We start from the raw sequence: 71467 nt of genomic DNA, 5'->3' as shown, positions 1-71467 counted from the left end.
CCTTTGCAGCAGCCTGCAAAAACCAACAGCCATCCCAAGGTTTGGGGTTGTGGCTCAGTGGTAGCGTGCTCGCCTAGTACGCATGAGGCACTGGGTTCGATCCTCAACACCATATAAATATAAAATAAAGATATTTTGTCAACCTAAAAATACTAAAAAATAAATTTTAAAAAAAACAGCCCCAAAGTGGGACACAAGAAAGAGATAAGGACAAAAGTTGAGTAACCCCAGCAACAGAAAGTTGCCTGAGCTTCAGTTCCACAATCCAAGAGTAGGTAACCTTAGTGACCTAGAAGAAAAGTCAAAATAATCTAAAAAGGCAATATTAGCAACAAATCCCCACCTACACACTCATGTTTCACTAGTGTCAACCATACAAATGCATTTAAATCTTCTTCTGTCCTACAAATCATCAAGGCCACCAAAGTAGAATCCAGTTTCTGGGTGCCCCCCTGCAGCATTTATCCACAACATCACTCAATAACTATGTATAAACAAGAAATAATATGTATGACTAAGTCACTAGCTTTCATGTGGTACTCCTCTGATGCTTATTTATGAGGTTATTAAAAATCTGTGGGGGCTGGGGATGTGGCTCAAGCGGTAGCGCGCTCGCCTGGCATGCGTGCAGCCCAGGTTCGATCCTCAGCACCACATACAAACAAAGATGCTATGTCCGCCGATAACTAAAAAAAAAATTAAAATTAAAATTCTTAAAAAAAAAAAAAAAATTCTAAAAAAATCTGTGGCAGGCTAGGGTGTTGCTCAGTTGTAGAATAGTTGCATAGCCCACATGAGGCCCTGGTTTTATCCCCAGCACCAACAAAAATAAAATCCAGTAATCACTGTCACTTTTAAAACCTTTCCTTATAGTAAAGCAACAGCCACAACCTAGGAAGCCTAAGGAGAATGTTTTGGGCCTACGATGGCCAAAACAGTAGCCATCAGGCACATGGGGTTATTTGACATTTGGCCAGCAGCAATGAGATGGGCTGCAAGTACTAAGTACACTTTTAGAGAGAATTTTTTTAATATATATTTTTTTTTTTTAGTTATCGCCGGACACAACATCTTTGTTGGTATGTGGTGCTGAGGATCGAACCCGGGCCGCACGCATGCCAGACGAGCGCGCAACTGCTTGAGCCACATCCCCAGCCCCTAAGTACACTTTTTTTTTTTTTTAAATATTTATTTTTTAGTTTACAGCGGACACAACATCTTCGTTTGTACGTGGTGCTGAGGATTGAACCCAGCCCGCACGCATGCCAGGCGAATGCGCCACCGCTTGAGCCACATCTCCAGCCCCTTAAGTACACTTTTAAAAGATCAAGTACAGATGAGACAATGTAAAAGATCTCAAAGTAACTTCTCCACAATGAGTTAAGAATGTGAAATCCCTAGCCAAGCAAATGGTGCATGCCTTTCCAGCGGCTTCAGAGGTTGAGGCAGGAGGATCACGAGTTCAAAGCCAACCTCAGCAACTAAGGCACTAAGCAACAGTGAGACTCTGTCTCTAAATAAAATACAAAGTAGGGCTGGGGATGTGGATGTGGTCTAGTGCCCCTGAGTTCAATCCTCAGTACCAAAAAAAGGGGGATGAGGAAGGCTACAAATTCAAATACTTTCAGGAAGGCCAGACAGATCATGTAAATGAGCCAAAAGTCAGTAACAGAGTGGGAGAAGGACTTTGGCAAACTGGAAGAGCCTAAAATTCTTCCTATAAATTAAAATCAGTCAATCAAACAAAAAAAAACTCATAAGATGTGCAGGCCAAACAAAATACTTCTGTGGTAGAGATCAACCAACTAGCTGGGTATGAGCATTTGAACCCAGTCTTCCAGGATCAACTTTCAGCCACTGCATCCTAAGTCTCCCAAACCTTCTACAGCACTAAAGAAAGCACAGTCACACAGTTTCAAACCTTCCCCTAATACACCACAACCCCTCCCAACCTCAACTGCTGAAGTTCTCCTGCACTGGCCATCCCACCGATTTTCACTACCCCTCAGGGAAGCAAGCCTCCCAGTCTCCAACTACTCCCTCCTCTGCAAGACTTATGGCTCCTGCCTTCCAAAATCTTCAGATGAGATTTTGGTGTTTTGTTTTATTTTTTGGTATCAGGGATTGAACTCAGGGGTAGTACTTGACCAATGAGCTACATCCCTAGCCCTGTTCTGTATTTTATTCAAGACAGGGTCTCACTGAGTTGCTTAGTGCCTTACTAAATTGCTGAGGCTGGCTTTGAACTCGTGATCCTCCTGTCTCAGCCTCCCAAGCTGCTGGGATTACAAAAGTGCACCACCACATCGGCCTTCAGCTGAGATTTTACTGCAGGATGGCACCACATATATCTTCTCCAACTATATCAAAAACTGCTTCTAGGGCTGGGGTTGTGGCTCAGTGGTAGAGTGCTCGCCTAGCATTCTTGAGGCACTGGGTTCAATCCTCAGCTCCAAATAAATGTAAAACCAAGATATTCTGTCCACCTAAAACTAAAATATAATATATATATATATATATATATATATATATATATATATATATTTTTTTTTTTTTTTTTTTTTTTTTAAAAAGCTTTCTGTAAAAAGAAAAAACCACTTCTAGGCTGGGAATGTAACTCAGTGGTAGAACGCTGGCCTAGCATGTGCAAGGTCTTGGGTTCAATTCCCAGCACCAAGGGGGGAAAAAAAAACTTTTAGTCAGTTGAGAGTGGTACATGCCTATAATCCAACTACTCAGGAGGCTAAACAAAAGGACCCAAGTTCAAGGCCAACTGGGCAACTTAGTGAGACCCTGTCTCAAATTTAAATTTTAAAAAGAGCATTTGCCTAGCATTCACAAGGCCCTACATTCATCCCCAAGTTTTGTCAAAAAAAAAAAAAAAAAAAAAAGTCCACTTCTAGGCCTAGGCCAGATATTCCATACCTTGTTATATTCTCTCTAATACTTAGCAGCAATGAGTTCAGAGTAACTACAGTGAATAGTTACAATTTCCAATGGTAGGCACAAGAAAAAAACCTTCTGTATACCGCAGGTAAGTCACACAACCTCCTCCTTCATTTCCCATTTAGCAGTGACTGACTGACCCAGGCTCTAAAGCCAGACATACCTGGGTTCAAATCTTCACTCAAATTATTTAACTTCTTGAAGCCACTGTCAGCTGTAAAACCCCACAGATTTGTTGCAAAAATGAAATGAAAGTACTTAATACATGGTATAACCACTCCAAAAACATTTTAGTTATTTTTGTTCTGAACATTCATAAGTTATTATTTCATACACAAGCCAAAAAGCCCTGGTTCCTGTGAACTTTTAAAGAACACTGTAGCCAGGCATGGTGGTACACACCTATAGTCCCAGTGACTGAGGAGGCTGAGGCAGGAGGACTGCCAAGTTCAAAGCCAGCTTCAGTAATTTAGTGAGACCATGTTTCAAAATTAAAAAAAAAAAAAAATAGGGCTGAGGATGTGACTCAGTGGTTAGCATCTCTGGGTTCAATCCCAAGTACAAAAAACAAAACAAAAATAACACTGTCGAACTTACTCCATTCTATCTAAAATAAATACAGTTCAGACAAGAACCATAATAATCACTATTGCCTTTTATTCACTGTCATCACCCCAATGGAGTTGATACCAAACACAATTCCAGATACTTGACTTAACATCAGCTCATGTAATCTATTCAGCTGCAGTAAACATACAAACGCATTTAAATCTTAACTCATCTTTTTCTCTCCAACTGCTTTCTGCACATCCATACTGCTAAAGAGAAAAGTCTCCTTTCTCTCTAGGACTTCTGTACTTTACAGCAACAGTGCCCAGATGGTGACTAAGTCAAAACAATCATGCAAAAGCAAAACAAAACATCTAGAAGGAATCATAAGAAAATGTTTAAAAGGCTAAAATTTGATCTGATCCACAGACACCTCTGACAAGTACCTTAAGGACATTTAACCTGAAGATATTTCCAAATCACTGTACCGTTACAAACAGAATCTGAAGAGCAGTAGCCCTGTCATACCAATTTTACGCTTAATTCCAATCTCCAGAAAGTAACTCCCCTTTATCTTTCACTCTCTGAATCCCAGAGAATCCTAAGAGACCCCAGAAATATCCAACAGGGTTCTTCTTTAAGAGTTCGTTTCCAACACAGGTTTCTATCACTCTAAGAGAGCACAAAAATGCCTGACTCTTTCTCCACGCTCACCCAATCTTGCTCCCCACATTGCAGTCAAAGTGCTCCCTCACCTCAGGAAAACCGCCCTTGCAAGCAGGACAAGCTTCCCCTCACTGCAGCAAGGAAGCCCCAGAGTGACTCATACTGTGGACACAGGAAGCACCTACCTGCTGCATCAATTCGGCTGCTTCATCATCGCCATTGCCTACACCAGGATTCTTTCGCACCACCCCTGGGCCAGCCTTAGGAGCCGCAGTAGTTCTCTGTGTTGAAATGGGTCTCTGTGGGGCTGAGAGAGGATTAGACATTTTTAATAGGAAAAAATTTTTTTAATATTTTTTTAGTTGTAGAGGGACACATATAATTTATTTTTTTATGTGCAATTGTGGCTTGAACCAGTGCCTCACACTTGCTAGGCAAGCACTCTGCCACTGAGCTACAGCCTCAGCCCCTAAGAGGAAAATTTTAAAAAACAAGTTCACAGGACAACAAAAGACATTCAGTGAAGGGGACCAACATTAAGGAGTCCCACATGCAGGACCACACTCTACATTTGCCTAAAGTTGTTTTTATTCTGACAGCATAGTTAAGTATCAATTTTAGCCACACTCTGTCATGCTTAGCACAAATCCAGTGAGGTCTTTTCTCTGCTGTGTGAATAAGAGAGTCATCTGAAAGAGGCACAGTAATTCTGGTACATACAGACAATCTACCTTACCCCAGCTCCAACCATATCCACAAATAGGACAGTTTCATGGACCAAAGGCAAACTTCACAACAATACAACACAACCCCACCTACAGCTGTATATCCTCTGCTCCCCATCTGCAAAACTAGATCCTCAAACTTCTTGGATTAAGAGAGAGAAGTCTGTAAGAATGGCAGAGCCTATTCTTACCACTATGACTTCAAACCTCTATCTCTGCCCACCTCCTAGAAGACATTCAGAAGGGTCAGAAGAGAAATGTTTCTCACTGATGAGAATTTACAGACTTCTCTGGGTATTTATAGCCAAACACAGACAATGTAATAATACATTAACCTGTCTACAAGCTAAAATAATCAAGAATGAGTCACCTCAATATCTTATTCGTGATTTTATTTATTCATTTAGCAATTATTCTATAACATTACACCAGGCCTAGAAATATCTAATCTTCCTGACACCCCACAGGCTTTTGCCCACAGTAACGGGCATTTCCTCTGGATGACTCTCTCTACAATGTTTATCCTGAAAACTAAATGTTTACTGCAAGTCTCCTCTCAATTGTCAGCAACACTTGAAATATGAAATACACAAGGAACCTAAGCAGGTCCCATTCTGTACAGCTGAAGAATAAAAGCATGCAGTATCTGGGGAAATTGGAAACCTCATATACTGCTGATGGTACTGTACATAGTTCAGCCATTTTAGAAAGCAGGCAGCTCTACAAAAGGTTAAGCATAGTTACCATATGGCCCAGGAATTCTGCTCCAAGATATATACTCTTGGATATAAACCCAAGAGAAATGAGAACATGTCCACACAAAGAACTATACATGAATCTTGACAGCAGCATTACTCACAATAGCCAAAAAGTAGAAACAACTCAAATGACCATCAGCTGACAAATAAATGAGGTACAATCATATAACAGAATATTATTCTACAATAAAAAAGAATGAAGTACTGATAAATGCTATAGCATGGATGAACCCTGAAAACATGCTAAGTGAAAAAGCCAGACACAGGCTGGGGGTATAGCTCAGTTGGTTGAGTGCTTGCCACACATGCACAAGGCCCTGGGTTCAATCCCCAGCACCACTGGGGGGAAAAAAAAAAGGCCAGACACAAAGACCACATATTCTATAGTTTCATTTACACACAATGTCCAGAACAAGCAAAACAATAAACAGAAAGTAGATCAGGGGCTGTGTAGGGCTTGGGGGAAGGCAGAAGAGCTGGGAAATGAAAAGTGACTACTATTAGGAACACAGAATGTTTCTGTTTGGGGGGATAAACATCATCTACAATTGTCTGCTATAATGGTTACATGACTTTTTTTTTTTTTTTTTTTTTTTTTTTTTGGTAATACTGGAGATTGAACCCAGGGGAACTCTATGACTGTGATATAACCCCAGCCCTTTTTATTTTATTGTCAGACAGGGTTTCACTAAATAACCCAGGCTGATGTTGGAATTTACAATCCTCCTGGCTCAGCCTCCCAAGTAGCTGGATTACTGGCATTGTGTCACTGCACCCAGTCACAACTCTTCAAATGTACTTAAAAAAAAAAAATTTAAACATTTTAAACAAGTGAAATATATAGCATGTGAACTATATATCAACTAAAGCTATTTTAAAAGTACTTAATCTATCCTCTCTACTGGATGATCAGACTCTCTCAAGATACTGTGGAATCTTAACTAATATTCTTGTCATCTTCTGGAAAAGGAGGAATGAAGCACCTGTAAAACGTATATCATGCCCCAACAAATACAAATAATCTGTGTATATACTACTGCAAAACATCTTGGGAAACCTATCAGCTAATACCATCTTCAGAAATCTCTTAAAAAGCCCCTCCCCCTGCCTCCCAGACCATGTATCAGAGCAAGCTACAGCCACTCAGAGTTCAAGCCCTCAGGAGGCAGGGAAGTCAGGAGTAAGCACAAACTATAGACTAGCCAGCAGGATGATGAAAACAGCCTACAACAACCCACAACCTAGAAGGCTCCTTTGGGTGCTAGAAATTCAGGAATTCAGATTGTAACATGCCTGGGAGGCTCTATGAAATGCCTCTGTCTTCCCCACATAGATAAAACTCTCTTATGTGAGCTGAGGGTTTCTATTCCTCACAACTGAAGAGCTTTCATAATAACATAAAGTAATTTGTTCAGGTCTCAAAAACAGCCTCTGGCCAAGGACTAAACTTCTCATTTTATAGAGGAAGAAACTACGGGGAAGAGGTGAAGGGGCTCACACAGGGTTGTACAGAACAAACACAATTTGCCTCAAGGCAGAATCAATCCTTTAGAAGATTCCCAAGCCTATGTTTACTTAAAAATTCTAAGTGAGATCTAGGTGTGCACAACTATAATCCCCAGATAATCTTGGGAGACCAAGGTAAAGGGACTACAAATTTAAGACACGTCTTGGTGACTTAGCAAGACCCTGTCTCAAAGTTAAAAAAAAAAAGGGGGGGGGGGGGGTCTGGGGATACAGCTCAGTGATAGAGCATCTCTGGGTTCAATGCCCAGTACTGCCAAAAAATAAAAACAAATAAATACAAAAAATTTTTAAAAACCTGGTTCGATATCAAATAAATGAATATCTGGAATACTATTATTATTTGGAAATGATGTCTGGAGGTTGTTTGCTTACCTGCACTGCTCGAGCTGAGAGGTTTCTTCGGTTTATTCAGAGCTGGAGCAACAAGAGAGGGAGCAACCGCGGTTTCTTGACCTTGTCTGGCAGCTACAGGGTCATAGTCTTTTCCATCATAGTTTGCATCAAAAAACTTCTTGAACCACTGCACGAACTCAAAATTATCCTGAAATTTTCCTTTTACTAATTTATCCACAGGAATTATCTGCAAAGAAAAACCAAGACTGTTTAGCCCAAAGTGAAGCTTTTGGCACTCAAACTGTCCATGCCTCAAATCAGTACAAAATTCTGCCAAAGGGAAGAAAAATAATATTTTAGAGCTGGGCCTGGTGTACACACCTGTAATCCCAGCAACTCGGAGAGCTAAGGCAGGAGGATTCCAAGTTCAAGGCTACCCTCTGCACTTAGCGAAGCCTTAAAGCAACTTAGCAAGACCCTATCTCAAAATAAGATACAAAATACGCTGAGGATGTGACTCACTGGTTAAGCACCTTTGGGTTCAATCCTCAGTACCAAAACAAAATTTTTTAGAGAACTTGATGCTAAGCCCCTGTCAGTTTACCAGCCAAGTTTTGTTCAGTTTGTTTTCAAAAGGGCTAGGGATGTGGGAACGTAGGATCAATCCCCAGCACCGCCAAAAAAAACCCAACACAAACTCACACACACACACACACACACACTCTCTCTCACATACCCACACGTATATGAGTACATATATAATTCCATAAAAAAAGAAAAATTATTGTGTATAAGCTACAACTATTTAAATCATGCCTAGGAACTACATGATGCTCTTATAAATGCTTATTTTATATAATATACACAAATGAAAGAAATAATTATTAAGACTGATTTCAAAATAAATAAAAACCCAATATAGGGCTGGGGATATGGCTCAAGCGGTAGCGTGCTCGCCTGGCATGCGTACGGCCAAGGTTCGATCCTCAGCACCACATACAAACAAAGATGTCGTGTCCACTGAAACTAAAAAATAAATACTAAAAAATTCTCTCTCTTAAAAAAAAAAAAAAAAAAAAAAAAAAAAAAAAAAAAAAAAAGATATACTAGCAAGATACTTAGGGGGTATTATAAGTTTTACCGAACAAAAGTTATACTCTTAAAAATGGCTTTAAAAGATAAATCTGCTAACTCCTTAATTTTGCAATCTATTATATGCTTGAGCTAATGAAATCTGGTGGACCGTTTCTGGTACCATCAAATAACCTTGAGACAGCAGGGACTTCCCAGCACCCCCCAGGGATCCTCCTCAGCCTCTGCATAAAAAGGAAATATTTCTAGAATCTTCTCTACTGAAACTACTTATTTATATACTATGCTTTACAGAAGTAAATCCAGAGATTACATTAAACTACTAGAGAATTTAAAAAAAGTTTTTTTTAAAAATCATTATTAACAAATATATATGTTGGCCAGGCCCAGTGGTGCATGCCTGGAATCCCAGATGCTGAAGAGGCTGAGGCAGGAGGATTGCACTAAGTAATTCAGTGAGACTCTGTTTCTAAATAAAATACAAAATAGGGCTGGGGATGTGGCTCAGTGGTCAAATGCCCCTGAGTTCAATCCCTGGTACCCACCCCACCCCCCAAAAATATATATATATGTAGATGCTTCCAAATAGTTTCTACATTCACAGATAATGAAGACAGAAGACGGTAATGTAGAGGTAGCTCAGTACAGGGAAACTTCGCTCTCTATAAATTATGTTAAGTAAAGATAGCTATATAAATTGGGAAAAGAAAAAGGAAACACCAAAAGTCATGGGCTACCGTAAGTATCTTTAGTAACAATCATTAGTTAAAAAAATAATCTAAACAAAGGAATAAAATTTACTTACTTTGTCAACTCCCATCCTCTTAAAACCTGCTTGTAGTATTTTGAAGTTCTGGATATATTCATGTTCTAGCTTAGCTTGGAATTTCACTTTCTTCAAGGCAACAGAGCCTGGGAATAGCATGTCCATAAACTGACAATAGGCAGCTCCTGAATAAACAACAACAAAAAGGCCATAAACACCAGACGCCAAACACTACTATTAAAGAAATGTGAACTTTTTCCCAAATACAACTTAACAAAAAGTTGTAAAGGGAACCTATAAATCCCAAAACTTCGCCAGAGTGGCAAACACCTATATAATGAAACAACTTGGGAGGCTGAGGCAAGTGGCTGAAGTAGGAGAACTGTGTTCAAGGCCAGCCTCAGCAATTTAATGAGGCCCTAAACAACTTAGCAAGATCCTGTCTCAAAATAAAAAAATCAAAAAGGGCTGGGGTTGCTCAGTGGTTAAATGTCTCTGGATTCAATCCCAGGTACTCCCCCCCCCGCCAAAAAAAAACTAAAAACTTCATTACTTCTTGAGTTCAAAGTCAATTTTTAAAAATCTATTAACAACACTGGTTTTACCTGATAAATTCCACAACACAGTTGCAATTTTGAAGCCTATTAACAAGAAGAAAAAGAATATCTATGAAATTTTAAGGGCCGGGGATATGGCTCAAGCGGTAGCGCACTTGCCTGGCATGCGTGCGGCCCGAGTTTGATCCTCAGCACCACATACAAACAAAGATGTTGTGTCCACTGAAAACTAAACAATAAATATTAAAAAAAAATTCTCTCTCTCTCTCTCCCTCCCTCCCTTCCTCCCTCTCTCTCTCTTTAAAAAAAAAAAGAAATTTTAAAACTCCTATTTCTTATTAGAAATCATGATGACAGCCAGGCACAGTGTAACTTACAGCCAGGCACCTGTAACTTCAGCAATTAAAGAGGCTGAGGCAGGAGAAGCCCAAGTTTGAAGTCAGTCTCAGCAACTTATGGAGACTCTGTCTCAAAATTAAAAATGAAAAGGGCTGGGCTGGGGATGTGGCTCAAGTGGTAGCGCGCTCGCCTGGAATGCGTGCGGCCCGGGTTCGATCCTCAGCACCACATACAAAACAAAGATGTTGTATCCGCCGATAACTAAAAAATAAATATTAAAAAGTTCTCTCTCTCTCCCCCCCTCCCCACCCTCTCTCACTCTCTCTTTAAAAAAAAAAAAAATGAAAAGGGCTGGGGATGTACCTCAGTGGTTAAGCACCCCTGGGTTAATCCTCAGCACCGAAGAAACAGAAAGGTTGGAAAAAAAAATTTAAACTGATATCCGAAAACTGAGACTCAAACTACAGAAGCCAGAGACCAACCCACATCCAAGTAACCTAAATTCTCATCCAACTGTTCTTTTCCATATCACCAGAGGCCTTCACAGGATACAGTAGAGCTGAGTAAAGAAACAATTCCTAGCAGGGAACAGTGGTGCACCGTAATCCTAGCTCCAACAGAGGCTGAAGTAGGAGGATTGCAAGTTCAAAGCCAGCCTCAGCAACTTAGCTGGCCCTCAGTAAGGCCTTGTCTCAAAACATAAAAATGGGCTGGTACAACGCCTGTAATTCAGAAGGCTAATGCAGGAGGGCTGCAAGTTCAAGGCCAGCCTCAGTAATCTAAGAGACCCTGTCTCAAAATAAAAAGAGCTGGGGATGGACCAGGGTTGTGGCTCAATGGTAGGGCACTTACCTAGCATGCCTGAGGCATTGGGTTTGATCCTGGCACCACATAAAAAAATAAACAAATAAAGATTAAAAACAAAAACAAAAAAAAGAGCTGGGAATGTATCTCTGGGGCAAAGCACCTCTGGGTTCAATTCCCAGTACCAAAAACAAGCAAAGAAAATAAAAAGGGTTGGGGATGGGGCTCAATGATTAAGCACCCCTGGGCTCAATTCCCAGTACCAAAAAAGAAAAAAAAAAAAAAAATTAAAGGACAAAGATTTATGTAAAAACTGATTATAACTGTATTCACCAGAGTAAAAAATGTTAAGTACCGTACTTCTCACAGTAAGATCAACTACATAACTTTTAGCATAAAATCCTAACAAAAATTTGTTCCCCATTATTAAGTACTGAACCCAGCTCTACCATGAAGTTACATTCCCAGCCCTTTTAATTTTGAGACCGTATCTCACTGATTTGCCCAGGTTGGTCTGGAACTTCCAATTCTCTTACCTCAGCATCCCCAGTAGCTGGGCCACAATTAACAAAAAGTTGTAAAGGGAACCTATAAATCCCAAAACTTTTCTCTTACCTCAGCATCCCCAGGCATGAGCCACAATATGTGGTACTCACAGAATTTCATGCAAACATTCAAACTACGTTTGTTCACTTTGTTGGGGGGGGGGGGGGACTCAAGATATAACATTTAATGAATACGCAAGACAGAAAAACATAACCATAAGGTATCTTTAAATGTGTAAAAATATCTTAATACTTATGCACACAAAAACCAAGAAAACAAAGTATTAAATGAAGCCATAGGAATTTGTTTTGTAGACTAAAAATGATGAATAATGACCATGAGAATGCATTATAGTTTTTCAATATTTAGCTATATACTACAGTGAATATTATTTTTATAATAAGAATACAAAAAAGGTTAAATTTCTGCCAGGCGCAGTGGTGCACGGCTGTAATCCCAGCTTCTGGGGAGGCTGAGGCAGGAGGATCACGAGTTCAAAGCCAGCCTCTGCAATGGCCAGGCGCTAAGCAATTCAGTGAGACTCTGTCTCTAAATAAAATACAAAAGAGGGCTGGGGATGTGGCTTAGTGGTTGAGTGCTCCTGAGTTCAATCCCCGGTACCAAAAAAAAAGTTAAATTTGTTAAAGAAAAAGCTCATCAATGCTTTTTACAGGAAGAGTTGAAAACTCCTGGTCTATATGTCTCAACTGGGAAAAGAACAGGTGTGTAAAAGGGGCCTTCCTTCCAGTCTCTGACATAATGACAATGTGACCAAGACAAGGGCAAATGCTGACAACACAAGCAGGACTAGAAGAAGATTTCACTTTGGTGCCTCTGGCCCATCAATCTGCAAAATAAATACAGGCCCACATAATCGATGGCTCAAGGACTCAGAGTGTAGGATATATCATGGCACTAACTGCCACAGCGCCATTTTAACAGGCCCTGTGCTACAAGCAGAAACCACAACACAAGAGCAGGATGTGCACCAGTGTCAAACGCTTGCTTATCTCAAGTGCACTGGCTCAACCTTTTCAGGTCAGGGGAGTTAAATGAAAGCTGCAGCCAATAGTCTGCACAAAAGAGATGCTCACCTATCAGAAGACCAAAGTTTAAGAACTCTCAACGCTTTAATATTAACATACAGGAAACACACATGACTATTAAATTGAAAGTGTTCAGGGCTTCATGGAGTAGGTGAAACTTGAGTCATCTTAAATGATGAATAAAATCTGGAAGAGAGGGCTGTGAGGAGTCATTAATAAAAACATTAAAATTCAAGCTCAGGATATTTCAACATGGGAAAAATACAATTTTGGTTTTAAAATAGGCAATAAAGTTGTACAACACATGTGTGCTTATACGTTAATTACAGCAATGGTTTTCCAAGGGCAACAGACTAGAAATAAACTAATTATCCATCCCATCAATAGAAGACTGACACAAAGAAATCACAATATCACATAGCCATAAAAGAAAATACAGTGGCTTCTTAGATAATAGCACAGTGGTCTTGGTTTTTTTTTTTTTTTTTTTTTTTTTTGCAGGAGAGGTGGGTGGGAGGGTACCAGGGATTGAACCCAAAGGCATTTAACCACTGAACTACATCCCCAGCCCTTTCTATTTTTTTTTTTTTTTTATATTGAGATAGGGTCTCACTAAGTTGCTTAGGGGTTTGCTAAATTGCTGAGGCTAGCTTTGAACTTGCAATCCTCCTGCCTCAGCCTCCTGAGCAGCTAGGATTAGAGGCACGTCCCACTGTGCCCAGCTTAGGACAGTGTAATTAAACACGCTATTCAAAGGAGAGAACCCATACACTTAGCATACAGGTAAACAGCCATTTTTTTGCTTATACAAACACATACAGTACATACATACATACATAAAATTTAAAAATAAAAAGGGCTGGGAATGTAGCTCAGTAGTCAAGCACCCCTGGATTCATCCCTGGTACCCCCCCACCCCCCCACCCCTCAAAAAAGAAAGGCTGCAAACTGATGCAGTGTAAGAGGAGGAGGCGGGTAGGGAAGTTAGAAGGAACCCAGTATCCTTTTGGAAGCCACTGTAGCAGTAGTGAGCTAATGGGAAAGGGGGTAGATCTCAAAGATCCTTCAGAAGATAAAGAGAATTTGTAATTAGCTTCAAAAGATGTTAAACACTAGGAGTAAAGTAGAATCATGTCCTTAAATGAATAGTACTTGGAAAAGGAAGCCACCTTGAGGAGAATACAAAGCTAGCTAGGATTTAGAGAGGTAGGAAAAAATATACCAGACAGCAATACCAGACCAGAAGGCAGCAGGGGAGGCCTGGTTAATGCATGGTCAGAGTAGAAGGCCAAGGCCATTAACGGGCAGCACAAATAAGACTGACAGCTGCCTTATATGAACTCAAATAAGACTGACAGCTGCCTTATATAAACTGGAAGAAAAGGAAGCTTATATACCCCTCCTATTTTTTGCAGAACAAGAACTATGAAGGAGGCCAGGTAGGGAGGGAGAATACAGAGAGGAGAATGGAGAACATTTAGTGAGGTCCTCTGTGTACAAAGCAACATGCAGGATCTTTGAGAAAAATGCATTACAGTCTGACATGGAATGGAACTGGGAGGACAGAGTTACGACTGGCAAAATGCAAACAGCAATCTCTTTCTGACAAAAGCAATTCCCCATCAAAATCATTCTCTGTGGTCAGATTTTTTCCTTGATCACTCTTTCCAAAATACTTGACAACTGGGTCTCCAAAGTAGGGAGTTGATAACAGTAAATCTGTTTTTTCCTTACATTCAAGGGAAAACGTCCTACTTTTTAAACTTGGAGAATTCTGGTCTACTTGATCATGTGTTTGTTAGTTATAAGACCAGGAAGGATGAGGCACCAGTAAGAACAGCTGAGGATCTCCCTTGGGTCTCAGAAAGCACGAAGAGTTGAGGAGTCTCCCCTTCCCTGATTCCAATCCCTGGTAGCAGGCCACCTTCAGGGCAGGTTTACAGCTCATCCTGTTTCTCACATTAGAAGCAAGATCCAGTTTTCAAAACATCAACATGAAACAAAATGCACCATACTCTAAAAGAGATCCTACATGGCTTTCAAGAGGAAGACTATTTATGAATGAGTAACCTTATTTACAAAACACAGAAGTATCCTGCACTTACCATTTTCTAACAGGGAAAAGTACTTTATCTCAGATAAGAAAAGTGGCAGGCATCATGTAAAATTGAAACACCTCATATATTCTACAGTAAAACAATGTCATTGTAATTAATTACATGAAATTTAAATCTGTCTAATTCTCTTCCAAATGCTTCTTTAAGACATAACATGTAGCTGGGTGCTAGGGCTCATGCCTACATCCCAGCAGCTCAGAAGACTGAGGCAGGAGGATCACAAATTCAAGCCAGCCTTGGCAACTCAGCAAGACCCTGTCTCAAAAAAGGCAGAGAATGTGGCTCAGTGGTTAAGCACTCATAGGTTCAATCCCTAATACCAAAAAAAAAAAAAAAAAAAAAAAAAAAAAAAAAGACATAATATGTAAGGCAGTAGAAAGCATGTGAGTTGGATAGTCAGAAACATAGATTGAAAACAAGGATCTGGAATGCACAAGCTATGCCTCATGGGCAATCTTCCCACCTATAAATGAAGATGTGCCCTCTCAGAGACCTGCACTCATCTCCAGGGTGTGACACAGAATCAATACCTAAGAGCTATTATTACAGGGGACTCTCAATAACAACCAAACAGGTGGGCCAGGCCAGGTACTACTGTCCAAGTTTGCAAATAAGGAACTAGAACATAACAGAACTTGTCCAAAGTCACATGGCTCAAGGTAGACTGGAGCCTCTTTACATGCCCAGGCCTGTAAATGACATCTCCCTAGCTAAAGGACCTGTGGCTAGACTGGCACATTTCAATTTATCTACACATGAAAAGAGAATGCATTTTCCAATTAACTAAGTGAGATATACTTTGCAGGGTATTTATAGAAAGAGGTCAATTTTAGAGAGAAACTGCTAGTAAAAAAAAAAAAAGCTGTCTCTAATGAGAACAAGGATGACCTCATCTCCACATCAGTCACAGATCATGAGGCAAACAAGTGTTTTAAAAGTCTCAAACAAATGGGGGCATGAATACTCTGGAAACTTAACAAAAAACAGGAGAAAAGCAACACAAATCTAAGGCTAAAAACTGTTGTCTACAACTAGCAAAGTAAATAATGTTTAACAAACATAATTCTTGGGAACCACTTCACTGGTAACCTCCCTCTGACCGTAAGATAGAGATTAGGGGCTGGGGTTGTGGCTCAATGATAGAGTGCTCACTCAGCACATGCGAGGCCCTGGGTTCGATCCTCAGCACCACATAAAAATAAATGAACAAAGATATGGTGTCCAACTAAAAAATAAATATTAAAAAAAAAAAAAAAGAGAGAGAGAGATTACAGCAGTAATTTTAAACAATCCAAATGGCACCTGTTAATAAAGAGAAAGTTCAAAGAGCAACTAGGGTGTAGAGGCTGAAGAATATAGGTTCTTGATTTAGACAAAGGTTCAGATCCCAATTCTGTTCTTAGCTGTACAAAGCTGGTCTTGTTACTTCTCTAAACCATCTTTTTCATCTGAAAACAGAGAGCAATCATACCTACCTCATCAAAGTACAGTGAGAAATAAATGGAAAGGTTTCAAAAGCATTTAAATGACCCTGGCATACAAGTGTTCAAGTAAATGATTATTGTTCTTATTACTAGGAGAGACAGAGGGTTTCATAAATTTTTTTTGGGGGGGGGAGTGGTGCTAGGTATAAACCCAGGACCTTATTTATGCTAGGCAAGTGCTCTACCACTAAGCTACATGCCCACCCCCAAGGCACGAATTTAAGTACTAGTAGGACACACATCCCATCCTTTTTCTGGCATATTTCTGATATCATCTCCTATTGGTGGAAAATCCAATTTTTTTTTTTTTTTTGAGAGAGAGAGAATTTTAATATTTATTTTTTAGTTTTTGGCAGACACAACATCTTTGTTTGTATGTGGTGCTGAGGATCGAACCCGGGCCGCACGCATTCCTGGCTAGCACACTATCACTTGAGCCACATCCCCAGCCTGGAAAATCCAATTTTAATAAAGACATGTTCTTTACTATGTTAGAACTCAGAAATAGTCAGCAGAACTCTCAGGAAATGAGAGAGAAGACCATAAAGGAGCTGGACATGGTGATGCATGCCTATAATCCCAGTGGCTTGGTCAGCTGAGGCAGGAGGATCACAAGTTCAAGACTAGCCTGGGCAACTTAGCAAGCTCTTGTCTCAAAACAAAAAAGGGCTGGAAATATAGCTCAATGGTAGGAGTACTTGCCTAGCATGCACAAAGCTCTGGGTTCCATCTCCAGTACCAACAAAAAAAAGTATACAGCCATTCAAAGTAGTATTTCTAAATTAATGATACTGGAGAATATGCACAATATAATATTAAATTTGCAAAAACTTGGGATACACACATACACAAATTATACACAGAAATGTGACAGAAAGGATCCAACTAGTGGCTTTCCTGGAAAATGGAATTTTAGGTATTTTTTATTTGTTTACTAATTTTCTAAATGTTATACAGTCAGTACATACAGAAACAGACCACATTTTTATTCTTGCTTTAAAATCATTACTTCCCTACCAAATTGCAGTTCTATTAAAACTGGCTAAAGGAACTGGTGGTGCAGCTCAGTGGTAGAGCAGTTGCCTAACAAATATAAAGAACTGGGTTCAATAAAATCAAGTTTTGTGGGCTGGGGATGTGACTCAAGCAGTAGCGCGCTCGCCTGGCATGCGTGCGGCCCAGGTTCGATCTTCAGCACCACATACAAAGATGTTGTGTCCACCGAAAACTAAGAAATAAATATTTAAAAAATTTTAAAAAATCAAGTTTTGTGTCCATCTACAACTTTAAAAAAAAAAATGGCTCAAATGGCATTTACCTGACTTTGGTCATGTGTTTTCCATAAGTAATAAATGCCAGTAATAAACTAATAAAACTAGAAGACTGGGGGTGTAGTTCAGTGGTAGAGCACTTACTCGGTATGTGTGAGTAAGGCCCAGGATTCAATCTCCAGCACCACAAAAAAAAAAAAAAAACTACAACAGTACTACAATTAATGTCCTCAAACAAAACATTTGAAATCTGGATGTTCAAGAGTATAGACAGAAGTTGAGGCAGAGCTCCAGGTCACAGACTGCAGTCTCTGCAGCAGAAGAGGGTAGACATGCAGACTAGAAGCATAGCCTATTTAAGCATAGCTCCTTTTAGAAGAGGAAGTAGGGTAGGCCTGACAGGAAGGAATGGCAGCTTCTCTGTGTGGCTCTGTAGGCAGATACAGGCATGAGTGCACCCAAAGAACCTAAAGGCTTTCCTAGAAAAATGATCTAGTGAATTTCTCTTACCTGAGCACAATTGTTCAATCTTTGTCAGATTCAACTGCAGAGACTCATTGATCCAGGCCAGCATGTCATGTCGACTTAGGTTATCACTGGTGACTGACGTCGAGTATACGTTCACTGCCATCTTCTACAACACGCATAGAAAAGAAAAGGACTCATATTATGGTAGGCATGCAAGTGAAGGAAAGCCTTTCCTAGTCACCCAGCATCAACCTGACAAAATACCCAATTTATAAGCCTCAACTTCTTCCCCAAGGTGCCAAACCAGAGACACTAGTGTTCCAGTCATAAGCCTGGGCTTCCATGTATATAGATGACTTTAGAAGCCAGGCAAGGTAGCACATAACCTGTAATCTCAACTCAGGAGGCTGAGGCAGGAGGATCACAAGTTCAAGGTCAGCCTCAGCAATTTAATGAGATTCTCAGCAACTAAGCAAGATGATATCTTAAAATAAAAATAAAAAGGACTAAGGGCTGGGCAGAGTGGCACACGCCTGTATTCCCAGTAGCTTGGGAGGCTAAGGCAGGAGGATCAAAGCCAACCACAGCCAAAGTGAGGCATTAAGCAACTTAGTAAGACCCTGTCTCTAAATACAATACAAAATAGGGCTGGGGATGTGGCTCAGTGGTCAAGTGCCCCTGAATTCAATCCTGTTAATGCCCCCTCCCAAAAACAAAAGACAGGGGATGTTGCTCTGAAGCACCTGGGTTTAATCCCTGGTGAACAAACGAAAATGGCCTGAAATAAACTTTTCAACACCAGTCAGCCTAAAATTTAGATCCCATCTTAAGGAGACTGATATAAAATTTTAACTATAAAAGGCACTAAATAAAGGGAAAGGGCTTTATGGAGGGAGGCTGGTGCACAAACAAGAACTCTTACATTGGGCTTGGACTGTGGCTCAGTGATAGAGCACTCGCCTAGCATGTGTGAGGCCCTGGGTTCGATCCTGAGCACCATGTAAAAATAAAATAAAGATATTGTGTCCAACTACAACTAAAAAATAAATGTTTACCAAAAAAAGAGAACTCTATATTTAGAAGACATCAGTCCCAGTGTAGTTCAGAGAGGGCATCCTAATCTTAGCATGCATGAGGTCCTGGGATTAATCCCTAGCACCATGAACACACACACTCATCAGTCCAAGTTTTTTATTAAGACATCAAAATGCTTCCAGTTTTCTTTCATTACTTCTTTTTACCATTTTCAATACTTACCAAATAGTCTTTAAAGACTATATCTACTTTCATAATTTTCAATAACCTAGATACTATAAAGGTATGTCAAATGACAATCTTACAAGTGAAGAGTCCTTGATACTAATTCTCTGCTGACAACCCTCTGCAAGGTCCACTTCATTCTCATTTTATTTATTTATTTATATTGACTTTATTTTTTTAAATACACGACTGCAGAAATGCATTACAATTCTTATTATACATATAGAGCACAATTTTTAATATCTTTGTATGTGAAGTATGTTCACGCCAATTCATGTCTTTATACGCGTACTTTGTTTTGTTTTGTTTTTTCACTTTCCTCATTTTATAAGTGAAGAAAGGGAGGCCCTGGGGATTGCCCAGACCCATCAGCCACACTCTCAGAAAACATTGCCCTCACCTTTCTGCCAGGTTTTCAAATTCAAAACATAAACATAAAGCAACAAATCTCATTGAATTTAATTATAACTATTTTATTTTTTTTATAGAGTCTTGCTACGTTGCCCAGGCTGGCCCTGAATTCCTGGGCTCAAGTGATCCTCCCGCCTCAGCCTCCCAAGTAGCAGGGACTTATAGGCACATACCACCACACTGAGGTAATAAATCTCACTTGAAACACAAATGGCTGGGGATCTAGCTTAATGGTAGAGAACTTGCCTAGCATGTATGAGACCCTGGGTCCAATCCCCAGCACTGCAAAATCAAAAAACAAAACAAATAAAACACTAATAAATGTGGATACCATTGTCGAGGAGTCCCATTTGAATCATCCATCACCCACTCAACAAATTATTTTCTTGAAGCCAGGCATAGTGGTGCACACCTGTAGTCCCAGTGACTGGGAAAGCCGAGGCAGGAGAATCTTAAGATTCCAGACCAACCTCAGCAACTTAGTCAGACCCTAAGCAACTGTCTCAAAATAAAAAATAAAAAAGGGCTGGGGATATGGTTCAATGATTAAACAACCCTATATTCAATCCCCAGTACCAAAAATAAATAAATATTTTGCTGATCTCTACCACAGGCTGGGCACTATTCTAGGAACCTGAAAACAGACATGCAAGAGAGACAATGTGCCTGTCTGTAGGAGGTGACATTCGAGTAGTGGGAAGTCTGACAATGACCCAAAACAAAAAATCTCATTTTACACCAAACACTTGGCCAAAGGGGGTTGTGGAACATGGACGGGGAATCCTCTCTGAAGTGATAGCAGAGCTTAAGAATCAGAAGGAAGCAACCACATCTGGAAGAATGATGCTACAGCCTAATGAACAAGAGGGAAAACAGGAACACAAATGGGAAAAGAAGTCAACAGGCCAGATCATGTTAGGGCTCTTCAACCCCAGTAAGGAATACAGACTTTATTCTGTTACATGAATCCACTGTTGAGTTTTAAGTAGGGCAAAGTTTCATCTCATTAAAGTCTGAAAAAGATCACCTTAACTGCTGCTAGAGGAGAAGGCAGGGAGGTATGACTCAAGCAATATGAGATAAGGGAAGCAGAGAGGGAAGACTCATGCAGTATAAGAATAAGGACAGGCTACTCAGATCTAAATGAAACCCCTGGGCAGTCACCATGAGAATACCCCATAACACAGATTTTATAGTGACCTTGACACTAAGAGTTTTCCTCATTTCGTTAGACATCAACATTGCCAATGGTGCAAGAGGGGTGGGATTCACAGCAATCTGGAACTATCATCAAATCCAGCCTTTTGCTCTCTTGTGGCACCTCGTTCCCTCACCTAGAGTACGAGTTGGACTTCCCACATCCACCTTCTTCAGTAATCTACCTGTAAGCCACATTCTCACACAGAATGTGAGAGCAAGAACAGTCAGGGATCCACCCATCCAATCTCCTTATGCAGGGGTGAATGGGGTCTAGAGAGTTAAATGACTTACCAGCTCTGTGCCCTCAGAGATCCCAACTGCACTTGACACAATGCCTTGCACACAGTGAGGGCTACTAAAAGCTACCTGCTGTCAGGATGTACAGGGCAATAACAAAGAGAAAAAAAGTATCTACATAAACTTTTTTTTCAGAAAGAAATCCATCAACACTCTCACATTCCCGAAATCAGCTGATAAAAACATGTTATGCAAGAGAGCCAAACAATTTAGTTCCTGACTCCATTGGAAATTAATCCCTGTTTTTCCAGAACACTTCATTCAAACCTCTATGACTGCTGTAATCATCACATTAGATTGGCAGTATTTCTTCATTTCTGAACCATTTCCAGGTCAGGCAATGATCAGAAAGCAATCCACTCCATGCACAGAGCCAATGATTTCAAACCAGGAGAACCTGGGTTTTAATGTGAGGCCATCTCTCATTAGTTGTGTGATCTTGTGCAAGTTACTGAAACTCAAGGTACATCAATTAAATTGTAACTTAATACAACCTATTTGAAAAGGAGATTTATTTATTTATTTTGGCTTGGGAATGTGATTCAGTGATAAAGTACTTCCCAAGTATGCACGGAGAGATTTAAATGAGATAAGAAATAAAATACTCTCCACTGTATTAAACATACGAGGAATTCAACAAACATGACCCAAGGCTGCCACCCTGTTTCACATGTTATCTTCAGTACTAAAAACAGTACCTGAGACCCGTTACCACCATCCCTCATGGAGATCCACTGTCAAGTCTTCAAATTACTCTGTTTCAATCTGTTCTTACACAGCAGCCAGAAAGAATTTCCTGAATCACAAATCAGATAGTGTCTCCTGTTTTAAATCCCTGAGCAAAACAATGGAATGTATATTATGGGCAAAATGCTAATATCGAATACCAAAAAGAAACATCCAAACAAAAAAACATGGTTCCAGGGTGAGCACTTGCAGTCTATCTTGATGACATTCATGTGTACACTGGGTGTTGTGCATTGCTACCATAAAATTTAAGCTGCTGATAAAGCCATGTGTCTCCTGACCACACCTCAGCTGAGAAAAGGTTAGTGGCCTTTCATCATCATATAATTTTAAACTCTTTCATTAGCAATACATTAATAGCTAGTCCCATGTGCTCCACAAACTCTTCAGTCACTAAATACACAGGATTAGGCACCCTGTGGATGTGCAATAAACATTCACTGACTTGAGCAATTAAGCGGTTCTTCCAGGCAGTCAAAATAGCCTAGTTCTCAGACCCATAGCTCCCTCTAGCTCTTCCTCATTAAAAATTCCATTGCCTGGCCCTGGGGTTGTAGCTCAGAGGTAAGAGTGCTTGCCTAGCACATGTGAGGCACTGGGTGCGATCCTCAGCACCACATAAAAAAATAAATAAAGGCATTGTGTCCATCTATAACTAAGAAAATAAAATTAAGTTAAAATTTTTTAAAAAAAGAATCCCATTGTCTGGCCTCAATGGAAGACCCAAGACTACCCACAAACCTTACCTTTCCAGAACTCTTCAATTCAAATTTTGATCACCATGAAAAAGCCTGTCTAACCAGCTAGCACAGCACGCTCTCTCGCTCTCTCCTTCCCCCTCTCTTTCTTCCTTCAGCAGCTCTCTTAGCAGGTTCTATCACTTGTTCTAATTCAATGCTAGCTGAAGAGCACCCAGTTACTCTCAAGGCACAACCTGTGTCCTATAGAAAAAGTGGGAGGGAGGTGCCAGAAAAGAGTTATGTGACCCTGGATAAAACACTTTCCCCACCAGTGATGTCTCAGAGGCTGAAGCAGAAGGATCATAAGCTAGAGGCCAGCCTCAACAACTTAGCAAGACTCCATTTCTAGATCAAAAATAAAAAGGACTAGCTAATAAAAAAAATAAAAAATAAAAAAATAAAAATGATGTAGCTCAGTGATACAACCTGAGGTTCAATCCCTAGCACCAAACTAAATAAATCCAAGAAAAAAAAAAAACTTTACAAATGGTTCATCTGTAAAATGGGTAAAACACTCTTTTACACAGAGTAGTGGTGAGAATTAAATGAGAATCTAGCTGAAAACACTGAACTGAAAAGCGCACCAGTGCCAAGTTTCCCTTGTGTCAGAAACTGCTATGCACACTCTGACACACCACAACCAAAGGCCCATCTAAACAAAATGGGCTTTCTAGTTCAGAAACTCAAGAAAAGTGTGAAATAAAGGTTAAGAGCCTGGATTCTGGAGCCACAGGTGCGGGTTTAGTCATTTGCCAAGCAGCATAGGCAAGTCACTTCACTACTCAAAGTCTCAGATTCATTTGTAAAATGAAGGTGGCTGGGGACTAAGTTCAGTGATAAAGCTCTTGCCTAGCATGCATGAAGCCCTGGATTCACCCAGCATCAAAATCAATAAATAAGCTCTCTAAAAGACAGTGTGAAAATAAATGAAATAATGCCACATCAAACATTGAACACAATGCCTGGCACACAGCAAGTGCCAATTAATAAAGATCCATCTTTATTACTATTCTCCCGTCGTCCCATCAAAGAGGTGGATGCCAGGTCTGGCAATAACTTCCCTCAATGGGCTTCAGGACCCTCCTCCCCAAAATGGAACAGAGGTCAGTTTCTGCCCTGTAGCACCCCAGGGCAGCTAAGAAATGGCCACCTGGAACACTGTGATATCACCCTACATTGTCATCCTAGTAATTACAGAAATTATCTTGTCTGTGTATTCATTTTCTTTTCCTAGCTCTCTCCTCACGAGGCAGACTCCTGGAGAGCATGTCTTTGCCTGCCTACTCCCGGGTGTGTAGCACGATGCCCAGCACCTAGTGGGCACTCGACAAATATCCCTTGAAGGAAGGAGTACAAGGAGCTGGCTTACTTTTTGCAAAGCACCATGCAAAGCCCTTTCTGTACGTTGTATTACTGTGCACGTTTTACAGATGAGGAAGCTGAAACCCAGACATTACAGCACCTGCCCAGGGTCGCCGAGCAAGGAATCCAGCCCACGTCTGAACCCCCACAATGAGCCCACCCAAGGGGCAATACCGCCTAGCACTGTGCGGGTTCCAAGAGCGCTCGGCAGGCCCACCTCCCTCACACACCCACTCCGGGTCCACGGCCCAGGGACCTCCGATCGCCACCGCAAGAGTTTCACACCTCGGCGGCGGCCCAGAAGCCCCCACGCCGAGCAGCAGCAGCCCCCACTTCCGGCCCGAGGCCCCGCCCCCAGCAAAGCACAGCGCGCGCCCCTCAACCCAGGCCGCGCGCTCCGGGTCACGGCCCCGCCCTTCCCCCACCCGGCCTGAACCGCACTGCCGTGTGGAGCGGACTCCCGCAAGGCCTGCTTGTGCCTGCCTGCCGTGGCTCACCCGGCCACCCCCATGGCCGCCGCCCTATTCCCGCTAGCCGCCTCACCGGCTCACGACGGAACCGCGTCCACTACCCGCGCCCGGCTCCGGTTCCGTCTTCGTCTCGTTCAAACCGCCCGACCCCGCCCGCCCGCGCGATGACCTCACACGCACCCCCCGCCCGTGACGCGCCGACGTAAGGGCTCGTCACGCCAGCCGGCTCCTTTTATAGAGAGGGACTCCGCTGCGCGCCGGGGGCGGAGCTCAGCCCTTGATCGACAGCTGTTAAGGTCCAGGAGGCGGGGCGCCGATTGCAGCTACTGAGCACGTGGTCGGCTGCAGCCAATGAAGTCCCGCCTCAGGCAAGGTGTGACCGCCTAGAAGGCGGGGTCCAGTTACATGTTCTCCGTTATCCAAAAGAAAATGGGTTTTATAATGAAGTTTTACAAAAATGGATTATTGAGAAGATACTTGGTACGTGCCTTAGAGAAAATCTTGAAATTCACCTCAGAGACATGTGTGTGGCCACCCTGTCTGTAATGTCGCTGAAATTTCTGGTTTATTTTCTTCCTAATAGTACTTGAAGTTATTCTTAATACTTGTCTTTTCCTTTATTATGTGTCTTTCCATAAAATCCACAGACGCAAACTTCCTATTTTTGTTCCAGCCGTGTCCAGTGCCTGTACCTGGATTCTCATTAAAACTTTACTGAAAGAATCACACCACTTTACCAGAGAGGAAACTGAGGGTCAGAGAGGCCAACTGACTTCCCAGAATCACAGAACTTGATCCAGACTTCGGGGTGGTTTCTTTGTCTAGATATAATTTTATTCGTTAATTCAACAAGTATTTACTTTTTCCTAAGAAGGTCCTAGGGATTTGATGGTGAGCTCCGTAAACATCAAAAGTAGTCTCTAACCTCTTAAAGTTTCTAGTATGGAATAGGAGGCAAAGAGAGAAATGGAATAGGAGGCAAAGAGGACACAATGACAGAAATCCCTATTTAATTTCAAATCGGACAGTGCTAGGCAGGAGGAGTATACGGCAGGGGTGATGGCACTTGTGTTATGTGGAGTAGAGTCCTAGAGGTGCCTCCTAGGACAAGTCTCACCCCTTCGTTGCTGAAGCCTAGCAAGTGTTCAGAGAAGAATGAGGAGCTGGGGTGGGAGCTGTTTATCAACCCGCCTGGGAACATTTTTGATATTCCAACCTCCAGTACATACTGGTAGTCTCTGTGGCATGTGCTACTCCAAGAGCATATCACAAAACTTGACATCACTCCCACAGTGTGGGATGACTTCCCTGAGAGGACACTCATCTTGAAAGATGAGGAGTTAGTCCAGCAAAAGAGTTGGGAAAGGAGAGGGCAAGCAAGAGGCAATAGCACTTGAACGTGGAGAAAAACACCTGTAATCCCAGCTACTTAGGAAGCTAAGGCAGAAAGATTCCAAATTCAAGGTCAGCTTTGGCAATTTGGTGATACACTGTCTTAAAATAAAAAAGGGTTGTGGAGGTAACTCAATGGTAGAGCACTTGCCTAGCATGTGCAAAGCCCTGAATTCAATCCCTAGCACTGCAAAAAAAGAAAAAAAAGTGTATAAAGTTCTTGGACCACTTTCAGCACACAGTATGTGCTTACTAAATATCAGTGATGCTGGACATGGTGGCACTCACCTATAATCCCAACAACATGGGAGACTGAGGCAGGATAATTGTGAATTCAAGGCCAATTTCTGCAACTTAGCCAGACTCATCAAAAGTAATGTCTAACCTCTTAACATCAAAAGTAATGTCTAACCTCTTAAAGTTTCTAGTATGGAATAGGAGGCAAAGAGGCACAATGACAGAAATCCCTATTTAATTTCAAATCAGACAGTGCTAGGCAGGAGGAGTATATGGATTAAAATAAAGTAAAAAGGACTGAGGATGTAGCTCAGTGGTAAAGCATCCCTGGGTTCAATCCCCAGCACCAAAAAAAATAATAATAAAAAATGTTACAATGTCTGATCTTTTAACTTAATGTTAATTATCAAGTTATATCAATTGGGTTGTGGGCATGCTCAGTTGTAGAACGCATGCCTAATACTCATATGAGGCCTGGATTCAATCACCATTATCACACACACACACACACACACACACACAAACACACACACACACACACACACACAAATGATGTCAATTGGTGTCAGCATTACCTACAGGCCATTTTGTTTAGGGGATGAGGACTTTAGTATGGAAGATGAGGTCAGTAGAGGAAAGTCAAGAAGCACATCTAGGGCCAGACCTGCTTCTAAACACATAGTGAATCACAGGAGGTTTCTGAACAAGATCCTCTAAAATAAAACTCACCCACCCTCCCACGACAGTTCCCAAAGAGATGACACAGAAGCCCATGGCCTACTCAGAGTCCACATCTCCAGCCTTCTTTATTTTTATTTTGAGGCAGGCTTAGGCTAAATTGTCCAGGCTGACCTCAAACTTGCAAACTTCCTGCCTCGGTTTCCAAAATCCCTGGGTTTACAGGCATGTATCACCACATCAGATGATAATATACACCTTTAAGTAACTGTTTTAATTATTTTTATGTGATGCTAAGGATTGAACCTAGTGCCTCACATCTGCTAGGCAAGTATACCACCACTGAGTTACAACCGAAGCTCTTCTGTTTTAAAGTGTGAAATAATCTCATGATCACCAATAGAAATTGTGAGTCTCCTCAGCAAAAACAAAACACCTTGTCTTCAAGGCCTGAGTTTTAGAAGTGTATGACAATTTCATTGAACTAAAAAATGGAGGTAGAGGAATCTCTTCTTTATATAATTAAAAAACTGTGTTGAGGAACTGGGCACAAGAGGGCATGCCTGTATCTCAGCGACTCAGATTGAGGCAGGAGGATTATAAACTTGAGGCCAGCCACAGCAACTTAGCATGACCCTCTGACCCATCTCAAAGTAAAAATTTATAAATGGGATGTAGCTAGCACAACGGCATGTCTATAATCCCAGCACTTCAGGAGGTTGAGTCAGGAGAGTTCAAAGCCAGTCTCGGCAACAGGAAGAGGCTAAAAAACTCAGTGAGACCCTGTCTCTAAATAAAATACAAAATAGGGCTGTGGATGTGGCTCAGTGGTCGAGGGCCCCTGAGTTCAATCCCTGGTACTAAAAAAGAGTGGGATGTAGCTCAGTGGTAAAGTGTCCCTGGGTTTAATCTCCAGTACCACACAAAAGAAAGAAGAACTTGTATTAAGGATTTCATAAACTAGTGGAACAGATGACTACAAAAATAGGAAATTATAATAATGTAATAATAATAATCCATGTGCTGACATGGATTCTTCCATCCAATTTCAGGGAAAGAGACTCCAATTAGGGAAGCGCTCTTCTCCTGCCTAGAACAGGGGTAAAGAAGGTTTCTGAGAAGAGAAGGCTGTTCCAAGCAGAGATATACTCAAAATGAACAGTTGTCAACACCAGTAAAGCCAACCTGTTTTCTTTCTGCAATGCTGTCAGTTCAGGATAAGCCAAAGCTCAGAGAATAGAGACAGGCTCCAAGACCTGAAGCCCCAGACTTAATGCACTGTGACTTATGTATGTCACAACTAAAAATCTAAAAGAAGGTGACCATTCTGAGATCGCCCACCCTCCTATTCTCAAACGTGTTCTACTTGCCCTTTATAACAAAATCTCGTCCTTCTACTCAAAAAACAAAAACTAAAAACTAAATGCAAGCATGTGATTCTAGAATGGGTACTAGACCTAACAAAAATATATGTAGAGCTAGGCCCAGTGATAAATGCCAGCAATTCAGGAAGTTAAAGCAGGAGGATCATGTGTTCGAGGCCAGTCTTGGCAATTTACTGAGACCCTAAGCATATAGTGAGGCCTTGTCTCAAAGTCTCAAAATTAAAAATAAAAAGGGCCAGGAGGTGGCTCAGTGGTAAAGCACTCCTGGGTTCAATCCCCAGTATAAAAAAGAATGTATGTGTATGTTTTTCTTTCTCTATGAAGATATTTTTGGAAAAAAAAAATAACAACAAAAGATATAATTGGAACCATTGGCAAAACCTATATAAGCTTGTAATCTATATAAATAAATGGATGATTGTTCATTCCCCCACCCACTGCAGTGCTGGATATTGAACCAAGATATGCTCTCTGGTGGAGCTACACCCCCCCAACCCTTTTTCATTTGAGACAAGGGCTCACTGAGTTGCCCAGACTGGCCTTGAACTTGGGATCCTCCTGCCTAAGTCCCACCACACCCCGCTGAATGTTCATTTTCTGTTTGTGATAAATGTAGTATAGTTACATAAGAGAATGTTCTAGTTTTAGAAGATACACACTAACAGATTTAAAGGGAGAGAGAGACCATGTCTGCTACTTCACTTTGGCTCAGGGAAAAAAAAATGAACATAAAGGATGACAAAGAAAATGGGGCCAAATGTTCGTATCTGAATGGCAGTCACGGAATTCTTTGTACTAGTTCTGCACCTTTTCTCTAAGTCTAGTCTAAAAATATTTTAGAAGTTTTTAAAAACCAATAACTTTTAAGCAGGAAGAAGGAAGGAAAGGTAAGAAAGAAGCTAAGGAGCAAGAAAGAAGGAAAGGAAGCAGGGAAGGCAGCAGCTTCTCCCCCAGGCTGGAAAACAAAGGCAAATGAGGTGAGATCCGCAAAGTAGGCTTTACCTGGGTGGAGGTGCACACCTGTAATCCCAGTGGCTCAGGAGGCTGAGGAAGATTCAAAGCCAGCCTCAGCAGTTTAGCTAAAATTATTCAATGAGACCCTGTCTGTAAATAAAATACTTTTAAAAGGGCTGGGGAAGTGCCCCTGGGTTCAGTCTCCTCCCCCCACCTACAAAAAAAAGGTAGGCTTTGGCTTCACAGACCACTTTAACTCACAATGCCTGAGGCTAATAATGGCTTTGTGACCTTGGGGGTATGAGGGGACCTTTCTCAGTCCTCTGACCTATAATCATGGTAATCAGGCCTCACCTCAGGCTGCTACAATTCCCTAATAATAAAAAGCAGTTCTCATTTGTGCTTCCCAAACATTGAATTACTAAATTCCACATATCAGCCCCGGAAAGGGCTGCTTTACAGCTGGGTAAATCAGGGCACAGAGGAGTACAGCCCAGGTCTAGAGCCAGTTGCTGGGTGAAGGCAGAACAGGAACTCGGTCTGGCTCCATGGAGGAAATCAAGGACCAAGTACAGGCCTGGAGCAGAGACTTGTCTATCCAGTACTGAACCCCAACACCACCACCACCTCGGCCACGGAACTGCCCAGAGGACAGCCACTGCATCCCCTGATACGATCCCTTCCAAGAGACCTCCAGGATCCTGGAAGCCAAAGCCACCCTTACCACTGGACTTGTTAGTGGGGCCCTAGGAGGGACATGAGACCAGACAAAAGCTGCTGTGACTGCAGTGAACATCAGCAGCTCCATCCAAGCATTGAATACTGTCATTACCTGAGCCACTCAATTCATTGACTCTGATGGCTCTTTTCAATACACTGGGCCTGCCAGACACCAGGCAAAGCACTTCACAGAGGTCTGGTTACTTCAGTTACCAGAATGAATAATCAATCAACCATGATTGATCCTTTCCACCTCTCAGATGAGGATGAAGAACTCCAAAACATTTCATGTGACATGAGATGGCCATGTCACAGACCCTGGACACCAACTCACAAAACTGCTTCAAAATTTTCCCACATGGAATGCAAACTGAGCTCTTTACATTATGTTCTCCCACTGCCACAGGCCAGAATCACTCCTATCCAAGCATGGCCCCATTTTGAAGAAACACAGCACAGTTTCTGATGCCTCCCCCAGCCTGCTGCACAAGCAGATCAACATACCCCAGGACCCCTCACCTGGAGGGCTAGCCCACCTCCTCTCCTGGGGTTGCCAGGCTGTTTGTTTTGCTTCATCCTGTCCTTGCATTTAGAGCAGTACTGTACACAAGATGGCTTAATTGGGCAGCCAGGGCCCCTGGAGTCTCCACACCTCACCGAGGAGGCCAGGCCCAGCCTCTTGCTAATTACCAGTTCACTCACCATGGCAACTCACACTTGAGATGTTGTAGCCAGTGGCAACTTTCTAATAACACTCAATCAACTGTGGGCAAGACCCTCCGGGAGGGTGGTGGACCAAGGCGTGTAACCATAGAGAAGGGCACGATTGTAACCCAAGTAGAAAAAATATCAGAGTCTGTTAGGTGCACAACAGATTAACTGATGGCCAAGAGGGTCCCATTCACATCTCATCCTTCCCTTTCTGCATTCACTTGTTGACATGGAGATGTTTAACCTCAGAGATATTTGTCTGGGGTCCTTTTTCTTGTGTCATGAGGGGCTCTGGCTTAATGGCAGACACACACACAGCAAATCCTCAAGGAATAGTCTGGGGTGTCAGTTCACAGAGAACCAACCAGATGCTACCCACTTGGCAGTTTGGAAGAAGTGCCAAGGAAAGCACAAGGAGAATCAACCCTGGGGTTTCCTGGTGGATAAACAGATGTCTCAGCTTTCTTTAAATGAATTAGCCATGTTTGGGTATGAAGGTTCAGACTAGCTCGGTGTGGTCAAGGAAGAGCACCTTCAAAGTCTCAGAGCCTACATTATAAACTGAAGGGGGGGGGACCAGCAATCAATTGTCATAGTCCTCCAGGGGATGCAGAGTTTTCAGGACACTGCCCTAGACACCAAGGGCCCACGTCTTTGTGGGTTACTGTCCTATTCCATACTGTTGAATGAATGAAATGACCTATTTCCAACACCAACCCTACCACTTTGGCCCTCCCATGGCCCACCCCCAACCACCTGACCTGCAGAAGAATAAAAGGAAGAACAGACTGTTATAGAGAAATACTGATTTTAATTAAACAGAATAAGGCAAACTTAGGCATCCCTCATCTTTCAGCCTAAAAATTAGCAAAAACAGTTGAAAACAAGGCACGGTTTTTCCCCATACTTGTTATGTGGCTCCAGTTACCAAAAAAAAATTTTTAATGCAAATGTTAAACATAAAAATAGAAGTCTCGAGAGTATTTTTAAAAAGTGTATAAAAAGCCAACATTGTCAAGGTTGTTCCTGATTCTAAAAATAGCACCAGATAAGAGGAGTAAAAGGTGTTAAAAACCACTACAACAGCATTTCTGAAATGCAGCTTGTCCGACTCTTTCCCCTTAAAAATATGACGTTATCATGGAATAAAAAAGGATTTTAAAATCTCCGAAGGATGCAGCTTTTATTGCAGCTTTCCCCTGCCATCTCTTAGATGAGGGGCAAGTGTGAGGAATGTGCTTCTGTCCCTGAATGTCCAGAAAGGATGAGGAATGTGAGCATCCAGGTTCTCATCTGGGGACCTGTGCCTGTCGGTGCACGATGGCGGGGGTCTTACCTAGCTCTGCCCCCTCCTTCATGCCCCGCACACAGGAAAGAGGGAGAGCACCCAGGAAAGAGGGAGATGACTAAGAAGCCAACTTCTCCTACATAATATATGGCAGCTACATAATATATATAATTCCAGCCCACCCCTTCCTGAGTGCCCCAGAGGCTTCTATTGCAGATTCCAGGAGGGATTTAGCTAAGGGGGGCTCCTGCCCTTGGGTTTATGGGGGGGGGGATTTGCCCTGAATGAGATGATGATGATGATGTCATCCCTGCTGAATCACCATCATGGTGAGAAATACTCTAATGGCTAATGGCCTTGGACTGAGACAAAGGGAATGTGGTATCACAAAGAGGTATCACTTCCTCTTCTGGTAGACCTAGGGAAAAAACATTCATGCAGGGCCTTTAAAATGTCCCTCACCATCTACAACTGCACACAGAGCTGTAGACACTTTTAAAAAGTCTTGCAATAACAGTCTTGGGTGATTTGACATTCTAACCTGAGTATATGAGGGCTGTGGGTCTGTGGTTTTGGTATCTTAGCCATTGTTTCTCTCAGTGGTAAACCCAAGAGGGAGGAAAAAAGCCATTTTACTATCTACTTCAAGTTTTAAAGTTTTAGAAGAAAAAAATGAGCACCGTGGTTGGCTACTCAGAGCAGCCAGGTTGGAATTGTGCACAAGGGGGTGGCACCTTGGCCACCCCCTGCAGGAGAGGATCAGGTGGCTCTGCTCCCAGTGAGCAGGAGGACTAAGGTAGGAGGGGAGACCCAACACAGCTCAGCTGAGGGCGGACTTGGGATGCCTTTAGGGATCAGGGTGCCTTCTGGTTCCTGGCTCTGTCCCAGGAACCCTGGTGCCCCAGCAGGCCTGGGTAGAACTATTCACATGCAAAGTAGTCCTTCAGGGGGGCGAAGAGGTGTCTGATGACTGGCACACTCCAGGAGCGCCCAAGCAGCTTCTGGCGGGCACCGCGGCCCATGTTGGACACATCCGTGTAGTGCACAGGAAAACCGAAGATCCTGGGAGGGTACCAGAGGGAAAAGACAAGGAGTGAGAAGGGCCCATCCCTCTAGCATGCCCACAGCATCTGGGGAGGAAATCCTCACCTCAACCAGTCCCTTCCTTTCACTCAAGCCCCCTGGGCCTGCAAATAACCCTTTGTTGAACACCAGGAGGTCCAGATGGGCTGGTTCCTCAGAGCCCTTGCTCGTGTGCATGCAGTGCACATGCCTATAATCCCAGCAACCTGGGAGGCTGAGGCAGGAGGGTCATGAGTTCAAGTCCAGCCTCAGCAATTTAGTGAGGCCCTATCTAAAAATAAAAATAATGGCAGAAGATGTGCTTCAGTGGTTAAGCATCCCTGGGTTCAATCCCAGTACATACACACATACAACCCCCCCCCCACACACACACACACATGGGGGAGGTCAGGAAAACTTGATCAAATGACCATCATGAGGCATGGCTCCTCCAAAATCATGAGTTCAAGCCCAGCCTAAGCAACTTAGCAAGACCCGGTCTCAAAAAAATAAAAAAGGATTGGGATGTGGCTCAGTGGTGAAGCACCCTTAGGATCAATTCCAGACACAAAAAAATTTAAAAAAATAAAAATTAAAAAAAAAAACCCACAATGATTTTCAAACACAGACCTGGGTACGTTACAGTGAATATATCTAAGCATTCCAGTTTTGTCCATAGGGATTGAAATGGCCTGTTAAAAAGCTACAGATGTGCTGAATTGTCCATGTTTAGAACCATTACTAAAAATAAAATCAATGGACCAATAACCGAAAGGGTTGTGTCTTGCTTTGCCATAGCATGTACCCTGGGACAAATATCTATAGCAACCCTTCCATCATATCTTCACTCCAATGTGGATACATTCATGAGTAACATTGTTATCCATCAGTTCTCTCTCTGCCAGGCAGAAAGTTACTTCAATACCAAGATAGCTATAGTTAAGTGAAATTTTAAAAAAATCAAACCAGAGTTAAAATATCTAGAATGACAATATTGTTACGAAAGTCTTCTGAATATAACCAAAACTTAAGGAGGAAAATTCATAGCCTTTAACATGACTTGCAAATAATAATGTTGAAAAAGACAAGTTAGACCAAAATGGTCAAAACAAAAATATTTACATCCAAAAGCTGGTTCTTGGTATCAAACAGACAAAGTTGACTCAATTATTGGAAGAAGGTAGAGACAGACTGTGGCTGAGGAGGAATCAGCTAGAGAATGAGCAACTTTGCACAAGAAAGAGCAGGTCTTTTTACTGGTCCCTCACACACCCTAGGCCCAAGGACTAGGAGCTCTCAGGGCAACACAGGCGGTGCCCGGTGGTGCCTGTGGTGCCCTGCGGTGCCCAGTCTGCTAATCTCAGGTTCCTCAGCACCGCCCACCACTTCTGTCCAGAAATAAGGGCTGGCTCTATAAGGGCATTTCCACCAACCCCACACACAAGCTTGGGAGACTGTGGAGACATGGCGAGCACCTGCCCCTTGGTGCGGATGGCCTGGACGGCTTGTTCCTCCCCTTTCTGTCTCTGTGCAGCCTTGCTCACCTTTCGAGCTCAGTGCACCACAAAACATCTTCTTTGCCATTCATGACAACAGGGAAAAGTTGGTTTTTCCCCTGTTTGATGGAGTTGGACTTGGTGGTTATTGTCTGCACTTTCTTTAACTGGAGAACAAAACGATATATCACGGAGTAAGCACAGCAGGAAACGTTCCAGGTGGGATCAAGGCTCAAAAGCCCTGAGAAAAGATGGATGGAGCACAGAGGGCAGGTGTGTGGGAGACGGGGCAGGGCAGGGCTGGCAGCCAGAGTGAGAAAAGGAGCTCACGAAGGACAAGAACATTGTGTGCTTCCCATAAATGCCAAGAAGGTAATGCACAGCAAAGACCAGCCTTGAGAATGAAATGAGCAACAGGTACCTATGCATGAGGATCACTGGGAGGGGGGGCCGGGGGCAACAAGACAGAGTTATTTATCAAGTAAGATTAAGAAAAGGCAACCAGAGTTTGGAGAAATGGTTCTTTGCTTGATGCAGACATGGAGAATTAGGTTCACAGACGTCTTAATGTATTTATCTGTGATGTGACAGTAGATAATTTTTTTGCAAGAGCATCATTTACATTTATTACTGGAAGGGCCAGCTGAAATTGCCTCTTATGTATCCAGCATTAACAATTGGAAAGGCAACTTGTCTGTTTCCCACAGTGATTACTTGTTTATCAAGAATGTCTCCTACACTTAAGGACAGAACAGTTGTGTGGGAGAAAGAGGCCCAGCACCAGAGTCACATGGAGAGAGGGGAGTAGACACCAATAGGACACACCACCAAGGTCACCTTCCAAGTGCCCGCCTTGGGGTCACCCAGTGCGCATTCAGGAGGGCGCATTCAGGAGGGCGGTGGGGTGGCCATCTGGGAGCACACCTTACCTTTGCAGTCCTACTGAATTCCAAGCAGTCCTGCAGCTCGAGCTTATCATTCTTTGATGCTATCACAGGCCTGGGGACAGCCAAAACCCATTACTTTCTACCCTCTGCAAAGGCCTTGCTCAGGCCCCTCCCAGGGTGGGAGGAGGGAAGAGTCTTTGCAAAAATGGGCCAAAGCAGTGAACATGCTCCTGTCATGTGATTGGCAATACACCAGGCCTAAGGATTAGTCTGGGTGCCAAGGGTGGACCTGCCCCTGGAGGGGATGGTCCAATTCCAATATCTGCAGCTACTGCCTTACCTCCTGAGGAAAGGAGGGAACAGTGGGCAGGGAGACAGACACCCTCGGGTTTGCTCATTCATCAAGTCAAGTGCTGGCGTGGAAACCAGGGCCTCGTGCATGCTAGGTGCCCCAGCACTGAGCCTCGGTTTTACAGGAAGAGCTGGGGCTGGATTTTGATACACCCGGACAGCAAACAGAATTGGTGGCTCATTACCGGGGATGCAGGCTGAGGACCCTGGAAGGTGGGGTGAGCCCCACGGGAAAGTGATGGGGAGGTGTCACACAAGGATCAATTGGGCTCTTAACAGTTAACTCTGGAAACCTATTTTGCAAATAAAGCGAAGCAAACAGGCAAGGGACAGACCCAAAGCATTTTGGCAATTCCAGGGCAGAAAGGCACAAGACATCTGCAAGCAGAGTGGCTGAACACAGGGCAGCCCCGGGTTCACATATTCATGTATTAAGGTCAGAAGGAACTCGCACATGAAAGTGGAAGGCCGAGGAACCACACAAAACCTCTCCCCTAGACTGCAGACCTCCTCCTCCTCACTTTCTAGGTTTCCAATGTCACCCTATTCCTGTCCCTCTATTGCAACAAGGCAGGGCAAAACCACAGACTAGTAAAGACTAGCCTGGTGTGACTTACACAAACTAGATGATTTCAGGTCTCAGACCCTGGTCTCCGTGAGAGAGCTGGGTGGCAGCACCCATCAACTCACCCATACTCCACACCAAGAAACGGGGATCCCTATGAACCTTCCCAAGCCCACTGTGATCATCCTTTAGCATATGAATGTGTCCAATCCTGAATTGGCAGCAGTACAATGGTGTCTGGTTCTAAATGTGAACATGGTATGATTTGATTGACTGATGAACCATCGGGTTTGTCATGATATCCAATAGAAATTCCATGATATCCAATAGAAATTCTCAGAACCACTCTCACCTCTACTCACATTTTGGTAAATGCCAGAAACTTATCATGCTTCCAACATTCCCTTGTAAAAGTTGTTTCAAGCTAACATGTTCCCAGAACTGGGATGTCAGTTGCCACATTTTGCATCTTAATTAGCGAGTTGTTCTTAAACCACGAATAGACATAATATTCAGTCCTTGGCAAAACCCCTTGTTGTGGGTCGACATGTCTATCTAAAGAGATCTGAGTTAGCTCTGGTAAAAAATGCAAAGGTGCAAATGTTAGGAAACCTCAGGGAGATGTTTGGGACCTACCATTTATCATCTCAGCTCTGCCACACACCTGGTCCAGGTCCTTTATTTCAAGGGGAATGGGAATCATAACAATTCCATGTCCTGACGGGTACTGCTATGGCAGCTGGGAGGAAAGGCAGAGCCCAGAAGGAACAACAAGAGGCATCCCTGGCATCAACATGGCTCCAGCACCTGGCACCAGAACCAGGCCTGTCTGCTCACCATCGGGAACAAATAAGTAGGCCTCAAGTCCTGGCCCAAGATTCCTAGAAATACCTAACAGCCCTGAAATACTGCAGATTGTTCTGAAGCCCAGACTGGGGTTGTTTCTCAGCACAGACAGCACTTTCTAGAAGACTGAAATGTGAAAGCTAACATCTGGATTTCTCTTGGCTGTTACCTGGGGTCCCACTAAGAGTCCCCTGTTACCTGTTCATCCCAGGTAGGTTTCCCCAGAAGTATCGAGCCCTGTGAGCAGCAGAAACTTTGATAGCATCAATCATCACTGGGTTGCACTGCAGAGAGAGAGAGAGAAGGGGAGCTTTTTGGAGACCACATCAGATGTCAGTGGTCACTCAGAGCAGGGCTTGAAGGGTGCAGGTGACTGAACTGCCCCTGGCTATGGAAGAAGGATGGATCTTCCAACCAGGATATAGGCCAAGATCAAGCTGGTGGATAAGGCCATGGTCAACCTATTTCTGATGGACAAAAGGAACAGATCAGACCTTCAGATTCTGAGAAAAGGTACCCCCAAAGAGCAACTCATATTAGATCTGGCAAGTAGAGATCCGGGGTGAAAGAGGACATCTGGGCCATATACAGCTCTGTACCTCTAGCTGCCAAGTTCACAGAGCATCAGGTACCTCCCTGAGGCTCAAGCTATTAACATTTTGGCAAACAAAAAAGTATTTAACAGGGTTTGTCGTCTATTAAATAGAACATAATTTCCTGAAACCTCAAAGCATCCATTTTCACAACAAGAACATTGAGTTAAATTTCATGAAGAAGGTGGCTGCATTGTTGCTGATTTCTGTGGGTTATGGGATCTGGTCACACCCCAGCCAAGACCCTGGGAAACACCAGCAGTGTATACTGCCAGCAGGGCCTTCTCTGCCCAGGTTGCCTTTGACCACCAGAGCCCTCTGGGCATCCTCACCTCCAGGAACCGTGAGATGTCCCTCTTGTCATCGACCTTCATGGCTACAACATTCTCAAACATCCAGAAGAATGGCCGGTCATCCCCTTCTTTGGGGCGTGAGTAATTAAGCAGGTGATAGAATTCGAAGAAGAGTCGGCCAGTGCCCTCTGTGCACACAAAGGAGAGAAGGGGATCAATGAAAGCCTTCAGCAAAATCCCCAGAGTTCTTTAAAACCACAGTAAGGACAGCACCGTGAGGTTCCATCTCCCTAAGGTCCTGTGGAATGACTAAGAGCTCAGGGTGGAAAATTTGCTTTCATAAAAATGTAAGGAAGGGCTGGGGATGTGGCTCAAGTGGTACCGCGCTCGCCTGGCACGTGTGCGGCCTGGGTTCGATCCTCAGCACCACATACAAACCAAGATGTTGTGTTCACCAAATAGTAAAAAATAAATATTAAAAAAAAATTCTCCTCCCCCCTTCTCTCTCTCTCTCTCTCTTAAAAAAAATGTAAGGAAGATCAATGGAGAAAAAGGACAAGAGGGAGGAAGGGAGGGATGGAGAGGGGGAAAGAGGAAGAAATATGGAATGAATTTAACAAAATCATGTTATAAGTATATATAAAGATAAAGATACCAAAGGGACAATCAGAAATAAACAAGGGAGAGAAAAATCAAAAGAAAAGAAGAAGATGTGGGAGGAAGACAGAGAAATGGATATTGAAATCGAATTCCTCGTAGGCATGATTTTGTCAAAATGTACCCAACTGCTGCTTCTAACCATAAAAACAGGCAGGACAGTGTCCTTTCTTTGTGGGTCAAGGATGTACAACGGGGTTTGGACAGGGCCTGAGGCACCTAAAACAAAGCTCCCTCTCAGGAGGTTCCACTGACCAGACTCAGGTGTTGCCTGTGGGAGACAAAGTTGTTATGGGACAAAGAAGAGCTGCTCACCATACAGGCCTTTCCGGGCAGGATTCACATTTGATAGGTCATTGCATGGGCTTCCACCGATCACCAAATCAAATGGACCCCACTCTTCAATCTGAGGGACCGAAAGAGACAGGCTCAGGGCAAGAGTGTTTCCCAGGTAACTACCAAGAAAACCTCCTTCTAGAATCTTCCCTGGTCAGCAACTCCAAGGAAATGCACTCCTTACTACTGCCCAAGATGGAAACAGTCTGTGGTTCGCCTTGGTGGTAAGTAAAAGACACAGGCTCTCTTCTACCTGAAACCCCGAGGCTCACATGGGAGTAGGGACATTCAGGGTATAGGGGCAAACATGAGGAGACACGAGCCCACCCGGGCGAGGCGACCCTCACATTTTTCTTCGTGATGTTCCTGACGTCATTCACATATTTGATGTTGCCCTCGTGCTTCACGGTTCCAACAGCGATGGATTCTTCGCACACTTCTGAGGCAACATACTTTTCCACTTTAATGCCCAAGTCTTTGAGGACCAAGTAACCTGCAGGGGGAGAGGTGGACACTGGAACACAAGGAGAGCAAGGGCAGAGCAGCTGGCTGGCCACGGCTTCCTGCCCTGGCAGAACAAGGACACTCCTCGCTACAGTAACTGGCAGTGTAGGAGTCAGCGCAGGCGAAGGCCGCGGGGCACATGGCAGAGGCTGTGTCGACTCGACTGTTGGAACTGAAAAGAGCCAAGACAGTGGTAACTGTCACCTGACTGATGGACAGTACATTTGTGCATGTGGAGTGAAAAACCAGATGCCTGCATAGAATTAAAAAACACTAAAACAGGACTCAGAATGAGGGAGAAGGTAGAATAGGAAGAGAAGCCACGGGCAGGGTCCCCGAGGGCATCCGAGGCCTTGAGGCTCCCTGGCTGCTCACCCTTGCGGAAGCAGAGCCTCCCTAGTGAACTTACCTGTGGCAATTCCATCGAATAGTGACAGGACTCTAATGGGCCGCCTTTTGGCTGCGGGAATCGCAGGGTACAACTTGGGGGCCTCCTGCCAGATAAGGAAGGAGGGTCACAGAGGTGAAGGAGCAGGGGGAAGACTCAACCTCTGAGCAAGGGAGGGGATGACTTTCAGAGGGGTCCAAAGTCGGCTGTGGCTGCCACAGAAGCTTTGATGAGAACTGGCGAGGGAAGGCACCGTGTGCCACCATGTCCGGGGCAGGGAATGTCCACTCTATTCCCAAGCAGGAGGCGCGTCCAAGCACTACAGGACAGACCCTCAACAGCAATTATCTAGGTGCTCTGGCTAAGAACAGGAAAAAACTATAAAGAAAAAAAAAATTGAGATGTCCCAGGTTTCCCGGTCCCTGTCCCTTGTAGCTCGACAACTCCGCAGGCTTTTTCCACAACCATCTCTTCATCAGGCCCACACTGAGAAGCCAGGGACAAAGAGGCCTCTTTGAGAGCAAGCAGGCTGTCGGTCTGAGGCCCTGAGAGGCCACCTCTACATGATCTGATTCCCTAACACCTGCATTCTTTTGAAGGCTTACGTATTCGAGCCCCATGTCGCTGGTGAAAAAGGTCTGCAGGCGGACATTCCAGTCCTTCCGTCGCCGCAGGACTCCGTGGCAACGCTGGGGAAGACACATATAGCAGCTCCAGGGCTCTTGCAGCTTGGCGTCCTCCGCTGTGCCCTTGCCCACCAACACCTCCAGACACTCCACACAGAAGCACCTGTACCCAGTGGCCAGGGAGAAGCTCTGTCACCAGGACGCCTTCCCTAGGTAGATGGCAACTCACTGCCTAACAACTTCAGCATGAACTGCAAGGTCCCGCGTGATGTGGGCTAAGTGACAAGCCATTTACTCAAAAAAGCGTGGAGTACACTCGGCACTTCTTATAATTCCTACCAATTGGCAAAGCTTCAGAGAGGGACTCTTCCCTGAAGCCCCCTGTCCCACTCTTCCCCATGGGGCAGAGCACATCCCTATTTATCTATTTCTAGTCCTAGGACAACTACAATCAGCATGGCACACGTTGGCTGTGGTCACAACTTCCACTTCACCTTAGCTCAGGCCTGAGATTTCAAAAACATGCAGCTGTCCCAAGACTGCAGGTACAACTCGGGAACCCTGGGGCCCTGAGGATGTGCCCATAGGGCCCAGTGCTCACCGGCAACAGCTTGTATTGCTGCAGAGAAGCAGCTCGCGGCCCTCACAGCACACGGTGCAGTAGGATTGGTAACCATCATCGTCGTACATGTAGAAAAGCTCAAGGAAGCGATCCTGCAGTCATGGAAAAAAAGTCCGTGAAATCAAAGAATAGGGACAGTCAGGCCCAGCTTGCCTGGTGGCCCAGGCCATAGAACAAGCCATAGAACAAGTCAGAGGTGGCCTGGTATCCTTTAGGGGACAACTGGCTCTGGTTTGCAAGCCATTATAGCTCTCTACTGGGCCACCCTCCCCTCCAAAAGGAAGACTGCAGGGACCTGGAGACCTGGGAGACTTTCCCTAATGCCTGTGCAAGTACCATCTGTGGGGAAAGGACCTGGAAGATTCTGGAGGCAGGAAGAGGCAAGAACAGGGCAAGGGGAGGAGGACTTACCCGGCACGTCTGGCAAAGCCCACCCTCAAAGAGCGGGTGGAAGGACACTGGGTTTTTCCTACCACAGGACAAACAGCTATCTGTAAGAAAGACAGGGCCACAGGTTGTGGCAATTACAGCCACATGGCCAGTTTGAGCAATCACTGCAAGCTTGCAAGTGGGCCTATCCCAGAGCCTGGGCACGCCAGGCTCACACACACAAAGAGCAGGCGAAACTGGTTAACAATACTTGAGTAGCAGTCCCTCCCACAGAGGAGTATGTTTTGAGGCCCTGGTGGGACAAGTTGGCCATGGTATCACAGCAACTTGGGAGGCTGAGATAATCAAGGGCAGGCTCAAAATTACCCCTATAAAAGGGCAGAAATTTGGTGCAATAGCACTCCTAGATTAATCCCTTTTACTGGGGGGGGGGGGGTTGGTGGTTATAACACTGAAGCATTTGTAGTGACTCCAAACAGCTTTTGATGGCTGAGGACAGGAATTGCCCATAGAATTTCCTATACAACATGGAGCTCAAGTCCCCACCAATATGCTATTTTGTCCTGGTGTCCTATCAGTAGGTCTGAAGTTGTTTCAGGGACTTGTTGGATAAGATCCTTCTTGCCACAAACCAATCCTTCTACAGTGAAGGGGTCTCAGGTTATATGGATGGCTATACGTTGAAGGTTCCAGAGTGTCCAGGAATGCTCCAAAACTGGGCTTTCCCTGGGCCAGGGACTATCTTTTCCTACTCAACACACATCTGTGCCACCGGGCAGAGGAAGAAGGTGCTTGCAGGTACTTCCTCACGTTCATTAGGTCTGTTCTGTGTCTTGAATCCAGAGGAAGTTCCCAGCTGGCACATGTTGAACAGAGTCACTAACTAGAGAGTGACACTGACAATGTGTGCCCACCATTCACCGAAAAGCTAGTTCCTGGAGGACCTTGGTTTCAGCCTGTCTTGGCTGAAGTGCCTCCATTTGCATTCTCTCATCCCACCTCCCTGCTCGCTCAATTAAAAATATTTCTCAATTAAAAAAATTTTTTTAAATTATCCTACTCAGTCTGCACAATGTTCCAACAGGGACACAAAGGAGCACAAAGAAGCCCTGATTCAAGCCCAGATCTGTGGGAGAACCCAGGCAGGCCTTGGGTAGTACCCAGAGGGGAGGTAGATGGGGGTCAATGTTACCTTCCAGATTGTTCTTGTTGTTGGTAACATCAGAAACCATTTGTTCTGTTGAGGAGAGAGGGAGACCGTGTAAGGAGATGAGCTCAGGGACAACAGGGTCTTGTTCTGCACCCTCCTTACAGGGTGGTCCTCACACCTGCCAGTGCAGACCATCACCTCCCCTTCCCCAAGAATCACCTCGGCTCTGATCTTCCTCTCCACGGTCCTTGCCATTGTTATAGCAGTTGGTCTTGAGGCGCTTGTTTGGGGGACAGTGGTCAGAGGCGGCTGAATCATCAGCTGTGCGTCTTCGACTCTTGTTCTCTGTGAAAGGCAAGCAAATAGCAGCCATGGCTTGATTGGAGGAGGATACAGGATAGGAAGGCCCCCGGGCAGACAACACTGTGCTGAAAACCATCTATACCTAGGGCATCACAGGGGACTTAACACTGGGTGGACATGTCCATGACAGGCCACCAGAAGAGGAGCCAATCTAAAACCCTACCCCAGGTTGCATGATCTTTCCTATGTGGGGGGGGGGGGGGTGGTGAAAGAGCACGTCCTCGCAAGAAGAAGTATAAAGTGCAATCCACAGCTAAACCCTGACACATCTACAAGTGATTTCCAACATGCTGCCCAGCAGTCACATGTGGTTACCAAGCATTTGAAATGCAACCAAGTGACTGAACAATTTCCTTTGTCTTTGAATGTCAACTGAAAATCTGGTAACTCGTTAAAAAAAAAGTTCATTTGGTGCTAATTTGACATCTAAATCTACATTGGAAATGATTTAGTTAAACTGCATTCAATTGACAATTGATTTTTGTATTTAATTCATCTACACTGCATCAACATTTAGCATCAGAATCAAGATGATATATACTGTATTCATGCCTACAATCCCAGCTCCTCAGGAGGCTGAGGCAGAAGATCACAAAATCAATGTCAGGCTCCGCTACATAACCCTGACTCATAAATAAAAATATAAGGATTTGGAGTTGTTGCAGCTCAGTAGTAGAGAACCCCTGGGTTCACTTTCCACCACCAAAAAAGAAAAAAAAAAATCTTAGAACGCAGCTCAGTGGTAAACAACCTTTGGTTCAATCCCAGAATTAAGGTATATAGGAAAATCTATAAAAATACTTAATTTTTAAGAAAGTACTAAATAAAGGTGAAAATCAATTTTTATATTACAGTAACATTAATACTATAAACATTAGGTTAAAATGTATGAGTATTAAATTTTACATGTCCCCTTTCAATGAAAACTACCAGAAAATAATATGGTGGCTCCTTTGTATAAATCCCATTCAGTTTTCTATTGAAACATAAAACCCCATTCATTTAACCATCAGGGTTAACTTTGACTCTGCCCTTGAGAAAGAAAATTATATAGCCATCAAAATCATAAGTACTCTTTTAGTGACAAAAATCACAATTGGTAAGTGCTTAGACAACGAAAATTGAGAAATAAAGGGAAGGCAGTAGGAATCCAAAAGTGTTCAGAAAAGGCTAAGGATGTGCAACCCAACAAGATAACCTGGGGGAGGGAGTGAGGGGGGAGTGAGGGGGTTCAGATTGAAATTTGATTCTTTTCTAGTGACCACTGCATATGCCAAGAAATTAAAAGAGCAAAGAAAATAGAATATAGATGGGAAGGGAATACCGTGTTTCCTTGATTCTAAGTTCCTACTGCCTGCACGACGCACCTTCGATTTATTAACCACTTTGTGGGGGAAACAAAACAAAACAGAAAACATTAAATGTATGGATTGTTAAGACACATCCTGCATTTCAGGAAACCACGGGTATAATGGTGGAAATATGGTTATTGGTCAAAATGTTTAGGGTGTCACACTTAAGGTTTTCTCCAATGACCAGTTTGATATTTTTTTTCCTTTAAAAAAAGAAAGGATGCTTCCTCTTATTCAACTTTTCATGAGATTCAATCTCGGTTTTATGTGTATGACATTAATTTAGCATGAAAGTGTCCGATGAGGCCAAGAAAGCCTGGCATGGCCTTCATCTGCACTAGATGTTTCTCACAGGCCTGGGTTCACAGGACACAGTTCACAGGACATGGAGGTGGCTGCAGATCAGCTGGGTGGGGCATGGGCAGGTGGGGGTGGCACTGTCTCTCAGCTGGCAGTGGGCACTGCCTCGGGGACTCATTCCCACCTGGTTGGTTGTTGTTGGGTTTGAGGCCCTCGATCCCAGTGGGCTTGAAGCCCCCGTGGGCCCACTCCAACATGGGCTTCAGCTGGTCCTCCAAAGAGTCTCCAGGGCTGCTGGGGAAGGTCTTGCTGGCTCGTACCCTGGCTTTCTGCCAAGATATAAAGGCAGAGTCTGTGGTGAATGAGGGCGGAGATACTGCTCACCAGGGCGCACCCAGGGACTCCCCCTGCCAAGGCCAACATTCCCCTTGACACTGGGCCCCATTCATAGCAGGACAGCTGTCCTGGGCTGCAGCACGTGACCTGGGAAGGAGGAATAGCCTGGCCAGGGAGACAGGCAAGAAATCATGGAACTGGGGGTGGGAGATGGTTAGTATTGTATCTTGCCCTATGAAAACCAATTATGATCTCTTTCCTGTAGGGAATGAGCATTCTTTTAACTAGAGGAATCAGAAAAGCTCTGCCACTTTGACAGTGGAAGTCTCTGTCAGCTCTACCTTAACACCTCTGTACCTCCTTCAAGGTGGATAATGAAATGAAAATGAGAATGCAGTCAAGCATCCTTTATTACATGGACCATTAGGCTTTGCAGGTGTTATTCAGAGAAACTAGCTGGCTCAGGTATGCCACATGGACCAAAACAATGTCAAGTCAAGGTAGGAGAAGGGAGAGCACATGTGATACCATGGCCCACAGACAAGGTGGCCTGAGGTGCTCTCCAATCTTGGCCTTGAACCACTCCACAATCTTGGAGCCAGGGGGAGCTTTGAGGTAATGGAGAAATCTACTGACATGAATCAACCTCCCACATCCACACCCTTCCTGGTTCAGACACTAATAATGACAGGCAGCAGGTGGGAGACCTCCCAATTAGGCCACCAACACTGGTGATGTTCACCTCCTCTCTGATGGCACTGTGCCCTCCAAGCCATACGTGGCCTCTCAGTGACCTGAGCTGGCTCTCAGTAGACCTCCAGGAGGAGGGCCTCACACCCCACTCCCATGTTACCTCCAGGGCCTGGTACATGGCCTTCCTGTATGACACCAGTTTATTGAAGGTGGCCTGGTTAAAATGCTGACTGAACAGCCCCAAGGCCACCAGTTTGTCTGCAGAGACCTAGAAGAGAAAGACATCATCAACATCTACCTAACAGCTGTAACTTCAGGAAGGAAGATTTCCACACACTTTATGTGACAGCCCATTCCTGGGGACAAAATTCACAGATGTCAATCCAGAAAGGAAAGAAAAAAAACAAAAAACAAGAGAAATGGTACACAGAGTCCTGATACAAATAGAGGCAGCAATGGCACATTCCCCTCCAGAGGTGGGGAACAAGATACTCAGAAGGACACACAGGGTATATATATTGAGGTGTGAGGGGTGAGATCATTGTCCCAGGAACAAGCCTGAGGCTAGGGTCTGTAATTCACTGTGCATACACTATGTGTGAGATGTTTTGCTTCCCTCATTCCTGAATATAAACCTAGTAGTTTTCTCTTCAGCTTTGTATTAAATACTTTCAGATATAATTGATTAGATCATTTAGATATTTGATTTTAGGTATTGCAAAGTGACATGCATCTATCAGTGCCAAGTCCCCAGGCCAAGTGGGAAATGAAAGTGTCCCAGGCAGCTGATCAGAGGTACAGGACACATATGCAGTGCCATGGTCCTGAGAGTGCACTCCAAGGCTCTCCTCTGCTTTGTACACAGAGACTGATCTCCATGAAGAGGTGTGGCCACCATTCCTGGAGAAATGGCCAACTGCTACCAGCTGGAGACACACACAGGCATGCACTGTGCAGGCTAAGGGCAGATTCACACTCTCCTTATCATCTCATCCCACAATTCCAATAGTCCCATAATGACTCTTTTTGGCATCAGACAGTATCATGAAAACCATTTTCAATGTCACTGGGTCAAGACAGTTCTAAGAAGCAACCCTCTCGGGACCACGGCACTGCACAGGTGTCCTGTACATGTAGATACAATCAGGGGCTTCCTGGCTAAAATAGGCCCAGGACACTTGTCCTTCTGCTCCCTCTGCTGGTCAGAGAGGACATCTGCATGCAGTGTCACCTGGCAGTCACATGTCTTACTGTGATCAGCCTTGGGGAATCTCAGTGTCTATGAGAAGTGGCAGGAAAGAGGCCAATTCATGGAAAAACTAGAAGCTAGAACCCAGGAACAAATTAGATGATAACTCATTCCCACATTTGCTTTCATCTCGCCCAGCTTGTTAAATACCTTAGGAACCTCATAAAACCTGCTGGAAATTAAAGGTTGGACTGACTTTTTAGTTGTTTTTGAAAGATACTGAAGATTGAACCCAGGGCCACATTGTCGGCCTTTTTTTTTTTTTGTAACCCAACTCCCTTCTTATTGAACAGAGGCATTTAACCACTACATCCCAGCCTTTTTTTTTTTTTTAACAAAAGGTTTTGCTAAGTAAATTGCTTACAGCATCACTAAATTGCTGAGGCTGGCTTTGAATTTGTAATCCTTCTGCCCCAGTATCCTGGGCCACTGGGATTGCAGGCATGCGTCACTGAGACAAAATATTCCTAATTTGAGATAGAGTCTCACTAAGTTGACCAGCCTGGCTTCATACTATAAAATTATAATTATTAGAATTATAGGCCCACCAACAGGTAAGCACACAGGAGTTGATTAACATTCCTAATAGACCATGTCAGAAAAGGTCTTCTTCCTGCACTACTCAAACCAAAATCTTTTGCAGATCTCTTAACTGCACCGCAGGGCAGTGCGGGTGGGGGGTATGGAGGATTGAAGTCAGGGGCACTTGACCACTGATCCACATCCCCAGCCCCATTTTGTACTTTATTTAGAGACAAGGTGTCTCACTGAGTTGCTTAGAACTTCGCTGTTGCTGAGGCTGGCTCTGAAATTGCTATCCTCCTACCTCAAGCTCCCAATCTGCTGGAATTACAGGCGTGTGCCATGACTCCTGGGTTGCACAGGCTTTCTACAGGAGATAAAAACTTAATATAGCCCCAGCTGATACAGCATAAATGAGGCCCTGGGCCCAGCAGTATTAACTATTGAGGCCCAGCACCTCAATAGTTAAAAATAAACAGAGAATTCCAGCAGAATTCATGGTCAAGGAAAATTTTTAAATGGCTCATATTAATCTTCAAGAGGCTCTGAACTATAAATTTTTCATAATGTGCCTCAAGGCAACCTAAACCCACCTATAGGGGTAAGGCAGGGGTGTCCACCACACCCCCATTGCAGGCCTATATGAACAGATGGTGACCATCCCTTCTGACCTTTCTACTGAGTACATTTGGGTGCCAACCCAGGAAGACACCCCCTAAAATCTCAGATAGGTATATGATCTGCCCCAGAGAAATAAATCCAATAAGTAAATATAGCCTGGTGAATCCAGAGGACTTTCCATCCCTCACTTGTCCCCTTTGAAAGTGCAATGAGCTTTCTTGCCATAAACTCAAGTATATGCTTAGCAGGTGAATACAGGTAAGCAGGGAGTACAGGTAAGCAGGAAATACAATAAGCAGGAGTAAGGAGGGAGTACAGGTAAGCAGAGAGTATAGGAAGATTCTGTCCTTACAGAATCTATCTGTCCTTTCTGCATCCTTCTGCAGAAAGATCGCAAAGTAACTGCCTAAGGAAGGAACTAACACTTCAGATCGACCCAACTGAGACTATGCCTTGCACTGGACTCACCTCAGAGAACTTGCCATCACCAAACCACTGGACCCATCGCATGCCAGACATGGCCTGGCGCTTGGAGGTAGCCTTCCAAGAAACCACCATGGCAGGCCACCAGGAGAAGCCCTTGATCTTGCCCCATACCAGGTCCCCTATTCCAAACTCCTTCCCATCCTGGAAGAGAAACCACATAGAAGAAAAACATTTGTGAAGACATGTCAACCTGGCCAGCTCCGGCCCCTCCACTGACCCCCTCAGCAAAACAAGCTTGGTGCACAGATGTGAGATGTCACTGGTGGGGAGCTCAGACGGCATGCCTAGCATGTGAGCAACCCCGGGCGCATCCCAGCTGCAAGGAAAGAAAGGACTCATCAAGTGTATCCACAGTACAGTGTCCTCTGACATAATGCAGAGTACATCCTATACCATAAATACCTCCATGGGAAGGGAGGCTTCACCCAGCAACACTCAATTAAACCATCGTCCAGATCCCTGCATATATTAAGAGGATGAAAGTAAGCAGTGCTGGCAATCTGGCATATATCCAGATATAACCCTTGCGATTATAAACATATGTAGGGCATAACTAAAGCAATTATAACCGGCTACAATCAGATGCACAAACAGAAACCACATTATGTACTATGTGTTATCAACACAGTACTTACATCCATGTACAAATAAGTGATGTTCAGAGAATCACAATTCACACAGTAACTCTGGTGCCTGACTTAAAATGTCTGGGGGGAAACGGGAAGGACCATGTTGTATATGGAAAATTTAGAATTCAAAAATGGTAAAAATGACAAATTGAAGTACCACTGGGTGGTCTTTAAAATTTAAGAGGTTGAAGCTGGAGGATAAAAGCCTAAACAACTTAGTATCTCACAAAGGATTGGGGATTCAGCCCAGTGAGAAAGCACCCCATGTAACCCCCCCCCAAAAAAAATTATCCACAGTACACAGGTGTGGTGGTGGCACATGTCTATAATTCCAGTGATTTGGGAGGCTGAGGCAGGAGAATTACAAGTTCCAGGTGAGATTTAGCAGTTGCCCAAGACCTTGACTCAAAATAAATACTGGGTGCCGTGGTGACTGCCTGTAATCCAGGGGCTCAGTAGGCTGAAGAGGATCACAAGTTCAAAGCCAACCTCAGCCACTTAGCAAGACAGTCTCAAATAGAAAAAATAAAAATAAGAGCCTGTGGGTCTAATCGCTGGTGCTAAAAAATTAAAAATGTTTAAAAATAAAACCACTGGGGATGAGCTGGGGATGGTGGTGCATGCCTGTAATCGCAGCAACTCGGGAGGCTGAGGCAGAAGGATGGAAAGTTGAAAGTCAGCCTCAGCAACTTAGCAAAGCACTTAGCAACTCAGTGAGACCCGGTCTCTAAATAAAATACAAAAAAAAAGGACTGGGGATGTGCCCCTGGGTTCAATCCCAGGTACAAACACACACACACACACACACACACAAAAAAAAAAAAAAACACTTGGGATGAATGTAGCTCATCTGTAGCAAAGCCACCAGTGGCTGGCGCCTGTTCTTACATTCAGCATCCTGGGGTACCCGGAGGAGGAGTACCTGGTACTCAGTGTTGTCGGAGTCTCTCCCCTCTGTGTCCACCTGGGAGGTCTCCGAGTTCTCCTGCTGGCTCTCAGCTAGGCTGGCACAGGGGGTACTGCTGCTCTGTGGTGTCACATCGTCCTCTGTGAGGTCGATGGTGAGGTAAGGAGTGGACGGGGATGGCCACGGCGTACCTGGCGAGGCTGTTGACCGCCGCCTTAGGGACTGTGGATGGAAGGACACAGTTTGGGTCACAGCAAAGCAAACCAGGTGATTGGAGACCAGTGATTCCCCCTGTGGCTTCCCAAGTAGCAGAAAGAGGGAAGAAAGAAATTGAGGAGCTTCAAAATCACCCAGGACAGTTTTCAAAGGAAGAAGTGTCATTTAAGGGGTGAAAGTCATCACAACTGTCCAGAGAAAGGACACTGATGGGTAAGTGCTAAGAGGCTGCCAAGCCCCATCTGAGAAGGGGGATCCTGTAACTATTGTGTCCCCACTGGAAAGAGCTGTGGAGTTTTCTGGAACAGAAGACACTGAGGTGACAGGATAGTTCTGAAGTTCCACCCAAGAGCAGGCCAGGAGAGAAGCCATTCAGCCGAGGAGAAGCTTTCCAAAACCCAGGAGAGAAAAGGAAAATCAAGATCCTGAAAAAGAGCCGTGAAGAGAGGACATGGGTTCTGCACCAGCCATGGGTTCTCCCCGTGAGCGGCTGGGCAGGGGCACCAACCCTGGTAGCCGGGAACTCCACGGGAGACTCGTCCACGTGACTGCGGCCCTGGCGGCCTCGGGTGGGATGTGAGAAGGACTTGTACCTCTCCCGACTGGAGGCACTGTTGTTGTTATTTCGGGTTCGGACCTGGAAGCAAGACAGGATAGGCACCAGGCCTTAGGTGACTGGAGGTATGGGGACTGGGACTCGGGGCCGGATGACAATCGATGACACCTAGTGGTCGGAAGGCAGTAAGGAAGTTGATGTGCTTCGCTGGTCACAGCACACAATCCTGGCCAGTGGAGACCAGCACTGGCAAATGAGGATAAATGCACAATTACCAAAAACCACACTTCTTTCCTCCCAAAAGGAGCATAAAGCCCATTATTGTTTTTCTCAGGAAGGCCAAGGCTCTCATGCAGGAAGGAAAGGCCATTATACTACACTTTCTCAAAATGGTATGAGTTTGAGTGTTGCAGCCCAATTCCAATTCTATAAGACTTGATGTTTAATCCTAGAAAGTTACTCGAATCTTTGTGTGTCTAGAATGGGGATTATAGAGCTAGGGACATAGCTCAGTGCCTCATATGCAGAATCCCAGCACCACCAAAAAATAAAACTGGGATAATTAGCCAAGTGGGCCTTTAATCTCTACAATGAAGTTAAAGGAGGAAGGAAGCCAGCCTCATAGGGAAACTCTGTCTCAAAATAAAAAGGACTGGGAATGTAGCCCAGTGGTAATGTGTTCCTGGGTTCAATCCCCCGTACCAAAAACAAAACTAAATTAAATACACATATTAAACTGGGAAAATGAGATTATAATCCATGTCTGGAAGTCAGTCAGTCAGTAAGTGTCTGCCTAGTCTCTAGGGGGCTGGGGGATCATGAGTGCTAATTGACATCCCATCCTCAGATGTTAGAATTCTGCAATAGAGCCACAGCATCTATCTCCAGAAATGACAAGGGCCCCGGAGGTGACTTGACAGCTGAGCAAGCTGTCTACTCTGAAAATTCTATATCACCCTACCACTTTCAAGAGAGGGCCAAAAAAAAGATCTTGAAATCTGCCCTAGAAAAGATAGGGCACCTGAAAGAAACCTCCAAACTATGAGGATTCGAGAGTCTGGCTGTGATTTCCTGAATTTTCAATACATTTGTTCACCTGTCTTCCATGTCCCCCCAAGGGGATCGACCCATCCCTGGTGGGAATCCCTGGGCTCTGCACGTGGGACTTACTGCTGGGCTTGCAGAGCGGGTCCTGGTTTCCCGGAATAGTCTTGGCATCACAGGAGCCTCGGAGCTGTCCCCATCTTCTCCTTCACCATCTGCTTCCCCTGTCAGATCCTTTTTGAAGGAATAAGATCAATTTTTCAATGTAAGTCACACAAGCAAAGTAGCTAAAGACTGGATCCCCGGAAACCCTTCATAAAATTAAGCCAAGACACCAAGAAATATTGTCTAAAGGCTTTTGCATTAGTTCGCCACAGGATCACAGGAAAGATAAACCTCAGTGAATCATCAAGTCACAGGAAGACTTGATAAGGAAAATGAGACCCAGAGCTCATCACGATGAGCAAGGGACACCAGGACCGTTTCCACCACTCGCAGCACACCGGGGAAACTGCACGGAAACTGCTCACTGGAGACACTTCTCGATATAATGACAAGAAGCAATGCCACCAACCCGGAATCGTGTCATGAAGACCTTAGTGCAGGCTCCAGCTGCACCCAACATGCACAGAGCACAAAAATTGAAACCAAGAGTAGCCAGATATGGCTAAAGCTTTCAAAAGTCTCATTTTTTGAAATGGAGCCCATTCCCCTCATTTTAGAATTGGAATCACGTCTACACACAGCACAACAGGGTTATAACAAGCCTCAAATAACACAGGCTTAGCTTAGACACACGAAGTCCTCAGATGGATTTCATTACTTTCACTGATAATTAACTGGATAACACAGTAGCATTCCTGAGGCTGTGATCCGGTCCGTCTTAACCCTCCACAGCCTTTGGACACCACCTGGATCCTTATTTGGTGGACCACCACTGAAACACAACAGATGCCGCAGAAAGATGTGTGCTCACTGTCTGACTTCTGCTCATGACTGTCCCCAGGGCTTGCCATGGGCTGGGTTATAGCTCAGCAGTAGAGCGCTTGCCTCTCAGCACCACATAAAAATATTGTGTTCATCTTTTACCAAAAAATCCTAAAAAGAGCGACCCAAGGGACAAAACTAAGACTAATTATAAAAGGACATAAATAAACAAACATGATGGAAAAAATGATGTTGGTAAAACTGAAGAAGTAAAGCAATTCTAACAACTCTTTAAAATCTTATAAAAAATTTTTCTTGAGGCCAGATAACCTGATATCAAAACCACAGATGTGAAAACTCACATCTTCTATTCATTCTATTCGTGAGTAAATGAATTTCAAAACATAATCTGCCAGGCTCAGTGGGGCATGCCTGTAATTTCAGTGACTTAAGAAGCTGAGGCAGGAGGTTGGAAAGTTTGAGGCCAGTCTCAGCAACTTAGGAAGGACCCTGTCTCACTGGGCTGGGAATACAACTCACCCCAGGCTCAATCCCTACTAACACAAACACACACACAAAAGAAGTATGAATTATGTCATAGCTGTCCAGGTTAAGAAATAATTTCATACACAGGAAGCATTCAGGAAAACAAAACTTCTCAATTTAGTTTGGGGAAAAAAAAGATTAGCATCACTTGTCAGTAGCAATTTGAGCCTCAGAGACCTACTGGATGGATAAAAATATTATAGCTAATGTCCTGGAAGGGGAACTTGGGGAACTACCTGAGTGTAGCTGATTAGGCTGGAGACCTCCCTCTTGGACAGGCGGGAGCTGGATCTGCGGCCTAGGGAGCAGAGCGGAGTTTAGGAGCAGAGTTTAGGAACAGGCCCCCACCGGGAACACAGCCTTGCTGATGGCTGTGGCTTGAGATCTTGGGGACCATGTTGCCTCAGGAATGAACTCTCAGGCCCTCAGTACTCTTGTCCCCTCCATGGACTCATAAGCAACAAGGCACAGAAACAAAATCAGTTCTGAGGGGAGCCATCTGGGTCTGTGACCAAGAACTGCATTTAAAAGAGGAAGTCAGGTCCCTTGCTGGTAGGACACTAGCTTAGCATCCGCACCAGGCCCTGGGATCAGATTCCAGGCATCACTAAAAATCCATCAATAAAGGCTGGGACAGGAGGATTACCGGTTCAAAGCCAGCCTCAGCAATGAGGAGGCACTAAGCAACTCAGTGAGACCCTGCTTCTAAATAAAATACAAAATAGGGCTGGGGATGTGGCTCAGTGATGGAGTGCCCAAGCTCAATTCCTGGTACAAAAAAAATAATAACAACAATTCTGCATCTACCCTTTCAGCCACATATCCAAAACACAGACATGTGGCTAGTAGGGTTAACAATGCAAAAAAGTCCACTGTCACTCTTGCATTAACAGAAAGTTCTAGAGGACAGCACAGAACAGAAAGGGATGGGGGTGGGCGGTGTGAAAACCAAAACAGGCAGAAGGCCTAGTGAGGAGGTCTGGAAGTGCCGCAGGGAGGGTGCTGCAAAAGCAAGCCTCAGTCCCAACCACAGGCCTGGGAGAGGGGCTGGGTCACACTGTAGAAGGGCCAGAATCTTGGCCTGTGCAGGCAGATCACCCTATGACTAGTGCCAAAGGACAGGAGAGCATGCTAAGTGTCCCTCCCCTGAGAGTCCCAGCTGAGGGGAGGAATGGGAGGGGCTGAGGCAGGGAGAAGGAGGGGCTTTGGCTGGCCACATCCTCCGGGGCTGTGATAGAGCTGAGGTCTGTCTGCAGCGCCCACCCCAGGTATCACCTGACCCCCCCTGACACCCATCTGGCCGGCCACCTCTGCCACCTCTGATCTCGGGCGAGCGGATAGCCTCCAGGATGGGGGGCGAAGGGGCGTCCTTGGAGTCGGAGGACTGGTCACTGCTGGCCCCGTTGATGAGAATGATGGAGTCCTCCCTCCCGCTGGCGCCCTCCTCTTCACTGAGGTGCCTGGTGTCCCCCTTCATCGTTTCCTGTGGGAGAAGGCCAGAATGGGTAGTGGAAGGGAGGCAGGGGCACGGATTAGCACAGCCCCCATCTTCCCACCAGTGGCTTGATGTCCTCAGGCCAAGGGAGGACCCATGACCCAATCTGAGGATGACATCCTACCCCAGGACCCCACCCAGACGGCCCCCCATAGTCTGCCCCCTCACCAAACTCGGAGGCTCAGGACTTGGTTCCATGTGGCCAGGCGGCCCCGAAGGCTCAGATGCCAGCACCCCGGACAGAGGAGTGGACTGGGGCTGGGGTTTGAGGCTCAGGCTGCTCTGTGCAAACAGCTGGCCCCTTCAGACAATGCCATTTAGGACCTAGCTGGACAGGCCCGCCTGCCGCCAGCCTCAGGTCCCTCTGCCCCTGGCCCCTTCTCCCTGCCCAGCCTCTGCAGGGCCTCAGGAAGCCAGAGCATTATTTTCCCTCCTGACCCCTTTGTTTGCTCTCTCCCTTCCCCTCAATCTCCAGGTCCTCTTCCCACCGCCCCCTCCTCCCCCACAGAACCGCTTCTCTCCTCTCCATGGCAGCACAAGCCCCGCCTAACCCCATCGTCAGGGGCCCATTGGTCTGCTGGACTGTCACTCACTCCCCTCCTCCCTCACCAGCTGGGGCTTGGAGTCCCAAGTTCCCAAGAAGAGAAGGATGGAGGAGGCTCAGGAGCAGAGCCTGGGCAGTTACAGGAGAGGAATGCCCCACACCCCCACCCAGGCTTGGCCTCCCCACTCTGTCCCTTCTGTCACTGCAGTATCACCAGGTCAATCAGCTAAGACACCACTCATGGAATGTGAAAGCTGAAGTGTGGCCCATTCCACAGAGCCAGCACTAATCAGACATTTGTTGGACACAAGAGACTCTGCACCTTTCTCCCAGGGAGACTGTGGGCTCATTTTATGCAAAAAGAAAACTGGTAAATGAAGTTCATCTCCAGAGTCAAAATTCACATCCAAGCATCAATGGTAGATCAATGGTAGATCGCACCCCGCTCAGTGGTGAAGCACTTCTTGCCTAGCATGAGGCTCTGCATTTGATCCCCAGCAACATAAAAACTTTATCCAAGGACTAGAAATATGCCTCAGTAGTAGAGCAGTTGCCTAGCATGTGGGAGTCCCTGAATTCAATCCCCAGTTGTGCATGAATGAATAAATAAACAAATAAGAGGGACCGGAGGGGGGTACCTGGAGTTTTGACTCAGTGTTAAAGCCTAGCATGCATGAGGCACTGGGGTCAATCTCCAGCAGTACATAAAAAATAGGGTCACTATTGGGTACGGACCATATTTAAAGTCTCAGGGCAGGGCACCTAAATCATTAATTTCCAGGTGGGCACAGTAGCACATGCTTATAATCCCCAGATTAATTGGAGAGATTGAGGAAGGATGATCACAAGTTAGAGACCAGTCTCAGCAACTTAGCTAGAACCTCAACATTTTAGTAAGAAAAAATAAAAAGGGCTGAGTGAGGCTCAGTGGTAAAGTGTCCCTGGGTTTAAACACTAATACCAAAAAAAAAAAAAAAAAAAATTCATTAATTCATTTCAAAAAGTCACTGGAGACCCTGGGGCTGTAGCTCAGTGGCAGAGTGCTTGTCTAGCCAAGTGTGGGGCACTGGGTTTGATTCTTAACACTGCATAAAAATAAAATATAGGCATGTGGACCAACTACAAAAAAAAATTTTAAAACCCACTGGAGCTGGGTGCAGTGACAAACGCCTATAATCCCAGAGGCTTGGGAGACTGAGGCAGGAGGACCAAACCCCAGCCTCAGCACTTTGGCTACCCTGAGCAACTCAGCATGACCCTGTCTCCAAGGGAAAAAAAAAAAAAAAAAAAAGCCAGGGAGCTTGGGGTATACTTCAGTGGTTCAGTGTCTTTGGGTAAAATCCCCAATGCCCAAACTCACTGGATTTTGTTCTTTTTCATCCACCTTCCTTCAGTTCACAGATATAAAGCCTAGGAGCCGATTCTAGGCACTGGGCAAATGGCGCGTGCCTGTAATACCCGCTTCAGGAGCCTGCGGCAGGAGGATCTCAAGTTTGAGGCCAAACTGGTAAGATTCTGTCTCAAAATAAAATATAAAATGGCTGGGGATATATCTCAGTGGCAGAGTGTCCCTGGGTTCAATTCCCAATACTACAAAAATAAATTAATAATAAATAATGTTAAAAATTAATGCCTCGGTACAGAGCAAGGCTCCGACTCCCTGATTCCCATTTCAACAGCTCTAGAGGCTGTTTGAGCTATACAGCTCCTTCCTTGGAGGCCTGCCTTGGAGAAGCATCCAGATAAGGTCTCACCTGGCCCTACCTGATAACCCAAGCAAGCTCCCCGCCCAGAGTACCTTCTAGAAATAACACCTGGGGCAGCCTGGCTGCGGGCTGTATTGACCCCACTTCCACCAGGGGGCGCTATGAGAGTCAGTAAGAAGAGGTCCGTGGCGTCCCCAGGTGGATTTGCATAAATTCCATTCTTTAGACCTGCCCATTCCCCAAGCTTGGGCTCTGGGCAACTAGACCTCTGGGATTCCCCAGGTGAAACAGCTGCACTGGCATTACCTGGTTATTGTTTACAACCAAGGAATTTTAAGACAGAGTCCTACACCTGCTGATCAGGATTTTAAGTAGACTTTACCAAGCTCCCTGGGTAATAAGTACATTAGACAAGCAGAGTTCTGATTAGAGATACTGACACACTGCACTTGGGCTCACTCTGCCCTGTGTGGCCCATGAGTCTATATTTATGGATCAGTTTCTGGGCTCTGGCTTTCCCCCACACAGGTAACCTCCTCCCCTACCCACCCCAAGACAGGCCTGACCCAGACCCACCAGCTGCTACTCAGCCCTTGTCCCCCACCCTGACCTGGAAGAGAACAGGCTGGCTGACCTATGGCCAGGTCTAGGGAGACCAATTAACCAGAATCTCAGAAAAGCTGCTGGAATGTAGTTCGGAATTGTAATTAATTTTAAGCATTTCACCTCAGGCCAAATCAGTGAACTAAGTAAGTAAACTTGAGTGGTCCGGCATGACTGGTGGGTGGACCCATCTACCACTCTGGGGAGAAGGAGAGCACACAGGTTGCCTTCAGGAGCTGGAGGGTGACAGAGGCTTCAACTGAAGGTCATGACTTCTGCTTCCAGGGCCCAGTGTCAGGATGGGTTTCTCAGGCAGTCCCTCAGACAGCCCCTAACTGACTCTAGGAGAAGTCAACAAAAAGCATTCCTCTTCTTAGGCCTAGGTGGACTAGGCCTAGGAGAGTTCCTCTCCCTCCATTTGCATTCTCCAGGTATGCTGCTGCTGTCCCTGTCCTTGCAGCCTGGAAGCAGGGTTCTCCAGTCTCCTCATTTCTCAGACTTTAAAACCAAAAATGTTGCCCAGGGTCTCTCCTCCAAAAGTCACCTGCTCCTCCCTTAGAGACAGAGGCACCAACCTGCTCCTCTGGTGTTTGTTTTTCGGCACTATGTGTTGGACTATCCTGTGCTTTACTAACTTTTACTCCTTAGTAATATATATGGAGTTATTACCCCTATTTGGCATGGGGAAACTGAGGCACGCAACATGGCTGGGGTGTAGCTCAGTAGCAGGTTAACCGTAATAAACAGAGTTCTAGGTTAACCTCTAATCCCCCAAAGCGAGAAATCAGACATAATCAATGTCCAGGGATGTTAAATAAGAACATACAAATTTGATCAAATGCTCTTAGAAATAGGGACACAAGAAATGAGCAGCAGAAACAGCATTTGTGAGCTGGGCACCATGGCGCCCGCCTGTGATCTCAGCAACTTAGGAGGCTGAGCATCACACGGTCAAGACCAGCCTCAGCGATTTAGAGAGACTCAGCAACTTAGTGAGATCTTGTCTCAAAATAAGTAACAAAAAGGGCTGGGGATGTGGCACCACTGAATTTAATCCCCAGTTACCCACCCCCCCCCAAAAAAAAATAGCATTTGTGCCAGGTGTGGAGGTGCATCCCTACAATCAGATTTGGGAGGCTGAAGCAAGAGGATTACAGACTTGAGGCCAGCCTTAGCAACATAGAGAGGCCTTAAGCAACTTGGTGAGACCCTATCTCAAGAAGGGGGTGGGGGAAATAGCTGGGAGTGGCTCAGTGGCTTTATGTGCTCCTGGTTTAATCCCAGAAAAGAAATAATATTTTATCTAATGCTAGATATAAATCTCTCCCTCTCTTCCCTTGTTCCTCACCTTGGCCTCCAACAACTCAAGGTTGTCATTTCCCAGATAATGTGACCAGACGGCATCACAAGCCACCTGCTTTATCTGATATGGACATCCTGGAGGATAAGCTGAGGATTATACTTTCTGGAAGGAGGTGGTATCTCCCTAAGGGATTTTTCCAGAGTGGTAGACTTGCTGGCTTTAGGACATTGCTGTGCCCTTCAGCCATTATTCACATGAATAATGATTAAGAGATCCCAAAAGGTCCCTATAGGCAGAAAATTTTGCTACAAACATCTTTTTACCCCCACCTCCTCCAGCAAGGCAGGTTCCATTGTCAAACTGCTTTCAACAGGCTCAGAGGAGTTAAGTCACCCAGCAAAGTGGCAGGTCTCATGCCAGGTCTCATGCCCAGGCAGCCCAGGACACTTGCCTATTGCAGGGACACAAGGCAGACAGGAATTATGAAAGTGATGAGCGCCGGGAGGGGTCCACCAGCTGAGTGTTTACTTTCACAGGAGGGGGCTGCCTGACCTAGAGAGGAGATGTGGACTTTGACCCTTTCCCAGAGGCTGGGGTCCAGCATGTGATTCAGTGGTGGGCAGTGGCATTGGACCAGGTCAGACATGCTCAAATGCAATGTGGCAGACAGGGGGAGTAAGTGGCTCCCAATTAGGCTCAACAGGGGAGACCCAGGGACACCCCCTCCAACCCTGCAATAAAGCTGATGTCATTCATTTCCTGCGGGCTGGCAGCACAGCAGAGCTAGCTCAGAGAACCTTGTAAATGTTAATTGCATTAATTAAGCCTAACAATGCAGGATGGAGGGTGTCCTTGGGCCTGAAGGGGAAAGTGGGTGGAAGGGGAGCCTTTGGGATCTCTGCCTCACCTCCAGCCACCGCCCCCCCCCCCCAGGCAAAGCAAGATCCCCACAGCCCCTACTTCCAACATCCCTTTGCCTGCAGGGCCTGGGCAAGGGAGAGCAGACTCCCATGTGAAATGAGGGCACTGCCACTCAGGATAGGGGTCAAGCATCTGACACCCTGGAGATTCTTCCCCTCCTGCCATTCCCCCAGCTGTCTCAGAGGGATAAGCTCTTGGCTGTGGCAGAGGGTGGAGTACATCACCCAGGAGGCCCTTAGCTCGTGCCCCCCAAAATTTGCCAAAGCAGCATGGCTTCACCCTGCCAGCCTCAGGAGGTGTCTGGGGATTGCTCAGCGCCCCTAGGGCATGATCCCAAGCACCCTGTCATCCTACAGCAAAAGGCAGGCCTCAGCATGCTAATTGGAATTCCCAAAGAATTTGCCAATATGGGAAAACTTACAAAATTTGGCTATGAGGATGCTCCTAGCAACCTTGTGCAGAATAGAGTTGACACCAAAATATAACCAAATGTTGTCATTGACCTAAGCTATATAATATTAACTTTCATGAAATTCACAGGAAAAAAAAATCCCAAGAACACAGACTGAAAAGCTAAGACAACCTAGACTAGAGTCCACTCCTCCCACCATCTGCCCTTTGCCAAACCAGAGCCTAAGGCCCTTTACCAAAGGACTCTCTGCCTTGCTTCCCCCTGGTCTAAGCACAGCAAAGAGGCCAATATTCTGGAAGGCCAACTCGATGTCCCCGACCTTGCAATGTGATGTACCCATTGCTACAGATGGAAATGCCTTAAATCTCAAGTCACCGAAACACTCATGTAGTGAAGACAAGACCATTCAGCCTGTGTGAGGGCAATCTTGACATTGTCCACGGGCAAGCATCCCTGTCCTGTCACACAGGATTCTACTCCCAAAGCTCTCACCAAGATCCACAAAGTCTTGCTTGTCCCAGCGAAGTCCACAAATGGTCATCAGTAGGGAAGTGACACTGGGCACAGTGGTGCATACCTGTATTTCCCCAAAGGCAGGAGACTAAAGCAAGGCAAGGCCAATTACAAGTCAGAGGCCAAATTCAGCCACTATGCAAGGCAATATAACAAGATCCTGTCTCAAAAGAAAAGGGGCTGGGGATGTAGATTAGTAGAAGCAACCCTGGGTTCAATTCACACAGAAAAAAATAGGAGAGGCAGGCATGGTGGGGCACACCTGAAATCCCAGCGACTTGGGTGGCTGAGAATGGAGGATCTCAAATTTGAGGTCAGCTTTAGCAACTTAGAGAGACCCTATCTCCAAAATAAAATAATAATAATAATAAAATAATAATAAATACAAAAGCTAAGAATGCAGCTCAGTGCAAGATCATGCTGGAACCATACACCTCAGGAAGAGGAGAGGGTGAACTGAATGCCACAGACCAACTGAGAACCTGCTACTGGGAGGGGCTATTTTTAGAAAAAACAAATCTGCATAATACAACCCATTTGTTAATGGGCCATGTTCTTCTGGACAAATTTTTTTTAAGGATTTAACCTTTATTTTATTTAGTTATTTTGGAAGGGGTTGCTTAGGCCCTTGCTGTTGCTGAGGCTGTCTTTGAACGTCTATCTCAGCCTCCTACTCAGCTGGGATCACTGATGTGCCTGGCTCCTTTTGCTGTTATATGGTTCTCACCTGGGCTACAACCCAGCCCCTTCTGGGCAATTTTTCTTCCCATAAAAAAATCATGGCTCAGGAGGGTGACTTGTGGGGGAACCCACTGCCCTACGCCAGATAACTCACAACCAAGAAATATTTCTTCCTTTGAAGAATCAACCTGATTATTTGTACCTGGCATGAGGTAGGAATCTACTCCTCTTCCTGTAAGAAAATCAGAAGGCCTAAGCCCACTCCATGAGTGTCAGACTCTCCTGCTGTGTGGGTCCTTGCATCTTCTCCTGAGGTGCCGTGCGGCTCTCGCTGCTCTGGACTACAGTGGCCTTCCTGCCTCGGTCTCCCATGCAGATGGTACCACGGAATGTGCCACCACACTTGGCTCCCAGCTACTGCCTTCTGCAGTGCTGGGGACAGAGCCCAGGGCCTCAGGCCAATGCTGGGTCACCGGATCTGGTCCTCCTTGCTACCACTTTTAGTCACTCGCAGGAGAGTGAGGGCTCCCACCTTCCAGGGAAGCCTGTCAACCTTATTGCAGGTTGTTTTTTTTCCTTAAAGGCGCCTTGGACACCCCTTCCTTTGTGGTTTTTTGTTGTAGCTGGGGACAGAACCAAGGGCCCATTACCAGGAGCCACATCCGCAACCCTTTTTGTTTTTGAGACAGGGTCTTGGTAAGTTGCTGAGGGCCTCTCCAAGTCTCTCAGGCTGGCCTTGAACTTGCTATCCTCCTGCCTCAGCTGGGATTAGGGGTGTTCACTCCTGCCCTTGGCTGAGGAAATCTCAGCTTTAAAAACAGATAAATGTAACACTTGTAGCTGTTGGTGGGCTTTTTTATATCCCCCCCCAACCAGAAAGGTCCTGTACATTAAATACAGGACCTTTCTGGTTGTACATTTGTATTTCACAATACAAAAACTAGAAAAAAAAATAGCAAAATAAAGGTCAACAGATGAGTGAATGGTTTACGCAATCAGCTGACCAAGGAGCCCATGGCATCTCACATAAACTTTTTAAAAACTGACCAAATTCCCTGGGGAGGGGTTGAATCTGCCCACCTCAACCTAGCTGTCAATCAGGCCTATATCACTGGCACTGACCTCAGGAGCACAGTGGCCCACACACTCTGTGTCCTGCCAGTTTAGCAGATTCCAACCAGTGGGAAGAAGAGGCCTGTTTTGTGAGGGGCGCAGTGGCCCCTGCCTGTAATGCCAGGGCAGAGGGAGGTTGAGGCAGGAGGACTGCAAGGTTGAGGCCAGGCTGCAAAGTGAGACCCTGCTCTAATTAAAAAATAAAGTGCTGGAATGTGGTTCAGTGGCTAGGCACCCCTGGGTTCAATCCCTTGTGCCAGAAGGAAAAAAAAAAAACATTTGCAACAGTATTTCAGAGCAACAGTATTTCACTCTGATAGTTACATAGTCTCAGGTCACAGAGACCAACATATTTAATACCGCCCAGTTACTCTAAACTCCATTCTACTCACAGGTCACAGAACACCAAGACCCTCTGGAGCTGGTTTCTTTCTGCTCACCTTCAGGGTCTCCTGTGGAGTGCTGCAACTTCATCATGCACAAGGTAATGCCCACTGTTCGGGCTTCCAGTGTCACACAGCCCAGATTCAGAGACCCAGGGCTGCTAGCAATACCACCCTTTAGGAACAGGTGTGGGGGGTGGATGGGTACCTAGTGAAAGCCTAGACTGCAGCCCAGCTGTTGTCCAGCTCACCTACACCAGGAAGCAACTGCTGATCTGCTGAAGCTTACCTGAGAAGGGGGGGCTGCTTGGGGAATGGAAAGGACAAGGGCCCCCTCCCCCTCCTCTCCGGTGCCCTTCCCCAGACTTTTCTGCAGACAACTGCCAACCCTGCTGCCCTTTCCTTGGGACTGGGCCTAGGGAGGATGGCAGACAGGATTAGCTCTGCCCCTGCTGCCTGCTGCCAGGCCTAAGTCTCCTAGAAGATTCCTAGCTCTGAGCTGGCCAGGGTGGTACCTGCCTGTAATCCCAGTGGATTGGGAGGCTGAGGCAGGAGTTCAAAGCCAGCCTCAACAAAAGCCAGGTGCTAAGCAACTCAGTGAGACCCTGTCCCTAAACAAAATACAAAATAGGACTGGGGATGTGGCTCAGTGGTCAAGTGCCCCAGAGTTCAATCCCTGGTATCCCCCCCCCCCAAAAAAAAAATTCCTAGCTCTAGAAATAAGACTCAACAGTGGATACCTTTTAAAGGGAAACCCAAAGACAAATTCCATTTATAGCCCCACAAAAATGTTCACCCTGTATCTTGTTTCTGCGGTTGTTTTGGGGTGGTGCTAGGATTGGAACACAGGGACACCTCCATGCCAGTCTACCAATGAGCAAGATCCTCAGCCCAAATTCGCCAGTTTCTAAATCCTATAGACAATAGATGGGAATTCAACAATTTTTTATGTTCAACAATTTTTAATGTTCAACAATTAAACATTAAAAATAAAAACAAGGGCTGGGATTGTGGCTGTGGTGGAGCATTTGCCTAGCTTGTGTGAGACACACACACTCAAAAAAATAGTTTGAGTCCATCTACAACTAAAAATATTTAAAATGAAAACAGGCCCCAGCATGGTAGCACATGCCTAATATCCCAGTGATCTGGGAAGCTAAGGCAGGAAGTTCAAATATCAAGGCCAGCCTCAGCAACTTAGCAAGGCCCTAAGCAATTTAGCAAGACCCCATCTCAAAAAATAGAGCTGGGGATGAAGCTCATTGGTTAAGCACCTCCTGGGTTCAATCCCCATTACAAAAAAAAAAAGGAAAGAAAATGGGACTGGAAGTGTAGCTCAGTAGTATAATGCTGACCCCACCCAATACCAACACGTGATAAAAATGAAAACAAAAAAATATACTGAAAGTGTAATGGAGACAGGCGTGATGGCACACATCTATAGCCCAGTGACTTGAGGGCAGGGGCAAAGGCAGGAGCATTGGAAATTAGAGGCCAGGCTAGGAAAGTCAGCAAAACCCTGAAAAAGAATTAAAGTTTTAGAAAGGGTGGGGACATAGGTCCCAGGTAGAGCACTTGCCTAGCAAGTGTAAGGCCTTGGGTTCAACACCCAGCGCCACCACACACAGGAGATGTAGCTCAGTTGCACAGCATTTACAGACCATGTAGGAGGCCCTGGGCTCAGTTCCCAGCACTGGGGGGGGGGGGGGATGAAATTGTTTAAGAGACAAGTTCAAATAGAGGGGTTGGAAGCTTAGGATATATATAAGGACGAAGTTCCAAGAAACCTCTATCAAGCCAGGGGATTCAACATCTGATGGAGAACTGTTATGAGCACAGAAATCTTCAGGGAGGCACGGAAGGCAAATATGCCTCTATACCACCAAGACATTCTCCAAACTTGAGTTGGAAATTACAACCCTCTTCTGGACCCCCTCAGACAAACACCTGGTCAGCAGCAACCTCTCACCTCTCCCAAAAGGAAACTTTTCCCCTCTAACTTCCCTTTCTCACTGAATTGTTCTACCCCATCAACTTTTTTTTTTTTTTTTTTGTACTGGGGATGGAACTCAAGGGGCTTAACTACTAAGCCACATCCCCAGCCTTTGTTATTTGCAACTTAGCAAGTTTCCTTGCTAAGTTGCTGAGGCTGGCCTCTTAACTTGGAATCCTCCTACTTCAGCCTCTCAATTGCTGGGATGACAGGTGTGCACCACCACACCCAACTGTCTTTTTTTTTTTTTTTTAATGGACACAACACAATGCCTTTATTTTTATGTGGTGCTGAGAATTGAACCCAGGTCCTGGCCCTCAGCTAAGCCACAACCCCAGCCCCCCAGCTATCAGTCTTAAGAGAACTGCATTTCTAATTTCCTGCTCACAATCCCAAAGGCTACTCATTGCTCTCAATTTTCAAAGGTTGTAAAAGACAATTTTATGAAAAATTTAGTTTTGAGTAGGAGGAATAAAAGGCAAAGAGCTAGGTTCAGTGAAGCAAGCATGTAATCCCAGTGAGTGGGGAGACCAAGCCATGATTGCAAGTCACTCCAAACTTTGAGGGATACTCTGTTTCAAAACTGTATAATAAGGCCCGCAGGGTGGCGCATGCCTGTAATCCCTGAGGCCCCAAGCAATTCAGTGAGACCCTGTCTCTAAATAAAATACAAAAAATAGGGCTGGGGATGTGGCTCACTGGTTAAGTGCCTGAGTTTAATTTCAGGTACAAAAAAATGTGCTGGGGATGTAGCTCAGTGGTAGAGCATCCCTGAGTTCAATTCCTAATACCATTAAAAAAAAAAGGGCAAGCCGGGCTGGAGTTGTGGCTTAGGGGTGGAGCATTCGTCTGGCCATGTGAGGCCCTGGGTTCAATCCTCAGTACCGCATAAGAAAGGGGAGAGCAGTGAAAGTGGGTGAGGAAGGGGGAGAGGTCACAGCCCATACTGTTGGAATGAATGAATGAATGAAAAAAATCTGTGAGTGAAGTAATAGGAGACCAGGCCAGGGGCAAGCCAAGCAGGTAAGAAGGGAGGGAAGCCAGTGGTCTTGTCAACTAAATCTCTCTTCCCTCTAACAGTGACCTGTCTGCCCTGAAGCCAAACCCAATGGTGACTGCTGGGCCCTAGAAGCCAGTTGAGATTAAGTCGCTTGCCACTCTGCATTCCTTACAACCTGTCCCTTTGCTTAGGCAAGGCTTACCTGGGTCCTGGCTTTCAGGTGGGATGGAGAGATTATAGGTCACATCCAAATGTCTAAAGACTATAAATGATTTTTATTCATATCAAAATTCAGGGGTGAGGGCAGTGACTAAGGTACAGCCCTTGCCTAGCATGCTCAAGATTTGTGTTCAATTCCCAGCACCAAACAGCACACACACACACACACACACACACACACACACACACACACAAAGTGGATGTTGCTTGATGGAGGGAGGGGTACACAGGTAGAGGCAGAGGTAATGAACTCAAGGCCCCATGCTATTAGGCAAGTGCTCTACCACTGAGCGGGATCCCGGGTCCCTCAAGGTTTATTGAACCCTGAGCTCCTGACCCTACAGACAATGGGCTTTAAATAATACTAACAATACTTAGCCCCCCTCCCCAAGTAATTTAGGTGAATGAGCAACTAAAAGCTCTAAGATGGGCCTGGTGGCACACACCTATAATCCTAGGTACTCAGGAGGCTGAAGCAGGAGGATTGCCAAGTTGTAGGAAAGCCTCAGCAACTTTGTAAGACTTTGTCCCCAAAATTAAAAAGCGGGGTGGGGGAAACCAGGAGCTACCTTAGTAGTGGAGTATCACTAGCTTCAATCCCCAGTACTGGAAAAAAAAAAGCTAAATGGCCCTTGAATTCCACTTAATCCTCCTGGCAGCCATGCTGGGTAGGAGCAAATTTGTACCCACTTCCCAAATGGGAAGGGCTCTCGTGAAAGGCAATTTACAGTAACAGCCGTGCTGAGTGGGGTCCTTCTGCATGCACCAGGCCACTTTCTCCAGTCAGCCAGCCTCATCTGCATTAGGCTTCTATCCTCTGAAAAGACAAAACCTTTCCTGGATGAGGGTAGGTAGGAAAGTGTCCTCACCATGATGAGGAAGCAACTGGATTCCCCATGGCCTCAGTTCCTTCACCTGCAAAAGGCACCCAGTGAGAGCATTAGCCCCTTGCAAAGGAACAGTGGCCTGCAAAAGAAATGAGGAATTCCATCCTTCAGCATGTAACCAGAAACCACCCTGAATTCATAACATTTAACCATTTAGAAAAACAAAGCTGATCCCTGATACTGATAAAGGTTGCACCCAGAGAGCTTCAGGTTTAGCAAGGACTACTGCAGGTACAATGGATAAGATGTCTGCAACTGGAAGTAGTGTGGTCAGCGTGGGAGCTTGTCTGGAACAAAGGAATCCCAAGGTAAGTTTTCCTGGAAAAACTTGTCAAACCTCCACTCTAGCAGGTCCCTGGGGCTACAGTGATGAAGGAGACAGGCTTCTGTGTGTCACAGGGCCCACGTGGCTGCAGGAAGAGAAGGAAGCAGCCTTCCCCACCCCATCTCCCTTGCCCCGCCCTCCTCTTGCCAGCACCCAGCTCCCAATACTCTCTTCCCATCCCCCAACCTTTGCAAGGGCTGGAGGTTAAGCTATGGCTTTAGAGGATGTGGCTGGCCCCCCAACCTGGTTCCTTTGTCTCAGCTCTCTCCAGCCCAGGAGGAAAGGTAAAGATCTCTTGGACTCTGCAATTACACCTTCACAGTTGGCCCCAAGCTTGGAAGGGGCGGAGTTAAAAAGGGTCCCAACTCATAAAAAACCATGGCTCTTTCAAAAGGGAACAAAGGCGGGCCTTCCTGCCAACTCCCCCCACCATGGACAATGATGATTTGGAAAAGCTTGCAGGCACCTCCAGGAAGACAGGAAAAGGAAGGCCTGGCAAGGGGTGCCTCCCACCATCCCCAATTCTCCACTCATACCACCCTAAAGAGAGGGGTTACTGGTTAATAACACAAACATTAAACTCCCTCATGCATTGACCCTTTGCCAGGTACTGACTTTTTCCAAGGATGTCATGACTAAACCTCAAAGGAAACTGGAGGACTAAAGAGGTTAAATTACACATGAAACTGGCTTCACCTTCACACAATCTGAGATTGGAGTGTTCCTATTTCACAGATGTAAAAGCTGAGGCACCTAGAGGGTGATGGCCTCGCTGAATGAAACAGGATTTGAACACGTGCTCAAGACCTATGGCTCCTTAGGGAAGCCTGCTTAGCTTGCTAGTTAATTATGCCTTATAGCAAACATTTATTGAGTGCTTACTGTATACCAATCCTAAAACAGATGGTAGGACTAGGGGTATACCTCAATGGTAGGCCACTTTTCCTAGCATGCACAAGATCCCCGGGATTAAATAAATAAAGAAATATACATTTCAATACCGGGGCAGGAGGCTCAAATCTGCTACCAGGTTCCCAAGGGCCAAAACGAAGCACCCAAGGCTAGCCTGATGAAGGAGGGCCGAGTAAGGTCAACGTCCTGGGACGAGGAGCTACCTCCGAAAACAATTGCTAGCCAGCAGTCTGCCCAAACCAACATTCTGAACTCAGAGAGGGCAGTTCAAAGTTCGTAGTCTGCCCTGGACTCCCTTTAATCCATGCATCTCAGCCTGTGGGCCTGGGCGGTGGAGAAGGTGCAGGAGCTCTGCATGCCTGCCTCCCAGCGCAGAGGACCGCGATGGCTAAGGCTGAGGGCCCGGCACTCCGGCCACAGGTGAGGCTTCAGGAGGAAAGCCCGCGCCCAATGGTAACTTTCTCTCTCGACGCTCAACCTCTGCTCTTTGCTGGCTTCCACTTTCTCCTTTAGAACAATAGGGGAGAAAAACTACCCCCAAAGGATCACACGGGCACTTAGCTTTGCTTCTTGGTGGGGGGGGGGGGGTGAAATTTGAGGCCTCAGTGTGCGAGTTTGGAAAGTGGGGCCAGATTCACCCCGGAAGAAGGCTAAGAATGGAAAGTGAGCCCCTGGGCAGGCGGCGCGGCAGGAGGCACCGCCCCCCGCGGCTGCTCGAGACCAGGTGTGCGCAGGAACGCGCGTCCCGGCGGCTGCGCATCGCCTGTCTGTCGTGGCTCAGCTCGGGAGGACTGAGGACGCCCCTCTGGCTCACGCCCGGGACCCGCGAGACACCGTGACCCACCTGGGTGCCTGGACACACCAGCACCACCCTAGCCCTTAGGCAGCGGGACGGCCGCTCTCCTGAATGCCCAAGCCGGGCCCACGCCCACCTCCACAGCACAACTCCCTCTTCCTCCTCCTCCCCAGACTCCGACGGGGTCTCCCCTAAGGCCAAGTCCAGGTAAGGACCCCCCGCCCGCGTAAAACCCCTTCTGGCTCCACTCCCGGGGAGGGCACCTCTTCCCTGGATTCTAGACCCCAGAGAGGCTGCAGCCGCTCCCTGGGGTCGGAACTCTCCCTCCCGGCTCTCGGGGTACCAGGGTAGCCCTCTAGGCGTGTCCCCTCCTGGTCAGACAAGCTCCCGTGTCCCGCTGGCACACCACCCCGCGCGGGGTCAGGGGACCCTTCCCCACGCCCCACCCCTCAAGCCAGGTCCGGGAGCGGCGGGGATCCCTCCCCAGGAGGTCCCGGGAGTCCCCGCGCCGTCCGGAGCCCCGAGCTCGCTCCCACGAGCCGTCCGCGGGGTCGCGAGCCTCGGGGGCCGCGGGACGCTCACCTGCCGCGGGGCTGGCTCGGGCGCGGCTCGGTGGTCGCTCGGCGGGTCGGGACCGGCTGGCGGCGGGCGGCGGGCGGCCGCGCAGGGCGCTGGGCTAGCGAATCTCCGGCGCCGATCGCCGAGCTACGTTTACTTGGGCCACTTAACCCCCGCGGTGCCGGCGGGCGCGGCCGCCCGCTCCCCGCCTGCCAGTGGGCCGGTGCCGTCGTCGGGGGGCGCCCGGGGCGTCCACGCGGGCCGGGGCGGCGGAGCTGGGGGCGGCTGCTGCGAGGGAGCGGCGCGGGCCGGGCCGGGCAGCGGCTGAGGGTGGGCAGGGGGCGGCGCCGACTCCCCTTGTAGCCCCGGCCCGGCCCTCGCCCCGCCCCCACCCGGGGCCGCCCCCGCCGCAGCCACTCAGAGCCCGGCCGCGGCGCGGGGGGGAGCGGACGAGGGAAATTTGAAATCACTCCGGGAGCCTCCCTCCGCCCCTCCTCCGCGGGCGCCGCCTCTCGTCCCCAAAGGCCAGTTAAATCACCGACGGGGATGACCAGCCCGAAGGGGACTGCAGATACCCAACTCTCCTCCCTATCCAGCCCCCCACCCCGCCCCAGACAGATCTGGATGCGGGGCCCAGAGACGGAAAGGCCCCCTCCGAAGTCACACAGCAAGCAGTCTCCGCTTCACCCTCACCTCCAGTCAGTCGCAGTGCCACTTGGGCGCTGCTCTGCCTCTGCAGGTCACCCCGCTGTGGACCCTCTAACTAGCCCTTCTTCCTCCCTTCCACCCAACTAGGTCTTTGTCAGCCATCTTTAGCGGAGGGGAGGGGAACGGAGAGAAGAGGCCATCAGGTCTCTGGCTGCCTGGGTTCCCAGGCTCTGCACACATCTCTCCCTGAGGATGAAGCCCGACTCCATTAGCACGTCTGGGTTGCCTCTGCCGTTAAATGGGGTATTATCTGGAAATTGTGCTTCCTAATATGACCGTTCCTAGTATTTGTATTTATTTGGTTCCTTTATCTGCTAATTGTCTCCATGTATTAGACTGAGGACAGGATCAAAGTAGACGCTCGATAAATAAATAAATAAATAAAAAGGGCTCAGGATGTGGCTCAGTGTTTAAGTGCTCCTGGGTTCAAGCCCCCATACTAAAAATAAATGTGTTAAGTGAATAAAGGAATGAATGACTGACAGGAGAGTCTTCAAGACCCTGTAATGAGCTGATGCTGCCTACCTCTTCAGGTATCTCCTGCCCTCTCCCCTCTCTGACTCCATTCCAATCTTCCCTCCTCTTTGCTGTTTGCAGTTTGGATTTGCGCGGCTGTTCCTTCTACCTGGACATTCTTTTCCCAGAGCACTGCATGACAAACTTCTCACCACTCAGTTCTCTCCCAAAAGGTCACCTTCCGGAGAAGCTCTTCCCTACTGCCCCACCGAACCACCTCCCCTCTCCATCAGTACTTTTCTATTTCATTCTGATCAGGTAGCTCTTAGAGCTGGCTGAAATTGATTTGCATATTTGTTTTCTTGTTTACATGGTTCTACATACACATTGTAAAGTTCATTCTAAAAAGGCAGGAACTACATCTGTCTATCTTGGGTTGATGCAAATTTTCTTTCTAGTAATGATGGGGGGAGGGGAAGCCCAGTACCAAAAGGAGCTGGATACAAGTTTGTTGAATGAATGAACACAGGTTTCCTGCCTTTGGGGCTCTAGGTCTGAGTAAACCCAGCTTTCTCCTTGC

General features: G+C 45.8%; 2 protein-coding genes across 4 annotated transcripts in view; both read right to left on the bottom strand.

The window, feature by feature from the left end:
- Mapre1 (microtubule associated protein RP/EB family member 1) overlaps positions 1-24640 on the bottom strand; it is a 30150-nt gene extending 5510 nt beyond the window's left edge. Inside the window, exons 1-5 of the mRNA XM_076849040.1 lie at positions 24555-24640; positions 18037-18160; positions 9402-9547; positions 7544-7751; positions 4347-4468 (exon numbers count right to left, since the gene is read on the bottom strand). Of these exons, the coding sequence (XP_076705155.1) occupies positions 4347-4468; positions 7544-7751; positions 9402-9547; positions 18037-18157 (597 nt within the window). The 5' untranslated portion in view covers positions 18158-18160; positions 24555-24640. The remainder of the gene's footprint in view (positions 1-4346; positions 4469-7543; positions 7752-9401; positions 9548-18036; positions 18161-24554) is intronic.
- A 7474-nt stretch (positions 24641-32114) lies between these two features.
- Positions 32115-69826, bottom strand: Dnmt3b (DNA methyltransferase 3 beta). Of its 3 annotated transcripts, XM_076849039.1 has the most exons (22): positions 69748-69826; positions 54677-54842; positions 53596-53657; positions 52013-52120; positions 50795-50923; positions 50086-50292; positions 48517-48675; positions 45817-45924; positions 44812-44956; positions 42832-42957; positions 42655-42699; positions 41484-41563; positions 41052-41164; positions 40430-40613; positions 39846-39930; positions 39280-39425; positions 38912-39002; positions 37979-38127; positions 37252-37337; positions 35334-35403; positions 34453-34571; positions 32115-32908 (listed from the first exon to the last, which is right to left on the bottom strand). In XM_076849039.1, the coding sequence occupies exons 2-22, from the start codon at positions 54834-54836 to the stop codon at positions 32767-32769; spliced, it is 2514 nt and encodes an 837-aa protein (XP_076705154.1). In that variant the 5' UTR covers positions 54837-54842; positions 69748-69826; the 3' UTR covers positions 32115-32766. The 3 variants fall into 3 exon arrangements, with proteins under 3 accessions (XP_076705154.1, XP_076705152.1, XP_076705153.1); XM_076849037.1 differs by lacking the exons at positions 34453-34571; positions 35334-35403; positions 50795-50923 and having other exon boundaries at positions 54668-54842; XM_076849038.1 differs by lacking the exons at positions 34453-34571; positions 35334-35403; positions 50795-50923.
- Positions 69827-71467: the final 1641 nt, after the last annotated feature.

Source organism: Callospermophilus lateralis, chromosome 3 (assembly GCF_048772815.1).
Source record: "Callospermophilus lateralis isolate mCalLat2 chromosome 3, mCalLat2.hap1, whole genome shotgun sequence".
NCBI classification, from domain to species: Eukaryota; Metazoa; Chordata; class Mammalia; order Rodentia; family Sciuridae; genus Callospermophilus; species Callospermophilus lateralis.
The sequence above is the reverse complement of the archived record's forward strand: the minus strand, read 5'-3'. Positions and strand labels throughout refer to the sequence as shown.

Coding starts and splice junctions, on each gene's coding strand:
- Dnmt3b (XM_076849039.1), bottom strand. CDS start 54,836: ATGAAGGGGGACACCAGGCACCTCAGTGAAGAGGAGGGCGCCAGCGGG. Junction 44,957..45,816: donor CCATGTACCAGGCCCTGGAG/GTAACATGGGAG, acceptor ATATCTTGGCAG/AAAGCCAGGGTACGAGCCAG. Junction 39,426..39,845: donor ATTCGATGGAATTGCCACAG/GTAAGTTCACTA, acceptor CTCCCCCTGCAG/GTTACTTGGTCCTCAAAGAC.